The 72,089-nt window shown below is 35.6% G+C and overlaps 2 protein-coding genes across 5 annotated transcripts; both read right to left on the reverse strand.

Moving 5' to 3' along the window:
* Positions 1-20,972: 20,972 nt before the first annotated feature.
* On the reverse strand, positions 20,973-25,335 carry LOC127132221 (myosin-binding protein 1). Of its 2 annotated transcripts, none has more exons than XM_051061125.1 (3): positions 23,914-25,335; positions 22,116-23,624; positions 20,973-21,367 (listed from the first exon to the last, which is right to left on the reverse strand). In XM_051061125.1, exons 1-2 carry the CDS (start codon positions 25,079-25,081, stop codon positions 22,129-22,131), a joined length of 2,664 nt encoding a protein of 887 aa, XP_050917082.1. In that variant the 5' UTR covers positions 25,082-25,335; the 3' UTR covers positions 20,973-21,367; positions 22,116-22,128. The 2 variants fall into 2 exon arrangements, with proteins under 2 accessions (XP_050917082.1, XP_050917081.1); XM_051061124.1 differs by having other exon boundaries at positions 20,973-21,376.
* Positions 25,336-27,338: 2,003 nt separating this feature from the next.
* On the reverse strand, positions 27,339-37,966 carry LOC127132222 (flowering locus K homology domain). 3 transcript variants are annotated; one of them, XM_051061128.1, is made up of 7 exons: positions 37,835-37,966; positions 32,709-32,988; positions 29,898-30,150; positions 29,261-29,409; positions 28,892-29,182; positions 28,285-28,479; positions 27,339-27,941 (listed from the first exon to the last, which is right to left on the reverse strand). In XM_051061128.1, exons 2-7 carry the CDS (start codon positions 32,976-32,978, stop codon positions 27,765-27,767), a joined length of 1,335 nt encoding a protein of 444 aa, XP_050917085.1. In that variant the 5' UTR covers positions 32,979-32,988; positions 37,835-37,966; the 3' UTR covers positions 27,339-27,764. The 3 variants fall into 3 exon arrangements, with proteins under 3 accessions (XP_050917085.1, XP_050917084.1, XP_050917086.1); XM_051061127.1 differs by lacking the exon at positions 37,835-37,966 and adding an exon at positions 33,209-33,377; XM_051061129.1 differs by lacking the exon at positions 37,835-37,966 and adding an exon at positions 31,142-31,311 and having other exon boundaries at positions 32,709-32,931.
* Positions 37,967-72,089: the final 34,123 nt, after the last annotated feature.

Raw genomic sequence — 72,089 nt, forward strand, 5'->3', positions numbered from 1 at the left:
CAACGTCATTGATGAATCAATTAGCATTAGATATGGAAAGACTTCATTGGTCAATGATGGATTTGGGAAGAATAGGGATGAAGATGAAGAGGGAAAGAGAAATAGAAACCCAAATTAATCATAGGAGGAATTTCATCTGATCAATATTATCCATTCATTTTGGGGATGAAATATACATTTCATCAACCCCCCTAAATCCAATAGTATTGGTCAAACAAAAGTCAAATCAACCATGATCAAGCTCAAACAGAAAGTCAAGCATCACAAGATCAATTAAATGGCTCAACAAAATTATTAAACAATTAAACAATTAAAAATCAATTTTAAAATGAATTAAAATGCATTTTTAAGTAAGGTCAAAGGACCTTAGACAAAAAAAATAGAATTTTTGGAAAGTCGGAAGTATTTTAAAATATTTAAAAACAAGTCAAAAATCATTTAATTCACAAAAAATATAAAAATTAATCCAAAAAATGATTTTAATTCAAAACATGGAAGAGGAAAATATTTAAAGATATTTTGGGAAAGTCACATATTTCGTGGATTAAAAATGGAATTTCTATGAATTAAACAAAATAAAAGGATTAAATGAAAAATCAAAAAATAAAAAGAAATTATAAAAAACAAGGGTCATCAGATCTCCCTCATTAATTGAGGTGGCAGATCTGATGGCCACGTGCATGCTGAACACGGTACACCAAGTCAAACGTGCCACACGCATGGTAATCTGAACCAATGGCTATGATTAAAACGTTTAAACACCATCAAACGGTTGGAAGGGTGCCAACACACCACCGGAGCCCTAGCTCCAGTCTTCATATCTGGTGGACCTAACCGGACTAGTCCATCACCAACCTCCATGAAAATGAAAAGTGAGTATACTATTTTGAAGGAAAAATCCTTAGGAGTCCAAATCTGACCTCAATTTCTCCCAATTCCACGTATGTTGAAAGATACATGGATTTGAAATTTGAGGTGTGTGATTTGAGTTACTTCTATTTGACCTCAAAGCAACTCAATCTTGTTTCCTATATTGGTAAGACTTTAGCCAACCAAAAATTAATTAAAATGATGGAGAACTAAAATAGAATCGAAGAGAGAAAGTTTCACAAAAATCACCTTTTGTTCGCAGTGATGAAGCTCGATTTAGATCTCAATTGGCTTGGGCTTGCTTCTACTTTCTTGCAGGAGATGAAATGAGAGCTCAAATGGCTTGGACTCTTGGAGTTTCAACTTCAAAACAGAAGTGAAATTGAAACTCGATTTCAATTGAAATCCTCAAGATTATCCTATCAATGGAGGGTGGGAAGATTGCAAGAGCAAAGCTTGGGCAAGGTGTCCTCAATTCTGAGCATAATGGCTTGTATTTATAGGCTCCAAGATTCATTTCTACACACTTCCAAAAAAATGTCAAAAATAGAAATGTTAGTGTATGCTTGCATGGGCGTGTGATAGGCCTCTAAAATGATTGGAGATGGTCCAAAATGATGTTTGGGTGATGCTGAAAGCTCAACATGAGGCCATGAAAATGTAATTGAAAGTTGGTCATGAGAAACATCCAAATGAAACCATGTACAAGTCCTTCAAAAGTGCCCCCAAATGCCATGATCTTGGACCCTTTAGAAAGGTAACGTGAAGGGGAACAAATTTGTTGTTGAACACTTTTTCATTTGGAGCTTGGATCATGATTAATTTTGAGGTGGAAGTTGGAGAAATCAAACATAGTTGAAAAATTTCTGAGTATAAAATCAAATTATCACTTATTCCACCTTGAATAACTTTTTGTATGAACTTCAAATGAAAATGGTTTCTTCAACAAAGTTGTAGCTCTTTAATTCTTGTTCAATTTGGTCACAAATGTGACACAATTTGAATCTTGCATGAGGGGTTATGGATTTTATAAGTTGAGTAAAAATGCTTGTTCAATGGTAATGGCCCAAAATGACCTATAACTTTTCCTCTTGGAACATGCCCTTGCAAGTAGATTTTGACATTTCTCAAATCATAAAAGTTGTAGAAGACATCTTTAAATTAACCATTAAACTTGGATTGCATTCATATCATAAAAATTGAGCAAGTTATGGTTCTTGGAAGTTGGCCTTCCATCTAGGGCACAGACAAAATGACCTATAATCTTTCACCATAAAAAATGACTTTCCAAGCAAACTTAGCTCTTGATGTCAACATAAAAGTTGTTTGGAATGTAATAAATAGTAACATTTATCTTGTAATCATTTTCATATGACAAATATTGTAGGATATAGGGTCTAGGGAACCCTAGATTTGACCAGTTGACTTTCTCTGGTCAACCTCCTTGAACCAACTTGCAAACTTGAAGTTCTTTAGATCTTTGGGGATTATGGAGAATCATATATGCATAAAATTATGTGCAATGGAGTATCCCTTGAGATATTTGATAAATTGGTGAAGAAACTTGTTGAGGAAGTCACACAAGATACCCAGATAAATTAGGGCTTCCAAGGCAAACAAGCTTCAAACTCTTGATGAATTCTTGATCAAAATGAAAATTAAAGAGCATGGGGATCCATATATGATTCTTAGAGCCATTGTGAACCTTTTCTAACTTGATCCCTTGCATTGAGGGTCTCAAACCCTAGTTGTGAGCTTGATGAGGCACAGGTGGGCATACACACTACCTACAAAAGAAAACAAAGCTACACATAGACATATTTTTGGTGTTTTGGATAGTAAACAAATAAAAACAAAGTATGATACAATCAAATGTGCTTGGTGATCTCTCCCAATTCAAATCCAATAAATGAGGGGTAAGGAGGAAACCTAGGTGTGATCCCAAAGCCAATACAAATGATGAGATGGTATGAGGGATCTTAGGGTCAAAATTGGGGTCTTACAAAGATCGGTAGATTTTGTAGTAAGGAGGGTAGACCAAATGGAGAGAAGGAAAACAATTAGAGGAAAAAGAATACCTATAAAGACTATCATAGAAGTTATTAAGAAAGATATCGAGATTAATGATTTGGATAGAAACATGGTCCTTGATAGAACATTATGGTGAAAGTTGATCCATGTAGCTGACCCCTCTTAGTGGAATAAGGCTTAGTTGTTTTGTTGTTTTTTAAAACATACTTTTTAAATTCAGTACTAAAATTAATCATGGTTCAAAATCTTTTTAAGATTTTTAAGTGAATTTCAATGAGATTAATGTAATATTGACTATGAAGCAATGGGTTTAAGATGTTTACTTTGCAAATAATTATGGAATATTCATCCCATTCAATGGGTGTGCCCCACACCTCTGAAAACTTAAAAATGCCCTTATTAGTATTTGGATATGCATCTTCAAATGCACCTAAAATTACATCAGCCTTCGAAATACAACCACACGCCTCATTTTTGCTAAAGTCTAGTCCAGAGATGCATCTCTATAAATTTTCTAGGGTGAATACGGAAATGTCTCTCTGTAAACCACTAAATTCATTTTAAACTATTGGAAGCATGTTTATTGCACGTGACATGGAATATTTTGGAGATACATCTCCGAAAACCTCCCGGAATGCATTATATGCAACAACATTGTCCTAACTTTGACCTTTTGTTATGACAACTTATATTTTAAGTCATTTTATGCCGACTTTATCATAAAACCATTTAAGAGTGTAATAAATTGATTCAAACATATTATACATATATTAAAAAAACTCATACATTAATTAAATTAAACTCAAAGTGTACCGACCATACATAATTTGTTTCGAAAATACAAAAAAAAAATAATACAAACAAACACAAATGACTGGATATGTCTAACCCCCTAGTTTCTCATTCGCCTGTACTGCAGGGCATTTTGTTCCTGTGCAATAAAGCCTTTTACAAGGGCCAACTAGAGATTGCCTTCCTCAAAAAGTCTAGTCTCTATGCTCGATCTTGTCATATTCACAATACGCTAACATATCGGTAACACATCTTGGGTATGGTTACCTAAGCCTCTTGTATCTCCTTTTTAAATGGTCTAGGTGGTCTTCCATGAGCATCTGGTCTCATGATAGGATGTGACAACTTATAGAACCATGTGATGTAATCGTTTGCATAAGCCTGTTGTACAGGAGCTAACACCCTACGATACTTCTCTGATATCAGATGACTATCGATATCCTCAATCATTGAATCAAGATCTATATGGAGTACGATGGGAGGAGCAAACTCTATGGGATGTCTTGGAATAACCTACAAAAATACAAATTGGCTCATCACTTGCTCGGGCAGATACGCATACATTAGACGTGACCCATAAGTCAGTCATCCGAAGTATAAATAAATGACGTCTAGTTGACGCATCTGGGTGTGACCTCCTTATAGGCATAAGGCAATGTCATCTGCTACATGACGATCAAAATACAATCGGAATGGCTCAATCACCTGATTCCCTCTGTACGTCACAAAGACGCAAGCACATGGGTAATCCTCAGTGTAGTCAAGCTCCGGTTGCCACCTGGATATGCGAGGAAGGTGAGATATAATCCGCTTGTGAAAATGGTTGGATAAAATATTAGTAACAAGTGTAACACATGAGTTATGAAAATATTAGTAGCAGTAAATTACCGTAAGCAATGTGCAGTTTCCTGTCAATTGCTTTGGTTTCCAAAGACAAGCTTCACTCATCTTCGAGTATAGTTATACCAAACTGGCGGTCCTCAGTTGTACTCGTGAATCATCATTAAGTCAATGAAGTATTTAAGATATATCACATCGACATATGTTGCACTTTTGTCCACAAACATGGACGTTCCAACTAAGAACAAGAGGTAACACCTCAATGCACAATGTCGGTGGTACACAACATGCATATCATCACCTTCGGCATCCACAACCATCTGCGGGTGGTCTTTTTAAGGGTCTTCCAAAAACTTAAATCTAGCATGATCACCATTGGTGTCAACTACCTCGTTATGGGCATCAATTGGGTCAGCTCCCAAATAGGTAACCATCATCTCGTTAGCTTCGTCTCGACTGAGTCTTCGGTGGTCCAGTAACTTCCCCTTATGAGAAGATGTACAAGGCATGATATGTCATCCATGGTTATGGACATCTCGTCAATAGGAAGATGGAAAGATGACGTCTTTGAATGATATCTCTCTACAAATATTACATGCATGTCATGGTTTATGGTCTTGTAGGCAGCATCACATAAACCAGCAAGCCCAGAGTAGTGGAGAACATTCTTGAACCTGTCATCTTCAGGTTGTTCCAATTCCAAAATCTTTCTTTCGTGATTTACATATTTTAAACATGGACGCTAGTGTAAAAATAAATATATCACCATCATTCGCGATTAAATTAATATAAAATATATGTAATGCAAAAGTAAATAAATGCATCTCCTCTTCCCAGACATGTCTAGGAACATGATCTCCATAGAGATGAAGTAAGGAAGTGTCAAATGGGGCCTCCTAGATAACTATCTACATGGGCATTCGCATGAGTAGTGAGTTCCTCCTAATTGACTTCATAAGCAGAGGACATATGACCATGTGAAGTAGATGCCTAAGACTTCGGGAAGTAGAATCAGATGGTTGTGAGCCTCGACCTTATGAACCATCAAACAAGATCTCATCGACTCATGGCCTTGTGGGTCTGGCCCTGGCCCTCTCACGTCCTACAGATGCATGTTGGGACACACGGTCGAGCATCAATCTGTCATAGTTATTTTCATCCATTTGATCCGTTGTCGCACGCGGATCAAAACGAGTAGTTTTTCAAAAATGTAGTTTAACGACAAATTGACTCGGATTATCGTTCTCACAAGGATTCTTGAATGAATTAACCAATTATAGTAACGATTAATGGGGTTTTGGTTGGTTTAGTGTCATACCCCAAAAATTACCCATCATTTTTCCTACAAAAAAAAAAAAAAAAAAAAAAAAAAAACGAAAAAAAAAAAAAAAAAAAAAAGAGAAATTTTTTTTTTAATTAATTAATTAATTAATTAATTAATTAAATAATTAAAATAAATAAATAAATAAAATATAACAAATTATTTTGGACTTGGGTCTCCCTCAGTCCAAGCCCATTACCCACGAAATTAGTCTATAAATACTGAAGTTTCAGTAGGGGGAGTTACACTTGGAGTTTACACTGGGAGATTCACTGGAGAAAGAAGGAAGAGAAGCAAAACACTCTGAGGTTTCCTTGGAACAAAACCTTGAGGAAAAAGAAAGAGAGAGAACAGAGAAGGACGGATAGAAACTTTGGCATAGGAACCCTGCCTACCCGGAGAATTCAGAGTAAAGAAACCCTGAAGGCAGCCCATCTGCACCGAAGCCATCGCCGTCCAATTCCCGCTGCCTAACTTATTCCGATACTACAAGTGGTCAATCCCTTCAACCTTGAATTGGCAAACAGGTTTGCGTATCTCTATTGTTTATACTTTCAATTGGCCATATCTACATATATAATGTATCATGATTAAATGTTGATATATAATTTGCTTTCGTATGGGAATCTAAATACGCCTGAATACCCTGAATGTTTGACCATGTTATTCCTGTGATAAAATGCCATAAAATTCAAAGTTCCTAACATGGGGCTGTTTTCAAATTCAAAATCCGTGGCCTTCGCTAGGCGAGGCAGAGGCGAACGAGACAGTACCTGATTCTTCTAGTCTGTTTTTTTTATGTTTTTATCATAGCCATGCATTATTCATCCTATCCTATTTATTGTTGTGATATTTCTCCGGTGTAATCTTCGATTGCACCCTGATTTGGTGTTCTGACATGTTTCTTTTTTTGAGTTTCGTAAAGGTTCACATATCCCAGGAAAAGGTTATTGGCTAGGTATTCCACTTTATTTGTGGGATACCCTTGTGGAGTTTCACCCTAAATTAATTTTTAACGTATTAATTTCTAATGTATTAATTTTTTAATATATTATTTTTAATAATTTTAATGTGGAGTTTCATCCTAATTATATAATTAATTGTAAAACTTTGCCTTTGAATAAGTGATCTTGGACCTCTCTTTGTTGCCTTACGATTACGATATTACGGTCATGTCCCGCGAACGTGGGGATACCCTTAGCAAAGACCCTTCGGTTAAATCATCATAAAATAAATTATAGTCCCTCGGATGTTGCCTTCGAATATACAACTTTGTCCCTCGATGACCCTCCGATGTTGCCTACGGTTAAAAGATGATAGTCCCTTCGAATGCTAAGGTATCCTCGTAACTGTTGCCTTCAATGACCAATCGATGACCCTACGATGACCCTTTTACATCCAAAGGATAAAACTACTTATTTCTCAATAATAAGGACAGTTTTACCCTCATAAGGATAGGAAATACTCATAAAGACCTTGGGTCGGTATAACTCTTAATTGCTGGCTCACAACCTAAAACATTTTTTCACACCTCACACCTTTCAAAATACCTTCAGAAAATCACCACTTGGTATACATTCATACTAGAATCATTACCGAGTTATATTTTTCTAAACAATTTTCAAAACTAAACGAGATAATCACTTTGTATACATTCATACAAGAATCATTACAAAGTTAAATTCTCTTTTCAAAACAATTTTTCTAAACAATTCACAAACACTTTTTTTTTAGACAAAAATAATATAAGTGATCGAGCAATTAAGAGCCCATGGATAACCATGGATACAAAGGGTGCTAACACCTTCCCTTTGTATAATGTACCTCCCGAACCCAAAATCTAAATTAAGGTCTTTCCTGTTCTTTTCCACCTTTCCTTATTGGATAAAAGAAAAGTCGGTGGCGACTCTTGCTAACCGCGACATTGCGATTAAAACCACAAAAAGTCCAGTTCACCGTATGACAGAACTGGCGACTCTGCTGGGGAGCCTAAATATTTAAAAAGAGAGGTTACCTTAAAAACAAGATCACTTATTCAATTTGTCTGATTTATTTTTAAGGGATTGCTTGGGTATGTTATGCTTGAGTGAAAGATCCTACACCCGGATCTAGTGTACCTTAGGTAAGTAGCAAGAGATCATCGCGACTGTCCGGCGTATACTGGAATGGTCAAAATGATGGCTACGGTTAATGTGGCACTTTGGATGTCCTGATGTTCCTCATGTTAGTTGAGGAAATATTTGGCATTCGCGTGGTGTCATAAAAGCATTAACCAGACCTTTAGAACCCTAATTGACTCATCCTGGCCATTAGAAAGTAGTGAGATAACTGGCTTCGGTTCCGACTGGAGTTGGTTGAGACTCGATACTACACTCTTTGAGATTGGACTTTAGGGAAGCTTCGGTCAACCACTTGGTGTTGCACTGAAGTGGACTTAAGGAAAGGTCAATGATTTGAGATCCTTCTAGAACCCGGTTACTATTCTAAGACAGGTTGAACCAACCAAACTTCAGTGGGGAGGGTATTTACCTATGGAACTCACGCAAGCCTTAAAACCTAGGAATGATTGTTGTGTGACTTGCTTGTGCTTGTTATTTATCTAACAACATAACATCATAACAACATAACATCATAACATCATAACATCATGGCATTGTACTAACCATTTCAAGGATTTAGGGATTTAACTCTGCTAAAAAAAACAAAAACAAAAGCAAAAACAAAAGAGAAAAGAAAAAAAAAGCTCTTTTTGTTAGTTTATGCAAAGTTAAATCCCGAAAGTCCTTGAAAACATTTCATACATTGCATTGCATCGCATAACAGGTTCTAAAGGATCAGTGTTCTCACGATTTTCCTATCAAACAGATTCCAGCAGATTCAAACAGATTGAACAATGGCTCTCGAACAAACTGTCAAAGATCTCCAGGCCCAGAATGCTCAATTCCAGGAAATGATGCTGAGCTTATCTAAGGGGCAGGAAGAACTGAAAGCTCTTTTGATGGAGAAGAAGAAGGACCAGAAACCTGTGGGTTACATCAACCCGGGGAGAAGGCTTAAGGGACAGGTTACAGGAGTCAAGATTAGAATTCCGAAGGATTCAGAAGAAGAGACCGAGAATGATTCGGAAGATGAGAATCCTAATCTCGTCAATTCTGAGGACGACGATGAAGATTATGAACATGAACAGTACTCTCCGAAGGATGATAAGTACAAGTTGCTGGAAGAACGTATGCTAGCTATGGAGGGGCAGAAAGTGCCCGGTCTGGATTTCGAAAACTTGGGTCTGGTCTCTGATGTGGTCATTCCCCGCAAATTCAAGGTTCCCATTTTCACTAAGTATGATGGTGCCTCTTGTCCTCAGATGCATCTAAGGGCTTATGTGAGAAAGATTCAGCCGCATACTACTGATAAGAAACTGTGGATTCATTTCTTCCAAGAGAGTCTGTCTGGCACACAGTTAGAGTGGTATTATCAGCTTGAGAGCTCTAACATCCGCACATGGACTGATTTAGCAACAGCTTTCTACAAGCACTACCAGTATAATTCTGAGTTAGCGCCTACTCGGCTACAGCTACAAAATATGACTATGGGCTCTAAAGAAAGTTTCAAAGAATATGCTCAAAAGTGGAGAGATTTGGCTGGCAGAGTCAAACCCCCTATGACTGATCGAGAGTTAGTGGACATGTTCATGGGTACACTGACTGGCCCATTCTACAGCCATCTACTGGGAAGTTCCTCGTCAGGTTTCACTGAACTTATCTTGACAGGTGAACGGGTTGAAAGCGGCATTCGAAGTGGAAAGATACAGGCAGCTACTTCTGCAAGCACCAAAAAGTCCTATCAGGGAAAGAGTGAATCAAATGCTGTGTACAGTGAGAGGAAGCATAACAAGAAGAATCGTGACCATACTGTTGGGGCAGTTACAATTGCCGCACCGCCATCTCAGAACTTCCAACACAAACAAGACAGGTCGAGAAGACAGTTTACCAAGATCAATATGACTTTAACCCAAGCACTGCAGAGTATGTTAAAGGCCAATTTGATTACCCTCAGAGGCCCTCCTGCAAATCCCAACACTACTTCTCCTCGTTATAATCCCAACGCCAGGTGTGCCTATCACTCCGATAGCCCCGGGCATGATACGAATGATTGCTGGTTGTTGAAGAACAAGATTCAGGATATGATCGACGCTGGAGAAATTGAATTTGATCCTCCGGCGACCCCCAATGTCATCACAGCACCTATGCCTAATCATGACCAGAATGTTAATGTTGTGGACGACAATTCTCACGTTACTGACGTTGCTGATTTAGCATCTCCTCTCCTGATCGTTAAGAAGAATTTATTGCAAGCTGGTTTATTTCCAGGTTGTGCTGAAGATTGCGATCTCTGTGTACTTCGACCCAATGATTGTTTGAAGTTGAAGAACGACATTCAACGGCTGATGGATGATCGTACAATTCTATTTGAAAGGGTTCCTAAGGTGGACAACTCTATTGAAGAGGTATCTGTGATTGCTAGGTCCAAAGCTCCAGTGAAGATTACCGCTACTAGAGTGCCTGTGAAGATTACCGCTGAGCCCAAAGTGGCTCCCCTGATTATTACCGCACCTGGCCCCGTGCCATATTCCTCCAGCAAAGCTATTCCGTGGAACTATGGAGGCGACGTTTACATCCATGGCATAAAGCAGGTTGGTAGTTCTGCTAATCCTAATGATATTGTGGGGACTAGTAAAGTTACTCGAAGTGGAAGGATCTACTCCCCAGAAATCTCACCTCCCGCTCCCGAAATTCGAGGAAAAAGACCAGTCAATCCTCCTCAGTCAGAGACATCGGTCGAAGTTACTTCTGAAGATGTTGCCAAACAGGAAATGGAAGAGATGCTGAAAATCATCCGTAAGAGCGATTTTGATGTAGTGGAACAATTGGGGCATACTCCGTCTAAAATCTCAATGTTGTCCTTGTTATTATCCTCTGAATCCCATGCCAATGCATTGATGAAATTCTTGAAGACCGCTCATGTGCCTCAAGAAACATCCGTCGATCAATTCGAACATTATGTTGCTAATTTGACTGTTGACAATGGCCTAGGCTTTTCCGATGCTGACCTGACGCCAGCAGGAAAGAATCACAATAAAGCTCTGCATATCTCCATCGAGTGTGAGGGGATCACCCTGGCTCACGTGTTGATCGACAACGGCTCTTCCTTGAATGTGCTCCCGAAAGCTGTACTCGATAAATTTGACTACAAAGGCATTGAACTGAAACCTAGTGATGTTGTGGTGCGTGCTTACGATGGTGCGAAGAGTGTTGTCTATGGTGAAGTGGTTCTCCCTATCAAGATAGGACCTCAAGTCTTCAACACTACCTTTCACGTGATGGACATTCGTCCCGCCTACTCCTGCTTGTTGGGGCGCCCTTGGATCCATGGGGCAGGTGCGGTAGCTTCGTCGCTTCATCAAAAGCTGAAGTATCCAATAGCAGGCATGGTTGTCACTGTATGTGGAGAAGAAGAGTATATTGTCAGTAGTGTGCAAGCCTTCAAATACGTCGAGATGGATGGTGAATTCTTTGAGACTCCTTCTCAGTCATTTGAAGTGGTTCCTCCACCCAGTCCTGTCCTTAAGCCAACTCCCCTTGTGCCCAAGGTTGTTCGTGCTCCCCCTGTCATGATCTCTCTGAAAGATGCTCAAGCCGCGATTGAAAATGGTGATCGTGCTGGTTGGGGTCAACTGATCAATGTACCGTACAAGTCTGATAAAGCTGGCCTGGGGTTTAACTCTGGAAAGATAGTCAAAAATCAGATTAATGCTATGGAAGATGCTGATAGTGATTGCGACTTAGATAGCTGGATTTTCCCAACAATTGGTGACGGACTCAACAATTGGAAGACTGAAGACATTATCCCGATTTCCTTTAGTCAGGAGTAATTGTTATTGTTTATTCTAGAATTGCAAATTTTAATTTTCTTTTACAATCAAACTTCTTAAAGCATTGTGTCTATGCCCGAGGCACAATGGCTAATTTGTTAGGGGTTTGTCATTTTCATAAGCATATTCATATTCAATAGATCAATGGACTTTTTGCATTCAAATATTGCGCTCTTTATCTTTCCTGTCATTTTTCAAACAAGCTATGTTTCTTGCACACACTCACGTAACAATTTGCCGATCCATATCCACTCTGGATCCTGTTGGTAATGACTCTGCTACTGTTCATTATGACTTTGAAAATCCGATCTACCAAGCCGAGGATGGAAGCGAGGAAGATTGTGAAGTCCCTGGAGAACTTGCCCGACTACTGCGAGAAGAAAAGACTATACAGCCGCATGAGGAATCAATTGAAATTGTAAATCTGGGTACTGAAATAAACAAGAAAGAAGTCAGAGGTTTCTTGGGGCACTCGAATTACATTGCCCGATTCATTCCACACTTGACTGCTACCTGCAAACCCATCTTCAAATTACTGAGACAAAATCAAGAGATGGTATGGAATGATGAATGCCAAGAAGCTTATGACAAAATCAGGAAATATCGCCAAGAACCTCCAGTTCCGATGCCACCAGTTGAAGGAAGACCTTTAATTACGTATTTGACCGTGTTAGAAAATTCAATGAGGTGTGTTGGGGCAACATGACGAGTCTGGTCGAAAAGAGCATGCCATATACTGCCTTAGCAAAAGGTACCGACTGTGAAACAAGATACTCACAGCCCGAGAAAGCTTGCTGTGCTTTGGCCTGGGCTGCTCGCCGACTAAGACAGTATATGTTGAATCATACCACCTTATTGACTTCTAAGATGGATTCTATCAAATACCTATTTGAGAAACCTGCTGTCTCCTGAAAGAGTTATCACTGACAATGGTACTAATTTGAACAACAAGATGATTACTGAACTCTGCACGCAGTTCAAAATAAAACACCATAACTCTTCTCCGTACCGGCCAAAGATGAACGGCGCCGTGGGGACTGCTAACAATATCAAGAAGGTCATGCAAGAAATGACAGTAACATACAAAGACTGGCATGAGATGTTACCCTTTACTCTTTACGGTTATCGCACTTCAGTGCGCACTACGACAGGGGCAACTCCGTTCTCTTTAGTCTATGGAATGGAAGCCATCTTACTAGTGGAAGTTCAGATTCCCTCTCTAAGAATCATGAAAGAGGCGGGCTTAGATGAAGATGAATGGATTCAGACTCGACTCGATCAGATAAATCTGATTGATGAGAAGAGACTTGCGGCTGTTTGTCATGGGCAGATATATCAGAAATGCATGACCCAGGCATTTAACAAAAGAGTTAAGAGACAGGTGTACCAACTTGGCGACTTGGTGATCAAGCGTATCATTCTACCACAAGGTGATCCCAGAGGCAAATGGACTCCCACATACGAAGGGCCATTTGTGGTTAAGAAGGTATTCTCTGGTGAAGCCATGATACTCGCTACTATGGATGGTGAAGACTTCCCACATCCCGTGAACGCGGACATAGTTAAAAAATACTACGCATAAAAGAGACCCGCTAGATCGACGTATCTAGGCAAAAGTAAGGGCATCCCGGCGAACCAAAAGGGTTCGGGCAAAAATTAGGGATATATAAAAAAAAATGTACACCCGGCAAGTCGAAAACCTGAAAAGGCGGCTTGGGCAAAAAAGGGTATCCTGGTGGACTGAAAACCTGAAAAGGCGGTCCAGGCAAAAATTAGGGATTAAAGCGTATGACTATGTCCCGTTCTCAGTCAACTTTCATCCAAGTTCGAGGGACTGACCAAGCCAATCACTTCTATCCGACAGCAAGGGATGAGATGCTCGAAGACATAATGACAGTAGTAGGCTTAAAATCAATAGGACTTCTTCCACATAGCTTTCTCTTTGTTTTCGACAATTTCCTCTTACTAGGATTTCTGTCTCCTTGTACACAAATTGCCTGTTTATAGGCCTCCTTTCAAAATCAATACAACCCTCTTTCAAAAAAAAGATGCTTTTGTTTTTACTTTTCTGTTTTGGTTGCGTAAATGTCCATTGATTTAATTTGAATTAATATATGCATTTGAATATGACCAATGTTTACCAAAATACATGCATAGAATAGCAATAGCAATTACTACAAGACTTCAGGATCGAGGATAAGGTCTAACCATGCTTCCAATGAATCCGCTACCAATTCTCTTCCCCAGCAAGCCTATTTTTCCCAGAAGAAATTGGCAGTATTCCCCGGCACAGCCAGCTATTCCCCAACAGAGGTCGGCATCGCCAGACAGGCTGATCATCTCATCCATCTCCAGCCCGACTCTGCTGAATATTTCCACCATCAGACAGAAATCAAGCATCCCCAGCCGAGAAAGGGTCATCGACACAAATGTCTCAAATCAGTAGATGGGGATTTATTTTCCCCAGTAGAGTCCCCAAGCAGAACTTCTCATACGCATAACTCATTCATTACATCCTTTCACAGCATACGCATGCATACAACATTCACATTTATTTTAGCATAACACGAAACATCTCATGCATCATGACATAGCATGAAGCTAACTTTTCTTTGCAGGTTAATTATCCTCCTGATATAGTCAAAGTAGAAGGTTCATTCAGACAGACACCTTTATCAATCACATTCAAGATTCAGATACATATTTCAAATACAGTTCATGGGAACATTCATTCTGACAACACTTCGATATCCTCCTAACGATGGCATCTCTAAGCCCATCCCAGACATTTATTGCAAGTACAACATATACAGGTTATCAGATACAGCCTAACGTACGGTTCATTCTGATTCAGCCCAACATATGACTTCTTCAGCAACTCCAATGCGGTCTAACGTACGACCCATTTGGACCTTCAAATCCTCAGATGCTGCCTAGCGTACGGTACATTCAGGGGTGTAGTCTAGCGTACGACTACTTTCTTTTTCAGATGCAGCCTAACGGACGGCTCATTCTACAACTCGGATACGATCTAACGTACGATCCATTCTGAACTTCAACAACCCCAACGCGGTCTAACGTACGACCCGTTTGGATCTTACAGCCCTCAGATGCTACCTAACGTACGGTACATTTCTGAAGTGTAGTCTGGCGTACGACTACCGCTTTCATCATCAGATGCGGCCTAACAGACGACTCATTCTGCGACGGTCTAACGTACGACCCGTTCGGATGTCCATCCCCTCAGATGCTACCTAACATACGGTACATTTCTGAAGTGTAGTCTAACGTACGACTACCGCTTTCATCATCAGATGCGGCCTAACAGACGACTCATTCTGCGACGGTCTAACGTACGACCCGTTCGGATGTCCATCCCCACAGATGCTACCTAACATACGGTACATTTCTGAAGTGTAGTCTAACGTACGACTACCCCTTTCATCATCAGATTCAGCCTAACGTACGGCTCATTCTGCAACTCAGATACGATCTAGCGTATGGTCCATTCTGATCCTTTATCCCCAACAGCATATGACACACTCCGACTCCCCAGCGAAGTCGGCAGCCTAATGGATGACTCATTATACGGTCTAACGTACGACCCAGTGTGGCACCCATGTCTTCAAATTGGCCTAATATACGGCGCGATCTGAAGCTTCCGTCATCAAACCTCCCGGATGGCATCTTTAAGCCCATCTCCATCAAGACCAACTGTCGATTCTCAAGTGCAAATTTTTGGGGCATTCTAGTGTTCAATAATCTTCCACCTCCAGACCACGAATGGCATACACGCCATCCTAACTCTCTCGGTTCAAGAATATTGAACAGGGGCAGCTGTCATACCCCAAAAATTACCCATCATTTTTCCTAAAAAAAAAAAAAAAAAAAAAAACAAAAAAAAAACAAAAAAAAAAAAGAGAAATTTTTTTTTAATTAATTAATTAATTAATTAATTAATTAAAATAAATAAATAAATAAAATATAACAAATTATTTTGGACTTGGGTCTCCCTCAGTCCAAGCCCATTACCCACCAAATTAGTCTATAAATACTGAAGTTTCAGTAGGGAGAGTTACACTTGGAGTTTACACTGGGAGATTCACTGGAGAAAGAAGGAAGAGAAGCAAAACACTCTGAGGTTTCCTTGGAACAAAACCTTGAGGAAAAAGAAAGAGAGAGAACAGAGAAGGACGGATAGAAACTTTGGCATAGGAACCCTGCCTACCCGGAGAATTCAGAGTAAAGAAACCCTGAAGGCAGCCCATCTGCACCGAAGCCATCGCCGTCCAATTCCCGCTGCCTAACTTATTCCGATACTACAAGTGGTCAATCCCTTCAACCTTGAATTGGCAAACAGGTTTGCGTATCTCTATTGTTTATACTTTCAATTGGCCATATCTACATATATAATGTATCATGATTAAATGTTGATATATAATTTGCTTTCGTATGGGAATCTAAATACGCCTGAATACCCTGAATGTTTGACCATGTTATTCCTGTGATAAAATGCCATAAAATTCAAAGTTCCTAACATGGGGCTGTTTTCAAATTCAAAATCCGTGGCCTTCGCTAGGCGAGGCAGAGGCGAACGAGACAGTACCTGATTCTTCTAGTCTGTTTTTTTTATGTTTTTATCATAGCCATGCATTATTCATCCTATCCTATTTATTGTTGTGATATTTCTCCGGTGTAATCTTCGATTGCACCCTGATTTGGTGTTCTGACATGTTTCTTTTTTTGAGTTTCGTAAAGGTTCACATATCCCAGGAAAAGGTTATTGGCTAGGTATTCCACTTTATTTGTGGGATACCCTTGTGGAGTTTCACCCTAAATTAATTTTTAATGTATTAATTTCTAATGTATTAATTTTTTAATATATTATTTTTAATAATTTTAATGTGGAGTTTCATCCTAATTATATAATTAATTGTAAAACTTTGCCTTTGAATAAGTGATCTTGGACCTCTCTTTGTTGCCTTACGATTACGATATTACGGTCATGTCCCGCGAACGTGGGGATACCCTTAGCAAAGACCCTTCGGTTAAATCATCATAAAATAAATTATAGTCCCTCGGATGTTGCCTTCGAATATACAACTTTGTCCCTCGATGACCCTCCGATGTTGCCTACGGTTAAAAGATGATAGTCCCTTCGAATGCTAAGGTATCCTCGTAACTGTTGCCTTCAATGACCAATCGATGACCCTACGATGACCCTTTTACATCCAAAGGATAAAACTACTTATTTCTCAATAATAAGGACAGTTTTACCCTCATAAGGATAGGAAATACTCATAAAGACCTTGGGTCGGTATAACTCTTAATTGCTGGCTCACAACCTAAAACATTTTTTCACACCTCACACCTTTCAAAATACCTTCAGAAAATCACCACTTGGTATACATTCATACTAGAATCATTACCGAGTTATATTTTTCTAAACAATTTTCAAAACTAAACGAGATAATCACTTTGTATACATTCATACAAGAATCATTACAAAGTTAAATTCTCTTTTCAAAACAATTTTTCTAAACAATTCACAAACACTTTTTTTTTAGACAAAAATAATATAAGTGATCGAGCAATTAAGAGCCCATGGATAACCATGGATACAAAGGGTGCTAACACCTTCCCTTTGTATAATGTACCTCCCGAACCCAAAATCTAAATTAAGGTCTTTCCTGTTCTTTTCCACCTTTCCTTATTGGATAAAAGAAAAGTCGGTGGCGACTCTTGCTAACCGCGACATTGCGATTAAAACCACAAAAAGTCCAGTTCACCGTATGACATTTAGGATTCAATTAAAAAAAATAGATTAAAATAAGTGATTATTGAAATAAGTTGTAGCAACAATTTACTGATTCGGTCTTTGCCTATCATCGACTATCGTAATTCCAACCGCAGATTAACTATTCCTATTCGATTATAATATCAACTGACAAGCGCAATTGATAGTATAAGTTGTATGTTCCTATTATCCAAATTAAGCAAATGGGATTAAGTTTCATGAATTAAGCAAACATGAATTAAACGGACTCGATAACGAATTAAGCAAACGAAATCGTGACTATAGTTAGGATCACACAATCAATCGGATTAAATCAATATAACATATGTAAATCGGATTAAGCAAACAAAATACATATATTAATATTGAAAGGAATAAAAAACCTGAATAAGAATTACTAAAATCTCAAGGTATCGGAACCCGAATACAGCAAATTGTTTGGATCGATTAGTTCTTCATGAGAATTCTTCCAAAGCTTTCAAGTATTTCGTGAATCGTCATCCTCCTAATGTTATGCGGCTGCTAGGTATATGAAAAACAAGGAATTTGGTTTACAACCCAACTGGATCGAAAACATAACCCAAGCCCAAAACTAATGACCCAAAACTTAAATAAAACTAATGCTGCAACTTCAACGAATTTTCTGGCCCTGTTACAGGCCGAATCAGCTTCTGACTTCTTCATAAAAGTTGCAGATCTCTTTTTTAGCTTTCCATCGACTGGTAGCACGTCTCAATCTGATATTCCTAGCTCAAGATATGATTTTTCTCGCGAAAGCTGCTAATGCTGAAAATAAAGTGTGAAAAACAAATAAGTGTAAAAATAAGATAAATTATAAAAACACGTTAAAAGGGAAAAATAACCAAATTAAAACATGGAAATGCATAAGTATAAATATAGAAGAATGTGCATCAAAATGCACTGATCACTATTGTACATGTAATAAAACCAAAATCACATCAAAATACATTCAGACTAAATCCAGATATACATCTCTGTAAACCAGTTTAGACAAAATTCGGAGTTGCATCTTTGGACAAACTCGTGAGTTGTACAAATGGCGGAAACTCCATTAATGCCTTAAACTCTAACCAAATAGGAATGCATGTATATACAAACTACATATTTTGAATGTAAATACTATCTAATGCTTCTTAAACAACCTATTTTAACTAATAGATTCATCATATTTCAAAAAAGAAATAAAATGAGAAACTCACTGAATGAGAATTATGGATGAAAAGTTTCAATGGAGTGAATGAAATGACTTGGGATTGAATGTAGTGAGACACTAGTAGTGTTGAACCTTTAAAAGTGGACATATCAAAACTTGCTCACGAGCTCAAATGGGGTTTAAGTGAGTTTGTAGAAAATGAAGAAGGAAGGGGGAAAGGTCTAACGAGGGTATATAAATTAAACGCGACCAGAGATGAATCTCCGTAAAACTCACTGTGTTTTGAATTAAGTTTTTTTACGGAGATCCATCTCCAGACTCACCCTGATGTTAATATGGAGATGTATCTTTGGATTAACTTTTGGCAAAATATGGATGGCACGTCAATTTGCATCGAAGAGTGTGTGAAAAGAGTATGTTCAAAGATGCATTTCTGAATTCTAGAGACAGTTGTGACTTTTCATAGTGGTGGAGAAACGCACTATGAGGTGTAAAGAGTACTTTCCAATAATTATAAGAGAATCAATTGATGAAAGAGTTCTTAAATATTGAATAGAGAGTTTATATAGACCGTTCATATGCAATGGAATGACATAAGATTTTAGAAAGTGCTTCTTCCACCTTAAATGGTGGAAAATTATCCTATAGTTCAAAAATACTCCTTTAAATTTGAAAATATGTTTTTCGAACTGTTAAAAAAAATTCCAAAAATATTCTTTTGGATTAATCCAAAATATACTTCCTAAAAACAATTGCTCTATATTAAAAAATATTTGCTCTATATTGTTTGTTAGTCCTATTTAGTGAGTTTGATTACGCATTTTTCGCTATAAATCTTCGTTTGGACACTTTTTTATTTTTTAAAGGTTGAATTTTCATTATTTCATATTAAAAAGTTATAGAGATTCATCTTCAGACTCACCATGATGTTAATACGGAAATGTATCTTTGAATTAAATGTGAAAAGAGTATGTTTGAAGATTCATTTTCGATTTCTAAAGACTTATATGACTTTTCATAATGGTGGAGAAACGCACTATAAGATGTAAAGAGTACTTTTCAATAATTATAAGAAAATCAATTGATGAAACATTTCTTAAATATTGAATAGAGAGTTTAAATAATAAATAACGTTAATTGTATTTCTAATTTTTGTTTCTTACCAACATTATATTAGAATGGTAGTGGATACATTCAACCTCAACCAAATGATATTTATTATCTAAGAGAAAATAGAAACAAACTAATAAATATATTAATTTTGCAACATAAAATAAATAAAGAATTCAACAATCAACTTTAAAAAATCCTAACATCCTGTCTGTCCGCTTTTTAGTGACCATCAATAAAAATATAAACCGTATTTTATATTAAATATAATTTTAAAATATAATTTTAAAAAATTACAGCACGAAAAAGTTAATAATAAAAAAGTTAATAATAAAAAGTGAAAATTAATAATAAAAAATTATATAAAAATTAATAATAGTGATTTCAAGAAAATTACAAAAAAAAAATGATAGAAAAAAAAAGACTACAACAAAACTAGTAAATATGTTCAATTGTAATAGTCAGACGATACAGACAAAGAAAGCATAAAAATCAAACTCATTGTAAGAGTGATCTGTCATAATGGATCTATTGCAGTTACGTTTGAATTCGTTTGAATTATTTGATGTATTCAGAAAGCATCCTGAAATATATTTCAGATTTTATAGATAATTTTGTTTTTTCATTAGGATTTTTCTGATTTAGGGTATATGAGATTAACTTAAACTCATGTTTTTTTTATATTAGTTTTAACATATTTGCAGTACTCGTAAAAAATAATTAAATCAAAGAGATTTAAAGACAAGTCTTATTAGTGTATGACTTACCTTAAGTGAATACGTCATATCTATGAAATACAAATGAGACTCTTGTTGAATAGTTGAAATACAGAGAACCCCAAGTATTCTATATATTTTTTTTAAAGGCCAACAAACTCATTCAATAAAGACAGGCATAAGAGATGCCACAAAGATACAAAATATCCAGAACAGTCAGCAGACAAAAAAATAAACAAGTTTGCTAATAGAACACCAGCAAAGAAGGAGAGAGTAACACCAACAAAAATATTATTAGATGTATGGTAAGATTCTATGGCCATCATCATCATGCATGCAATTGAGGCAATATTGATACAAACAACAGTGCAAAATAAAAGCCATAAACAAACTCTCGCAGAATCAGTATAGCATACTGATGTTAGTTCTTTCTGTTTTCAAAATACTCACTCCAACACAAGAAAACACTCATTAAACCAGCAATCACTCTTCGAATTATTCATTTACAATACAAAAACGACAAAAGGAAATGAAAATCTGTGTAAAAGATAATACAAATGGTAGTGGAAAACCTTTACAATTCAATGCAGCAAAATGACCAAAGAAACTATCCCCAGAAAAAGGAAGGGTGAAAAAGCTCTCCATATAATTTGAAATCCTATTTTCTTGTACACTGGAATGGATGATATCAAGCTATTGTTACTGTACAGTTGCACCAGTTACTATTACCTGGTTCACCATTGTTCAATGTGCTTGCGTCCTCGTCGCTGATTATTGGTGTAGGTATCTGGAAAATCTAAACAGCAAAAATGTAAAAATAATGGTACATACCACACTGAAATCTGATGGATGAATTGCAAACCACTTGCATTCAGAGAAATCTATCTCATTTTCAAGTCTCCGTCACAATAGAAGTTTAAAAACAAACACTAAATCAACACTATAAAACTGACTGATAAGGTGAGGAGTATCACACGGACACCCCAAACACACGACACCGACACCGGTAATAATTTGAAAAATGAATAAATTAAAAGTAATTACAAGTGTTGTGTCTGATTCTAAGTCTCAAATTGGAAAGACATGAACTTGAAAAGAGTTTATATCTAAGTAGCATAGCACCGACACCTACACTTGTAATTACCCCGGTGAGTGGCCCAAGGTCCAATTGATACGCTCTAATATCATGTTAGAATTTGGCATAATTCAACTTTACAAAACTAGCTTGTAAGATGAGAGGTGTCATTCTAAATAAACTCTTTTCAAGCTCTATGTCTTCTCAATACGGGACTTAAAATCATCCTAATAACAGGTGCACAATACCCAGTAAATAATCCTATCATGATGCAGAGTTTTTGCTCCATCGTGTTAAATAGTTAGCTAATACAAATTTCTTTATGCTAAACACAAATTTATTTACATTAGTTCACCAAAGAAACATAACAGGAAAAGAAAATTGGACCAATGTAATTTTAAGAAAGACGAATGAGTGATGCTTTAATTTACAGCCTAATGGTTTGGCAGAAACTACTGACCTTATATACATCGTCAAGCGACAGGATGATCTCTTTCCCTTATCCCGATAATTCGTAATTGCTGCAGGCGATTAGCTATTTCCTGCAATAACTTAAGTCCTTCGCCTCCTTCGCTCAATAAGTTGATAGTATGCTCAAGGAAACTATGGTCTGCTTCAAGCGCTTGTATCCTTTCAATAAAATCGGAAACCACACTTCTAGTAGAAGCTAAATCGCTATTTCCACAGAGAACAGGGGAACTACCTCCGGAGTATTCAATTTCACCATTTTGTTTGCAAACTGGAGGCTTCTTGGATGACGGATCATCAATTGTGGCATCTGAATTTAATTCAAACGACGAAAGAGAATCCTCCTTTAGAAGATTATTGTCCAACTTTTCAGAGTTTTCTGGATATTCGTTTCCAATATTTTCAGAATTTGGCAAATTATCCTGAGAATGATGAGTATCCAGGAAAAAATATACTTGCTTCTCCAACTTCTTCAAACGTTGGGAAATATATAGCTTTTCATCTTGAAACTCCATTAGTGAACTGTTTACAGATTGAATATTCTTTTCCTCCATGAGTAGAATGTCAGTTTTGTTAGGATTTTCAGCAACTGATTTTTCAGGGACACATTCATTATTTTCAGTGAAAGTACATTGTGAATGATCCAATCCAATATCTTTCACCTTCATTTCAGAGTTTTTCTCCACTGTGTTCTCCAACATGTCATTAGGGAAACTCTTCCTATAAAACTCAACCTTCGCTTCCAATTCTTCTATCTCCTTCTCCTTCTCAGCAAGAAGGTCATTTGCATTTTGCAAAGCTTCCATTTCATATTCTGATTGCTCGTCCATCATCCTTAAGTGCTGCAAGGCTTCCATATGTAATGTCGCCTTTTCTTCCTGCAGTCTAGTAATCATGGCTAAAGCTTGACTTGCAGCAATTGCAGAAGCATTTCTCTCTTCCTCCAGCTCTTTGTACAAAGCATTCATAAGTTTCCTGTCATGATCAACTTGTCTTTTAAGCTTGTCAACTGGACTTTCACCTTCAATTTCACCGACAATGCTTCCATCCAGAGACAAACCAGACTCATTTCGCTCAAGAGAAATCATTTTTTGAAGTATCTGCATTCCAGTAGAGTTGGAAACATCAGAACTCTTTGCTTCTTCGCTATTTATAGACAACCTAGGACTGATATCATTAAAAGACATATCAGTCCCTCGAGTGGCAGAGAATTGTGACAATAATATCTTCAAATCTTCATTAACTCTTACTGAATCTTTCCCGAGCCAATGTTCTGCAAGCATGCCAGACAACTGTCTTCCTCTATTACCGACAGCTAGCTTATAAGCATCCCCAAGATCAAGCAAATTTGGATTTTGTTGACCAATATCACTAGAAACAAGGGTTGGTTCTGAACCTTCTTCGGATGCTTTTAGCTTATTACCTGAATTAATATTTTCTTCACTGTCCATGGTGGGTCCTCGATCAGACGTTAACCCCTCTTCATCAGTTCTAAAACCATCTTTACAAGAAACAATAGCATTATGATTATACTTCAACTAAAAAATGCAGAAAAGGTTTGTTAAATCCGTATAAACTAATGCACTTACGAACTCAAAATAGTAAAATATAGACTTTTCAGCTACATAAAAGGCCCTGGACATTTTCGCACTACATCTATAAGAGACATGATTCGCGTATTAAAAACTAGATTATTTAATTTCATCAACTTTCTGCAATGAATTATAACACACACATCTATCCTTCAAATCCAAGCGTTATAGAAATGCAACCACTAAAAAATAACTTACAGTTTTCCTTTGATACTTCAACAGGCCCTCCGATTTTACTTGATAATATAGGAACATCATTGAAGGGAGTAGCCTCACTTGGAGAGGGACACACAGCACTTCTTTCAATCTTCTCCCATTTAAGTTCTGTCAAACCATTCCCACTTTCCACTGCTGCTGCTACAGTTTTGATATCACCAATATCTATATTTTCTACTTGCATTCCTGGTTCCGACAACAACGGCTCAAACACAGACGCTGAAGTCCCGAGCTTCCCAGAAATCAGATCCTCATTCGAATCATCAACACTGGGAAGCTCCACATATTCATACGGAACCCTTATATCTTCCTCGGTATCATCTGTTAACGGAACCCTTACATCATCCTCGGCATCATCTCTTCTAAGAACCGGTTCACTTACACCATCATCATCTGATAAAGGAATTTCATATTCAGACTCGGTATCAGAACTAATCTTAAGTTCAGTATAACCTACACGCGACAAACGATCCGCGTGATCATTTCTCACACGCGCATCTCTGACTGATACAAACGGCTTGGCACTTATTTTCTCATATAAACTATTCTCAACATCATCCAACACATCAAAATCAACAGCCCTAGACCGAGCCGTCGATTTGGTGAATACAAAATTCTTATCATAACAATTTAAAACAAATTGCTCACTACAACAAGAACACTGTCCGGCAATCCTCCGTTCACTCGTATCGAGTAACGGATCCCGATCAAACATGGATCCGGATTCTTCTTCCACCGATTTACCAACCAATAATTTCGAACTCTCGGCATTCAATTTATCTACAGTCGCAGTAGATAATATGCAAGTTTCACAAACACCTTGAATATTAACAAGGTTATCATGCTCACAACAATAAACTAAAGAAGAAATCTCAGACTTATGATAACTACAAATCAAATCCAAATAGTAACCTCTTTTCTCTTTACCTATCACATGATCGATTCTTGAACAGAATAAACACGGAGTTTTCAATTTACAGTAAGAAGCAAATTTAGTAATAACGTAAGAGAAAACAGCGGTAATAAAGAGAAAAAGGATCAATAACCATTCAAGTAAAGCTGAAGCTAAAGAAGTTGAAATTCTTGTGGAAAATTTATGCCACCGAGAAGAAGAAGAAGATGAATCTCTCTTGCTACTACTAGTAGCCATTTTTTTGGTAGTAAAATTGAAACTGAATCAGATCAAACTCTGAAGGTTTTCTTGAGAAAAAGATTTGAAACTGATCGAATAGATGGATTGTACAATATTGAATTTGGATTCATAAAACGGAGTAGTGATATTATTACAGGAACTGAAAAATAAATAAATAGAAAATAGAAACGATTTGAGAGAGAATGAAATTAGAAATTAGAATTTAGAATGAGAGATATTGACTATAATATGGTGAAAGACCAGATCAAGACAAAGTAAACCAACTGAAAAGGGTTTAAGCTTAGCATTAATATTAACATATTAACTTTATTTATTTTGTGGAAAAAGGAAATTAAAAGTAAGGAAACCGACAAAGATAAAAAGGATGTGATTATAAAGATTAAATAAAAAAAGTAAATATCGTATTTAAAAAATAATAATAATAATTCATAATTACAGGTTTGATTTCATTGAAATAATTAGATTTTTTATAAGCAAAACTCAGTTTAGAGATTTAATAACAATTTAGGGATAAGTTTAAGGATTTTTTTTTAATTTAAAAATTGAAAATAACAAAATGATTAGGTTACTTCTACAATACAAATGCTTAAAGAGAAAACAAAAACATGAATAGATCATGCAAAATAATTTTTAAACTAATAGCTTTTTTTTACTCATTTTATTATTTTATTTTATTGGAATTTTGGAGACCAATCCAATACACTTCACTTGCAAGGTCCCTGAATAAAATCAGAGAAAAAAAATTAAATATAAACTTTATCTAAAGAGTACACCCTCCAGTTATAACAGTCAATAAAAAAACCTTTTAGATTCATATATATATATATATATATATATATATATATATATATATATATATATATATATATATATATATATATATATATATATATATATATATATATATATATATATATATATATATATATATATATATATATATATATATATATATATATATATATATATATATATATATATATATATATATATATATATATATATATATATATATATATATATATATATATATATATATATATATATATATATATATATATATATATATATATATATATATATATATATATATTATATATATATTATATAATAAATTAAAAAATTTATTATTTATAAGGATTTAATTGAAATACACTGATAGTGTAGAAAGATTTTACACTGTCAGTTAATCATAACCGTTAGATGATAAAACAAATTTGACTTTTATTTTAAAAATCTATAAAATAATACGAACGGGTGATGGTGATGAATCGTGTAAAATATTTTACACTGACAATGTATAGTAATTAGTCTCTATTTATAATTATGATTTTCAAAACTTAAGTTTCCATTAATAAATTAATCAGTAGGTCAACTCATACTCAAGTTTTTACCACTAAATCAAACACATTATAATTATAATATATTATATTTAAGTTGTTTGTTTACTAAATTAACTTTATTAAAATATTTTTAAATAGTTTTTTTATTAAACTAACTTTATTAAAATATTAAAAGTAATATATATGGAATACTAATCAAAGACACAATTAAAATTATAAAAAAAAATACATTAAAAAGTAAAAATGACTTATGAAACAAATTTAAAAATGAGTAATATTTTACTGTGAGTGCGACAAATCTTTATAAAGAAGCAGAACAATAGGTCGGTTCAAAAGTTGAAAACGACGAGTGGTTTCTTGTTGTCTAGATATGGCGGCTAATGTGGCATGGTCGGCGCCGCGGGACCTTATTTATGCCATGTGCTATGGAAGTACTATTTTTATGATAAAATAGAATATTTAGAGAGATTTATTTGATATTTTTCAATAGCTTCCAGATTAATCAATAAACATAAGAAATCTAAACAATGGAATATTTTAGTCAAATAAAAAATACAAGATGACTGTGAGAAGTGAGGAATAATATATGCAAAATAAAAGAAGAGAAATAGAAGAGAGGGTGTTGTGTTCTTACTCTTTAAAGGTCATGTTTTAAAAACTTCATTTCCCATTAAAACTATGTTATTTTCTTATTCTAAATTAGGTAATTAATCACTATCAAAAAAAACTTTGGTAATTAATCATGACTAAATTGATTATTTAATATTAATTCCTTTAAGTAGCATTAGACATTAGGCATTTCGCCCAACCGTCTTCATAAAAAAACCCAAATAACATTCTCTTTTTTAGCATGCGATTTAAACAAAGTTAGGAAGAACACATGCGATTTAAACAAAGTTAGGAAGAACACATGCACCACCAACTAAACACTATCCATAGAACAAAATCACAGAACATCGTAGAACAAGTGAACAATAGTACTACTACATAGAAGACCATGAAAAGTGTGTTTGGCATTTCCAAATGACTGCCAAAAGAAACAGAACACGGGTGCCAGAAGAAAAAATCACACTTTTATATATAAATCAGAAACAAAACATGTGCGCAATGTCTAATAGTTGTTAAATCATTACACTAGGCCTATATGTTCGGTCTGGCGGTGGTTTGAATGCTGCTGCGTTTAGTGAGAAGCTTGAATGACTAGCTTCAGCAAATCATGGTCAAAAGAGCATTGGGACGCAATAAAGTAAATCAGGACGCAGAACCAAACAGGCTATAAAGTTGTTACCAACATTCAACATTTCAATAATGGCAGCTTTAGTTCTACTGCCTCGTCATTAGTACCCATAGTTTGCACCATAAACTGAGCCATAGCCTCCAGCATGTCCTGGATTGGAAGGTGGAGACGCATATACAGAACCATGAGCAGGGTAAGAGTTGTATCCTTGATCTGCAGCAGGGCCGCCTGTCTGTTGCTGCGCTGGTGCGGCAGCTGCAGCTTCAGCCATAAAATTCTGCACCGAACATTCAGTATTAGTACATTGCTAGATTACAAGGCAAATAATTGATGTTTAGTTAAACAGTTCTAACATCCAAAACATGCATCCAAGTCATTATCCAGTGAGATATCACCATATGGCAACAAAATTAATAGTCTGTAGTACAACTTCCAAGTCATTTTGCTACACTATATATTTATAACAGTGACAATGGTTCATAAGGATAATTTTGTAAAATTACAACAATATTTTTTATTCATTTACAGCTTCTTCCTAGTCTGGGGAAAAACTTAGGACGGTACTAATATAGGAGCGGAGTGAGTAAATCCAAGACCAAGATTCAAGATCGGGGGATTACCTGTATCAATTGCTGTGCTGTTTGAACTTGGGAAGCAGTACCACTGATTTCAACTGTCATCTCCCCAGGAACTCCTCTTGTTTCTTGTATGGTAACAGTGGCCCCGCTGGCTCTTCTGATATAGCTTATATTTGTTCCAGCCGTCCCAATAACAGCATCAGCATATGATAGAGGAATTTGCATTTGCTGTGTTATCTGTGTCACAATAGCAAGACAAATTTTATTGATAAAAATATAAGATTATAATAGGAGCAAGAACTTAAGCCAGTCAAGACACATGCCCATATCCAAACTCCCATTTTGAAGCCTAACTTAAATTATGTCACCCATTACACCAATCACATCTAATTTCAATAACTGAAGATGACATTTGCATGGTATTTAGAGATGTTTTGTTTAGCTTTAATATTTCAGTTTAACATCCAAGTGTGCAAGCTAACATCATCTTTTTATGTCTTAAATCTAAAAGGAAAGTGGAAAGCAACAGCAAATGTCAATCAATATTGGTAAATTCCACAACTAGCCTTTACCACAGCTATAGCACAAAATTCAAGATGTTCTTTTGGGAATTACTAGGAAACAAATAGTATGAAATAAGAACAAGTACCTGTGTGACCATGGATGGTGCGGACTGGGTATTGGAAGATGTGTGAACACCTATTGAAGCATCTCTTCCATATGCGGATATACCATGATGGGGCTGTTTGTCCAATGGAAGCGGCATTTCAGCTGGTGGATAGTAATTATCAACTTGTCGCGGAGGTGGCATGAATTGAGTGGCTCCAAAACCAGGACCTCCCCCAGCATTTGGTGGGAAGCCCTGAGGTGGACCCCATGATTGGTGGGGTGGGGGCACTGGCATGTGCTCTACGTGATGGGTATTATTAGCCATTTGCATCTGGAGAAAGATCAAAATTAGTTGCATTTCTAGGTACACATAAGATAGATTCTTCACAAATGTAATCTGAATGCTTACATTCATTTCAAAAATTGGAATTATGCTTCGATCAACTAAAAATTTCTTAAGGTGGGATGCAATCATCTCTACTGCCTTGTGCACTCCAACGGGTTCCCCTACTACTTCAACCACCCTGTCATCTTGAAGGGCAAAAACAGGCAGGTCTTCTGCAGACAACAAAATAGAGGTGCAAGATGCTAAGCAACTAGAGAATGTCAAACAGTCCATCCAAGGACCAAAATGGAAAGATTGAAAAAAACTTAAAATTTCCATAAATTATTTATTTAAAAGCATAAATTACAGAAGATTACAAGTTATTGGGTCCATAATTCAATCATGCTACTCCCTGAAATTGTATCTTAGAAATAATTTCTAATAAAAACGATAGACAAGAAAGATTTCAGACAGACAAAGGTTAAAACTACTTAGATGAATTAGATTAGAATGTCAAAAATGAGAACATGACTATTTTCCTGGCAACTGAATTAATCAATGAACAATTTTCTAACTTATTTAAGTAGTACTAACTGATAGAAGTTAGTGATGCATATTTGTGTACCAAAAATTATAACGAAATAACAGACTGCTCATTAACATAAAAATGACAATCCACCAGCCAGATTTGAAAGTTTTTAAATGAAATATTAGAAGAAACCTGCTCCAAGAACTCTAACTATACAATTTGATGCTTCTTGGATAGATTTTACAGTTCCTCCTTGCTTCCCAATTAAACTTCCAGCTTGTGAGGCTGGTACTAGTAGTTTTGTAGAAATCTTCACGGCCGCACCTGAAGGAGCATGAGAAACATCACTTTCTGACCCATCAATTAACCGCTTATGAGCCCTCAATAAGCCATCCACAGCAGGTGGAAGAGCAGAACCAGGCTCATCTTTAGCTGATACCATTACCTAATCAAAAAGAACAAATAACACTATCAGCTTACCTTTGCTCTCAACATTTCCTTCAATGTCTATATGTAACATGAAGACAGAATAGGGGGACAAACAACAAAAGTTATCATTAACCAGCAACAATAAGCCATGGGAGCACTAAATACCAATCACTTTACATGCTACCTACAATTTTAGGATCAGCAAGATGGCAGGCAATGCAAGCAAGCAATTTTGATTTTTAAAAATGTAACAATTAATTAGGAGATTCAGCAAAACAGCCAATACTCTTTCAACATATTTTCTTCCACAATTAATACCTATATTATCATTACCTGTCAGCAAAATTCCAGAAGGAATCCTTCACTGCCAGACAAGTTTTGTAACAGTCCTAAAGGTCGCATTATATTTAATAGGAACAACTCTTGCCACCTAATGAATCTACATTACTATTTAATCTAGCCTCGTCCAAATGCAATGTTTGATAAGTAAAATGTCAAACTACTTTTGGTTAAGTACCAAATGTGGCGGCATGTTGGTGTCCAAATAGATATAACTGAGGCGCAATTTAAATGAGATTTTAATAAGCATCTATTATCAAGAATAAAAAACATGGAGAGTTCTAAATTATAGTTTTGAATATTGTGTGTCGTAATTTTGAAGATTTAAAATGTATATCACCAAGGATGTATCTTCTAATTTTTTTATTGATTGAGTTTTGGTTCACTGTCCATTTGGTTGATTATAGGAATAGTATTCTCAGTATTTCCAACTGAAGAACTAGTGATAACATATAAATTAAAAGACATATTCCAGGTGTTAAAATTAAAATGAATTGATAGCCTTTGTTAATCTTCGAATCATTTTTTCTTTGATAACATGTATGATAAACAAAATACTTAAGTTTTTGTATTTATTGTTTTCAGTATTGTATTAGAGCTGGTAATAAACTTCTTTTCATAGCTAGGAATCTTTGGCAAGACATCAATCATCCAGGTTTTGAATTTACCAGCTGGAATGCAGAGCTTCGTGGTGTGTTGATATAAAATGACTAAATGTTAATACACTTTCAGCACTTTGCAATGCTCAATGCTGACCCTGCATCTGGAACTTTGGTTCTTCAATAATGGGGATCTAATTGATGATTGAGTCGTTGCCTTTAAAAATGGAATATTGAACCTGCAAAGATTCATTTTCTGTTAGAATTAAATTCATATTTTGTGGATTTTTTCCATCATTCTTTTTTGAATTTGTTTCATCTTCTTCATTTTAGTTATTGTGTTCATTGTATTACATGAATAAGGTTGCACTTTGTTCAGACTATAAACAGCTATATTTTTAATTTTTACAATTTTCTGCCGTAAGAAGAGGACATTGCAAATTAAAATTGCTTATGGAAAGACATCCAGAATCTATTCTTCATAACATCTTAGCCAGAGAAACACACACAATTACAATGGACAATTACTAAGAATTGCTCCATACACAAATTCCAGTTCCTCAAAAAGAATTAAAACTCTAATAGCTATCTTTAACTCACCCAATAAATCATAATTCTAATCTAAATATTTACAAGGACCCAAATTAAAATGGTAGATACCTAATACATACATAAACATTTGCCACATTTGTTCTTATCACAGAAATTGAGACACTGAACATCCACACACAGTTTTCACTTATTTATTAAACATGCACTCATCTAAGAAGAGTAGAAGCTATGAAGCACAGACTCTGACACGGACACCGCGACACGACACAGACAATCGATATTATAAAAAGATAGGACACGGACACCGCTATGTATATGATAATATTTGAGTTTCATTTATCTCTCTATCATTAAAAGAATTAAAAATACTTTAATCAAAATTAATATTTTTAATTCTTCATCGATATCATTGTTTCAAAAAATGTTTAACCCTTTGAGAAGTGTATGAGATTTGGCCAAAAAATGTATTAGGTGTATTGAAGCAAAAAGAAAAGCAATTTCTTTTTGAAAAACCTGTCTGAATTGTGTGACATGTGATCGTACGGGTGTCGGACACCGATTCAATAAGTGTCGAATCATGTAAAAAAACTATTTTTTTGGCAACACTTGTTTGACTTTTCCGACACTTGTCGGACTTTTTCGACACGTGTCGTACAGGTGTCATACAAATGTCAGACACATATCGGACACCGCGACACGCCTATGCCTAGAGGTGCCCGTGCTTCATAGAGTAGAAGTATGGATAAAAGATATAATTGTGCCATCATTGTAAGTAATGAGTAGAGTAATTACAGATCTCCATAAAAAAAATTATAGCATGAATATTATTCTACTACTCTAATCAATGATAAACTCAGGCACATTTTTAAAACTACAATCTAATCTAATGAATCCTTCAAAAAATAGTGGGGAAAAAAGGCACAACAAAAGGGCTTTTAATAAAACACATTTCAGATTAATGCTACCGAGATACAAAATGCAGCTAGCTAGTTAGCCATGAAGATAAATACATCATACAAGCCGAACAGAGAAAGTTACATTACAGGGCGATGTAATACTAAAGAGAATTATATAAAATACTCACAGCCCTTTCTGAAGTTCCGGGAGGACCGTCGAGAATCTTAACGCGAGCCCGTGTCTCCTCTACAATTTTCTTAATAAACTCTCCTTTCCGTCCAATTATACCCCCAACCTTTTGAGCAGGAACCAACATTCTGAACACACTCTCACCTGGCCACCCTGGCCATTTCTTCTCAGGCTCAACAATCGGCACATCAACCACCGTTTCATTTTGTTCAGTCTCAACTATTTCAGGTGCCTCAAATTCACCTGCGTTCTGATCAACTTCGGCCATAGAATTTTCACTGCAAAAACAAAATCATTCAAATTACATCGCAGGTTATCTAGAAGTAGAAGCAGCGATTGAAAAGAAAAGATATATTATACTAGATCTACATGGGATTCATCGAGGAAAAGCCACTGAACAACGAGAACTACTGAATCAGTAACTTTACAGTAGAATAAATACATGCATGTAGATAGATGGATGAAACGAACACGGTGAGTGTTGGTGGTGAAAGTTACCTTGATTGTAGATAGAGCTGCGAATCACGAGTTAAAATGATGGAATCTAGGGTTTTGGGTTGGGGAAACGGGAAAGAGAAAGAAAAAGGCAAGGGAGTGGAGTGGGAGTAATGAGAACTAAGCTAAGGATAATAGATGATTGTGTATGGGAAGTTATATCTATTTATTTTTTATTTCTAAGATTGCATTAGATAATATAATCTAAAAATCTAATGAGAAAATTGAACATAGAAGATTGTGTATGGGAAGTTATATCTATTTATTTTTTATTTCTAAGATTGCATTAGATAATATAATCTAAAAATCTAATGAGAAAATTGAACATAGAACTAAACCATGTTAAATATTCGGAAAAAAATAAATCGGTTTAATTTACTAAAAATTGAACGGAATCAAAATTATTAATTTGGTATATTGTTTCAAAATATTGAACAGTATGGAATTGTTAGAAGATAATTTTTTCCAAATCAAATTATTTGTTAAACTATTTTTTGATTTTTTTTAAAACCTGTTTTTATTATTTTTTATTTTCAGTTTTGGTTTGATTTACTTAGTATTTAATACGGTTTTTAAATTGTTTGTGCAACGTGGTTCATTTCACTAACCAAACATAACGGTTCAGCTATTTTAACCTCAGTTTGATTCAGTTTTGTTCGAATGGTTCAGTTCGGTTTATGATTGTTTTGAACAGTCCTAATCGAAACTGTAGGAGAAAAAATAAGGATGGTGGAAATTTTAAGAGATATTTTGTCGAAAACAAATTTTAAAATTTTAAACATTACTGGAATGTTTTTGTTAAAAAAGAGTTTAATTTAAAATTTGATTTCTATAATTTTTAAATTTTGTAGTTTGGTGCATAAATTTTTTAAAAATCTTTAATTTGAGTTGAAATGGAAAAGAAAAATATAAAGGCGGGTGAGACTCGATTGGAAGTAATGGAAATAAAATGAAAGATGATAAGTAATAGCATTGGAAGTCATATACGAACAATAATGATTATTACTCTGCTAAATCTCCGATCTTTGATGGAGAAAATATTGATTACTGGAATGATAGAATTGAAAGTTACTTCCTTGGATATGATGCAGATTTATGGGATATGGTGTTATATGGTTACACACTTCCTATAGATGATAGTGATACTACTCGGATTGAAAGAAACAAAATGAGCGATCAACAAAAGAAGGATCACAAGAATCATCATAGATCCAGAACTATATTGTTGAATGTGATTTCCTACTCTGAGTATGAAAAGATAACAAATAGAGACTCGGCTAAGTCTGTATTTGATTCTTTAAAAATGACTCATGAAGGAAATATGCAAGTTAAAGAGACAAAATTCTTGGCCTTAATCCAGAAATATGAATCCTTCAAAATGGAAGAGGATGAAATGGTTGAGAAAATATTCTCAAGATTTTAAACTCTTGTGGCTGGATTGAAAGCCTTAAACAAATGATATACCACTACATATCATGTAAATAAAATCATCAGAAGTCTACCTAAGAAGTGGAGATCAATGGTGATTGCACTAAAAGTGTCAAAAGATTTGAATAAGACTACTCCGGAGGAACTTATAAGTTCTCAGAGAAGTCATGAAATTGAACCGAATCGATCCAAAATTATTGGTTTGGTATACTATTTCAAAATGTTGAACCGTACTAAGTTGTTAGAAGACATTTTTTTTCTCAAATTGAACCATTTGCTAAAGAACCAAACCGTTAAACTATTTTTTGAATTTTTCTTTTTAAAATTAAAACTTGTTTTTATTATTTTTTATTTTCAATTTCGGTTCGGTTCGGTTTTGATTTCAGTTTGATTTACTTAACATATGGTTCGGTTTTATAAATGTTTATGCAATGTGGTTCGATTCACTGATCAAACATAATAGTTTGATTATTTTGACCTTAGTTCGGTTCGGTTCAGGTGGTTCAGTTTGGTTCATGTTTTTTTAACAACCCTAATCGAAAACGTACGAGAAAAAAATAAGGACGTTGAAATTTTTAAGACATGTTTTGTCAAAAATAGATTTTAAAATTTTAAACATTAATTAAATGTTTTTGTTAAAAAGAGTTTAATTTAAAAATTGATTTCTATAATTTTTAAATTTTATAGTTTGGTGTGTTCAATTTTGTAAAAATCTTTAATTTAACTTGAAATAGAAAAGAAATATATAAAGGCAAAGTGAGACTCGATTGGGAGTAATGAAAATGAAATGAAAGATGATAAATAATAACATTGGATAGTATTTAGGTAGGACAAGGATAAGGGATGTCTTTAGGTAAAACCATCTCTCACAAGTTCCATCAGCCTTCATAAATGAAAATCTTGTCAAGACGACTAACCACCCTCTTATTTGATTGAAATCAAGTGAACTTACGACTTAAGAGGGGGAGGTCTACAGGGTTCATTTTACTAGTGAATTTGTAAAAAGCATCATACGTGAAAAGTTTTCTTAATTGTACTTGTCAAAAAGTATAGAATGTATGGCACCCTATGCTGGTAGGGTGGCCAAAGGCCTTAGTAATTTTTTATGGGTTAGGTCTTGCTCAGGATGGTGACAAACCATGTTTGGTGATGTTTATGATGATGAGAGAGCAAGTTCATGTGAGTTGAAAAGTTATATAGCTTTAGGGGTATGTTGTGTGTATTACGATTTCTCTTTCTCCCAACCCTAAGGTTGAAGTATTTATTATTAGAATTATGTAATGAATTTTTTTTGAAAGAAAAAAGGATATGAAGTTATGTTGATGAAACTTCTGATGAGCCCACGGGTAAAAAATATGAAGCAACATATGGAAAAAAAAAGTTGAAAACACGGGATGTTTATAATTCGAAGATCCTCACTTGGATTAATAATCTTGTTTGTTAGTAAATAGATATGCAACTAGCAAAATATGATATTGCTAAGGAGGTTTGAAATCATTTGAAATGTTTGTTTAATCAGTCTAATTTTATAAAATGATACTAGTTGGAGAGTAACATTAAGGGTCTATTTGGATAATTTAAAGGATAATTCAAAGCTAATAGAGCTAACTGGAACGAAACATGATAGAATAGAGCGGAATGAAACAGAACACAACATAAACTTTATTCCACGGTTTGGTTATTTTAGACGGAACATGACTAATATCTCATTTTATTGTTTGAAAATTGGATGGAGCATAAAGAATTATAATTTTTTATTCCATTTTTACTCTTTACTTTTAAATTATTAATATGGTTAATGAAAGATAAATTTTGGACGACAAATTTATAATTATGTTACTAATTTATTCTTTTTCATTAGATACACCCTAAGTGGAATAAAAAATGAGGTAAAAAAGTGGTATTAGACGGGGTGAGTTCCATCACATTCCATTCATTTTTTATAAAACCAAACAGTGGAACATGACAATATTCCATTCCATTTCATGCCTTTCCATCAATCAAATAGACCCTAAGGCTCTTAAGGAAAACAGTATGAACATTCAATATTTTTATTTGGCCATGACTGATTTATGGGATCAATTGGCTATTAAGCAATCAATGAAATTAAAAATTGTCAAAAGCATACATCGAGCAAAGAGAAAAGCAGTGTCTCATTCAACTTCGAATAACCCTTCAAGATGACTTTGAGAGTCTTCGTGGAAGCATTATATATCATATTCCTTTTCTCAATGTTAATCCAGTTGTTAATGAGTCATTGGCAGAAGGAATTAGACTTAAGACTCACTCTAATATGATTCCAAATAAATGAATTCTCTACACTCCTCCATTTGTTTTTGCTCCTCTTATTCACAAAGAAAATATCAAGGTAGAATTTGACTTGGTATTGATGAATGTGCTTTTTGTAAGAAGAAAGGTCATTGGAAATCTCAATGTTCTGAATTATTGAGATAAAATAAGAAGAATTTCAAAAGTCTATAATCCAATGTTTCTAATACTGCTCCTACTCCCTTGGTTTTGGTTATGATTATGATTATGTATGTTCATCTAAGCTCACTTCTCAAATATTTGATATTGCAGAGCAGATTCAAAAGATTCTTGTCACTCAGCTATGTGTCATGTGTGCGTCCTCTATTAAAGGGTAAAATTCTTCTAGTATATCATGCATATCTCCTTCCATATAGATTCTTGATTTTAGAGCATCACATTGTAACAACCCAATTTTAGTATTTAATTATTATATTATTATTACTATATTTTATATATTTATTTGGAGTGGTAATTAACTAATTAGTTGTTAGGTAGCATAATAATCGATTATATTAATTAATCTGAACACACTCTCACCTGGCCACCCTGGCCATTTCTTCTCAGGCTCAACAATCGACACATCAACCACCGTTTCATTTTGTTCAGTCTCAACTATTTCAGGTGCCTCAAATTCACCTGCGTTCTGATCAACTTCGGCCATAGAATTTTCACTGCAAAAACAAAATCATTCAAATTACATCGCAGGTTATCTAGAAGTAGAAGCAGCGATTGAAAAGAAAAGAGATATTATATTAGATCTACATAGGATTCATCGAGGAAAAGCCACTGAACAACGAGAACTACTGAATCAGTAACTTTACAGTAGAATAAATACATGCATGTAGATAGATGGATGAAACGAACACGGTGAGTGTTGGTGGTGAAAGTCACCTTGATTGTAGATAGAGCTGCGAATCACGAGTTAAAATGATGAAATCTAGGGTTTTGGGGTGGGGAAACGGGAAAGAGAAAGAAAAAGGCAAGGGAGTGGAGTGGGAGTAATGAGAACTAAGCTAAGGATAATAGATGATTGTGTATGGGAAGTTATATCTATTTATTTTTTATTTCTAAGATTGCATTAGATAATATAATCTAAAAATCTAATGAGAAAATTGAACATAGAACTAAACCATGTTAAATATTCGAAAAAAACTAAATCGTTTTAATTTATTAAAAATTGAACGGAATCAAAATTATTAATTTGGTATATTGTTTCAAAATATTGAACAGTATGGAATTGTTAGAAGATAATTTTTTCCAAATCAAATCATTTGTTAAACTATTTTTTGATTTTTTTTAAAACCTATTTTTATTATTTTTTATTTTCAGTTTCGGTTTGATTTACTTAGTATATAATACGGTTTTTAAATTGTTTGTCAACGTGGTTCATTTCACTAACCAAACGTAACGGTTCGGCTATTTTAACCTCAGTTTGATTCAGTTTTGTTCGAACGGTTCAGTTCGGTTTATGATTGTTTTAAAAGTCCTAATCGAAATTGTAGGAGAAAAATAAGGATGGTGGAAATTTTAAGAGATATTTTGTCGAAAACAAATTTTAAAAATTTAAACATTACTTGAATGTTTTTGTTAAAAAAGAGTTTAATTTAAAATTTGATATCTATAATTTTTAAATTTTGTAGTTTGGTGCATAAATTTTTTAAAAATCTTTAATTTGAGTTGAAATGGAAAAGAAAACTATAAAGGCGGGTGAGACTCGATTGGAAGTAATGAAAATAAAATGAAAGATGATAATTAATAGCATTGGAAGTCATATACGAACAATGATGATTATTACTCTGCTAAACCTCTGATCTTTGATGGAGAAAATATTGATTACTGGAATGATAGAATTGAAAGTTGCTTCCTTGGATATGATGCAGATTTATGGGATATGGTGTTATATGGTTACACACTTCCTATAGATGATAGTGATACTACTCGGATTGAAAGAAACAAAATGAGCGATCAACAAAAGAAGGATCACAAGAATCATCATAGATCCAGAACTATGTTGTTGAATGTGATTTCCTATTCTGAATCCTTCAAAATGGAAGAGGATGAAATGGTTGAGAAAATATTCTCAAGATTTTAAACTCTTGTGGTTGGATTGAAAGCCTTAAACAAATGATATACCACTACAGATTGTAGCGGGGTATTCGTTACCTTTAGATTTATTGACTAAATCAAAAGTAAACATACAATTCGAGTCGCCACCGCACTTTTATTTATCCAAAGGAAAGGTTAAAAAGCGAACAAAAACCAAGTAAGAAGTTTTATCAAATCAAAAACTAATAAAAATGTCAGAGATCTAGGTAATGGGGTTGGTTATGAAATAGGAAGGTTTTAAGCACCCAAAACATCCTTAGTACTCTAAGGGAGCCCTTTTTGCAAATGTGTGTTGTAGGTTGGTATTTGTGAAAATATTTGTGCAAACAAGATTGGAGGGATGAGAAGAGAATAAATTATATTTACAAATTTGTTGTTTGAATGGATGAACCCATTGCCTACGTATCATCACAAAGGTAGGATCAAAACCTCGTAGTTCGGGGTAGAAATCACAAAAATTGATGAATTGATTTGATCAAAAGCCTTAAGGTCTTTTGTTATCAAAGGGAGAAAACTCAACCTAAACCAACAATGCACCATGTGAGGAGAGCTTCAACATACTAGTGAGGGGTTAACCCTATAATAAGTATGGAAGACTTATAGTCCAATCACTAAGGATAAGGTGAGATTTACATCAACCACTATGATAACTCAAACCTATGACTAATGTTTATGAAAAAAGTTTTAACAAAGGTGGCCATTGGAGCCACAAAAACAACTTGAAGTGAGTTGTATTTATAAGTTAAGGGTATTTACAAAAATGAAGTCAAAGTATGGTTAAAATTTATTCACAATGAGTATTAATGAAAAGAGTTTGAAAAATCAAAGGCATAAGGCCTAGGTTTCTAGTTTGAAAAACAATGTCAAAGTTTGCACAAAGTTTGGCTTGGGTTAGAGTGAGGAGAAGAAGATAAGGGCTAGTCCTAAAGCATACAAAGATAAGATAAGAGATAAAATCCTTGGAGTTCCTTTTCTTGAAATCATAGAGATGATTCAAGATGCTCGTTTCCTTTGGACTTATCAAGAAACAAGCAATCAAAACAAATATACATTCAAGCTCCTAGGATCTCCATTTGGCTTGTCTCTCATAACTTGGCTACTCATGAAAATGGTCCTTCTTACTATCTCAAGATGGAATCCTTATCACACAAGAGCAAACATCAAAAAATTTACAACACGATAAGAGGAATGGACAAAGAATGAGTTTAGATTAGGGGGTCCTTTGAAGTCAACTCTTAGATTGTAGCATTCTAAAGGCATGAAGCCTAGTTGCTCTCCAACAAGTTTAGCCTTCTAAAGGCATGAGGCCTAGTTGCTCTTGAACTCCTTTAAGCATAGGTAAGGTCCTAATTCTAAGTCTTTTCTCCTTTTTGCATTGGGTTCACACAAACAAAGACAAAACAAACACAAAGCAACAATATATTTATATACAATAATGAGCTCAAGTGAGCAAAAGGAAAATGGCATAAACATAAAATATGTGCTCAAGTGAGCAAAGTAAAAAGCAATATGAATAAATGAGCAAGAAATAAAGTGCATCAAAGTAAATTGCAAGAAATTAAATGCTCAAATTAGAGTTAGTAGTTATTGGTTATGTTAGTTTGTCATAAGACAATTTAGCGCTATGTTAAGCAATCGTAAGTGGACTAATATAGTAGTCACACCTATCTGAGGTCGGTCAATAAAACTATAGGCAAATAAACACAAGTTAGAGATCATGACTAGTAAGTCAAGCTCCTACAACTTGTCATGCCAAAAGAAAAGAGGAAGACCTTGTATGGACTTTAGGTTTTTTGCTTGACCAAGAAGCAACCTATCTTGGACACAAAGCAACTCACTTGATCATGGATCAAGTTGAGTTTGATTTGGATCAAAGAAGGTTAAGCCTCTCATATGTCAAGACTAACCATAAGACATTAACTCAATGGCCAAAAATAAAAAGAAATGAAGATGAAAATGAAAATGAAATGGAAAGATAATTCAAATGTCAAACATAATTGGTCAAAAGTGAATCAGATCATCATCAACCAATGTAAAACAGAAGAGAAATGAAGATTAGAAGCCAACAAGTCAAACATATTTTTTTGGTATTTTTGAAATTAAAATAAATGCAAAATTAAAATGGACAAAATTAGGTAAAACCTCAAATTCAATTCAAATCGACTTCAACAAGTCCAATTAAATTCTCATAGGTCTAACATGGTCAAACAAGGTTTGACAAATTTTCTCATCAATTTGTTAAAACAGAAACTATTTAAAATTAATTAAAAACAATGAAAAATAACACAAATGAATTAAAATCTCAAATAAATCTCAAATCAATTTAGAAATTGATGAGATTATTTTTCATAGACTTATCATGACCCATATATGTTAAGAAAATATTTTTGGAATTTTCAGATATCAAAAAGTATTTAAAATGAATTAAAAACTATTAAAAACAAAATAATTCACAAAAAATATTAAATGAAGTCACAAAAATAATTAAAAATCAGAATATGAAACTAGATTTTTCAAGAAAAATTTTGGTGTTGGTCTCATATTTTTGTGACTTCAAATAAAATATTTATGAATTTTTGAAAATAAAAGGAATAAAAGAAATTAAAACAGAAAATAGAAAATAGCAAAAATCAGTGCCCATTGGATCCGTCTCATTAATTGATGTGGCATCATCACACGGTCCAGAAGCGCTGATGCACCATATGCCTTGGTCAAGCGCGTAACATGTGGAATTAAAACAAGTCAAATGAATCAATGGCCACGACTATAACATTTGAAAGAGATCCAAGGGATCTGAAGCATCCACGTGGGGATGGTGGTGGAAACCACCATCTTCTCCGGCCAGAGAACAAACTCCGACCACCACGCGCAGGGTTTTCAACCTTAATGAAAATGAAAAACAATGGTACCAAAATGAAGTCGGGGTGATGTACATCACCCATGTAACCTTGGATCTTCCTCAATGTTTCTATTTAAAGAGAAACAAGAGCTTGAAGATCATGGTGTTTGATTTGAAATGTCTCAATTCATGAAATTAAGACCACCATTGGCCTGCCTCTTGCTCGAGGACTTCAGAAAACAGTTCAAACTCAAGCAATTCACATTGTATAGCAAGATCCAGATCAAAACAGTTGAGTGATATACCTCTGAAATGCAGCTTTGAACAACACGATCCCTTCAAGCTTTTGATCCCAATTTGATCTGGAGATGTAATGAGGATGCAAGGCTAAGGAATTAAGACTTGAAGATCAACTAATGATATTGAAATTCAAGCTTGAATTTGAAAAATGAAAACTTAAATTCCTTTGAGTGTGATTGGGTTTTCACTTCGGCAGCGCTTCAGATCACCTTGAGGTTCGTTTTTGAATGAGCAAGCACATGTATTTATAGCTGAGCTTGATGCAAGGAGGTGTAATGCTTGTGTGCATGAATTTTGGATCCTCCCTGCATGGGCCTGTACAGGCGCATGTGAGGCCCAAAACTGAATGGAATTATAAGCTGAGATCATTTTGAAGTGAAATGGACGTGCACAAGGCCTGGTATTTGCTTGCACATCAAGTTACAAAGTGAATTGCATAATTGATCATAAACATTAAGCCCTTCAAAAATCACACATGGAAAATCCAAACATGGTCATGTGAGTAATGGTTGGAAAGCTCTTGACATAAGGAATAAAAGCTAAGTTGGGAAAAAATCCATTTGGAGTTTGGATAATTATGAAAGCTGGCTTTGAAGTTTGAGGTACAAAACATGTCTAGGTTTCCTTTGAAAATATTTACCAAAAGTGATCAACTTCAAGCCCTTATTGTTCAATAATTCAAGCCTCAAATTGAATAAACTTCATCATAAAAGTTGTATATCTTTTAAATATGATCAATTTGGACTTAAATTTTGCATCATTTAGATTTTTAATGAGAAAGTTATGGGCACTTGAAGTTAGCCATTTTTCAAATTCAATGGTTTTGGTCCAAAGTGACCTATAATATTTTGTATTATCACATGTGCTTATTTTAGGATTATTAAATTTTGTCCAACATAAAATTTGAATTAGACATCTTAATATTTCCAATTCAATTGGTCTCATCTCAAAATCATAAAAAATAAGGAAGTTAGGTCCTTGGGAAGTTGACCTAAAATTAGGGTTTCAGTCAAAATGATCTATAATGTTTTGAAATGAATGATGACCTTCCAAGTTTCAAATAGATTTTTGATGAACATTAAAGTTGTTCATATGGTTCTTAAGAACATTTTTTCTCTTGGGGTCATCTTCATTTGACAAACATATCAAAAGTCGTGTCTCAGTGGATCTCAGTTTGGTCAGATGACTTGACTGGTCAACTTCTTAAGGCCACACTTCAAATCTTGATGAATGAATGATTGAGGATACTCACATATTCTCATTTATGCATAAAAATAATTAATGAAAGAACTTACCTTGATTTAATTTGATCATAGGTTGAGGTTGCTTCATGAGCAAGGCACAGTCAAAGCATAGTTGAATTAGGGTTTCCTGGGGAAACAACCCTCAAGCCCTTTGGGTTATCTTGATCAAATTGGCAAATTGAGATACTTGGGAGGCATATATTATGATTAGGAACTTTGTGGACCATTTTCATGCTTGTTCTCATCTTCATCTAGCCACTTCATTGAGCATAAGAGTCTCCTAGGAGCATGGGATCTCATGGTTACTTGAACTTCAAAACAAAAAGAGTTAGTGACATATTTTTGTGCTTTTGGTTAGCTAAACAAATGAGAAAAGCAATAATATACAATACAAGCATGCTTGGTGGTCTCAGACTAACTCACACAAGTCCCAAACCTAGGGTTAAGGAGCCACACATGCTATGATCCTTGAGGCAAATGCATTGAGCAATGATATGATGCCATGAGGGATATTAGGGTCAAAATTAAGGTCTTACACAGATCATGTAAAGAAAATCATCAGAAGTCTACCTAAGAAATGAAGATCAATGGTTATTGCACTAAAAGTGTCAAAAGATTTGAATAAGACTACTCTGGAGGAACATATAAGTTCTCAGAGAATTCATGAAATTGAACCGAATCGATCCAAAGTTATTGGTTTGGTATACTATTTCAAAATGTTGAACCGTACTAAGTTGTTAGAAGACATTTTTTCTCAAATTGAACCATTTGTTAAAGAACCAAATCGTTAAACTATTTTTTGAATTTTTCTTTTTAAAATTAAAACTTGTTTTTATTATTTTTCATTTTCAATTTCGGTTCGGTTCGGTTTTGATTTCAGTTTGATTTACTTAACATATGGTTTGGTTTTATACATGTTTATGCAATGTGGTTCAATTCACTAATCAAACATAATAGTTTGATTATTTTTAACTTAGTTTGGTTCGGTTCAGGTGGTTCAGTTTGATTCATGTTTTTTTAACAACCCTAATCGAAAACGTACGAGAAAAAAAATAAGGACATTGAAAATTTTAAGACATGTTTTGTCAAAAATAGGTTTTAAAATTTTAAACATTAATTAAATGTGTTTGTTAAAAAGAGTTTGATTTAAAAATTGATTTCTATAATTTTTAAATTTTAGTTTGGTGTGTCGATTTTGTAAAAATCTTTAATTTAACTCGAAATAGAAAAGAAATATATAAAGGCAAAGTGAGACTCGATTGGGAGTAATGAAAATGAAATGAAAGATGATAAATAATAGCATTGGATTGTATTTAGGTAGGACAAGGATAAGGGATGTCTTTAGGTAAAACCATCTCTCACAAGTTCCATCAGCCTTTATAAATGAAAATCTTGTCAAGATGACTAACCACCCTCTTATTTGATTGAAATCAAGTGAACTTACGACTTAAGAGGGGGAGGTCTACATGGTTCATTTTACTAGTGAATTTGTCAAAAGCATCATACGTGAAAAGTTTTCTTAATTGTACTTGTCAAAAAGTATAGAATGTATGGCACCCTATGCTGGTAGGATGGCCAAAGACCTTAGTAATTTTTTATGGGTTAGGTCTTGCTCAGGATGGTGACAAACCATGTTTGGTGATGTTTATGATGATGGGAGAGCAAGCTCACGTGAGTTGAGAAGTTATATAGCTTTAGGGGTATGTTGTGTGTATTACGATTTCTCTTTCTCCCAACCCTAAGGTTGAAGTATTTATAGAGGCCTGTGAGTTTAGGATTTAGGGAACTCCTTAGAAGCGGTAAACGCTCCCTCTTGACGGGGGGAGTTGTTGACCAACTATTTCCTAGGGAGTCATGGGCATTCTCTCATGCAGTTATAGGTTGGATAAACATTTTTATTCACTTTTTCCCCTTGGTCGGGCCCCGTGTCATGTGAAGGTTACCCTCTGGGTGACACGTCATATGGTGAGCACCCGTGAAGGACATGTGTCACCCTATTTGGGAGCCCTTACAAATATATCACTAGACAGTTTCTCAAGCACAATGGCTTGTAAATCTGGTGGGTTTTAAGCCTCTAGTTTCATTCGGTTGGACTATGTGGTCAGGGGAGAGTCCCCTAGTTAGTGGGGAGTCCTTTTGTTGGAGGCGTGTGTAAGACCCCAATTTTGACCCTAATATCTCTCATGTCATCTCATCATATGCATTGACATTGGGATCACACCTTGGTATCCTCCTTACCCCTTATTCATTGGGTTTACATTGGGACAGATCACCAAACACATTTGATTGTATCATACTTCATTTTTCTTTGTTTACTAACCAAAATACCAAAAATATGTCAATGTATAGTTTGTTGCTTTTGTAGGTAGTGTACATGCTCACCTATGCTATATCAAGTTCATATCTAGGGTTCAAGACCCTCAATGCAAGGAGATCAATCAAGAAAATGTTTATATTGGCTCTAAGTATCATGTATGGATCCCCATGATCTTCACATGATATTTTGATCAAGAAATCATTAAGAGTTTGGAGTTTGTTTGCCTTGGAAACCCTAATTCATCTGGGTATCTTATGTGACTTCTTCAACAAGTTTCTTCACCAATTGATCAAATATTTCAAGGGATACTTCACATTACATCATACTGTGCATATATGATCCTCCATGAGTCCCAAAAGTCAAGAGAATATCAAGCTAGCAAGTTGGTTCGTGGTGGTTGACCAAAGAAAGTCAACTGGTCAAAACTGGGGTTCCTTAGACACTATATAAAAATGATTCCAAGATAAAAGTTACTTTAAATGACATTACAAACAACTTTCATGTTGAGGTCAATATCTATGTTTGCTTGGAAAGTCTTTTTTTTGAAAGATTATAGGTCATTTTGTCTAAACCCTAGTTTGGATGTCAACTTCCCAAGACCATAACTTGCTCAATATTTATGATATTAAAGCCATTAAAATTTCATGACCAAATTCACGATGTCTACTTCAAATTTTATATTTAGAGGAAGTTCATGTGGAGACATGACTTCTCAGATATTTTGATGACGACAAACCTTGCTTCATAGCTAAAGTCGGATTAACAAAAAGATTGATCAAGGTTTAAAGCTCGTGTATGGAGTTTCCAGCAAATGATCAAGTCTTGGTGAATCACATGAAGATTCGACTTTCATATGGATTAAGGTAACACTTGAACTCTAGATAGTTATACAAGTGTTTATAACATGTTGCATTCATATCATAATCATTAAAAATAGTTGTATGCATCAAACAAACCACCACACTTCATTTTTTAAGTTATTTTTCAAAACTGTGTCAGAGTAACCGGTTATCAGTTTTAGAGTAACCGATTACTTTGTGTAATTTTCAAACATTTTTGTAACGTTGGAACCATGTAACCGGTTATCCAATTTAAGGTAACCGATTACCTCAAGCAAATTTCAAATTATTTTGTAACGTTGAATGCATGTAACCGGTTACCCTATTTAAGGTAACCGATTACCACTGATCCAGAATGAAAAATATTTGCATCTTTTCATGAAAACTCTTATGGTCTCTTCATCGTGAAACATGGCAACTTTTGGATTATTGCATTCATCTGAGGAGGTGTTTTAGACATTATAAAAACATCATTTTTCAGTTTTCAAAATCACCTCCTTGCAAAAATTTAAATCATTTATACACATTCTCTCAATCTTTCTAAGTGTTCATCCATATTTTTTTAAGAGTGAAACTTTGCATAAACCTTCATTTTCCAGCATCATAGTTTCATTCCAATTCAAGAACACTTGTATAATTACTATGAGATTTGAGTGTTACAAAGGAGAAGATCAATTATTTAATTGATATACTTCAATTTTCATCTATCTCATCTTATACAAATTATTCATAATTATATTCTTTGATTACAACTTATTCTTAGGATTGTTAAGGATAAGTTTGTAAGGTATTATCCTTGTTATCCGGTGTGTGGATACAAGAGGTCCATTTGTGAGAAATTGAGTCTCGATTGGACTTTAAACATTGTAAATCCAAGAGGATTGTTCTTGGTGTGTTAGAATAGATAGAAAGACCTTAAGGTGTCTTGTCTAGGAATCTAACATTTTAGTGAAATTCTCTTTCGTGTTGAAAGGGGAGTGGAGTACTCTCAATCTGTAAGGGGAACCACTATACATCGCTGTGTCATTTACTTTCCGCACTTTACCTCTTTTCATCACTTAAGCATTTCAGAAAGTAAAAGTCATGAACCATCAAAAATCCGTAAAATACTCTAAGTGCCTCATTCACCCCCTCTAAGGCACTCCTTAAACTTACAATTGGTATCAGAGCAGGTTATAGGTAACTTGTTCCTAAAAGATCCACATAGCTTCCGCAAGCACGAAGCCGGTTTTTAAAGAAGGTGGAAGTAGTAACAAACCACCACTATTCTCTGCAGAATATTTTGATTTTTGGAAGATCCGTATGAAGGCACATCTAGAAGCCTAAGGAGAAGGCATATGGGAAGCCGTTGAAAATGGCCCACAGAATCCTACGAGTGTGATCAATGGCGTTGGTACTCCAAAGATAAAGAGTTCATACGATGAAGATGATAAGAAAAAAATCTTAAATGAAAAGAAAGCAGTAAGCATTCTTCAAAGTGCTTTAAGCATGGATGAGTTCTTCCGCATATCTCAATGCAAGTTGGCAAAAGAAATATGGGACACCTTAGTGGAGACACATGAAGGCACTGCCGAAGTAAAGAGATCAAGGTTGAATACATTAAGCCAAGAATATGAGATGTTTAGAATACTGCCAGGAGAATCCATTGTGGCGCTACAAAAGAGATTTGTTCACTTGACAAACCACTTGATTGCTCTCGGAAAAACATTTACAAATGACGATCTCAATCTTAAAGTACTAAGACCATTAACTCGAGAATGGCAACCGAAGGTGACAACTATCTCCGAAATAAAAAGTCTCTCAACAATGACGTCCGCATCTCTCTTTGGCAAACTTCAAGAACATGAGTTAGAACTCGGTAGGCTTGAGAAACATGAAAGCCAAGAAAATAAATCTAAAGGGATTGCCTTGAAGATAGACGCAAAAGAAGATAAAGATGATGACGCATTGGAGGAAGATGAGAATTTCATGCTCCTTGTTAAAAGGCTCGATAAGTTCTGTAACAAAAATGATAAATCCTTTAACGCTAAAAAGAATAGACATTTCAGGAAGAAGGAGGCCACCACATCCACGCAAGATGTAACATGCTACGAATGTGGAAAACAAGGCCACATAAAGCCAGAATGTCCTAAACTTTCAAGGAAAGGAGGATTCAAGAGCAAGAAGGACTTCAAGAATAAAAAGGCATATCTTGCATGAGAGGACAATGAAATTAGCTCTTCATCTGGATCAGATAGCGAGGAATATGCAAACTTGGCGCTAATGGCTTCACATCATTCTGATGATGAAGAAGAGGTTAGTAATAATTTTTCTCTTTTTGATGATGATGCACAAGATGGAATTAATGAATTGCTAAATGAATGCAAAATTCTTTATAAAACTATATCATCTCAAAAGAAACAAATTTCTTCCTTGGAAGAGAAGATTGAAGTCTTTGAAAATAAGAAACAAGAGATGATTAGTGAAAAGAAGAATCTTATATGTCTAGAGTGTGAGTCTCTCTCGTTCCAAATTGTCCTACTTAAAAGAGTCCTTGAAAGATATGAAAAAGGACAAATTGGTTTAGAAGGGGTTCTTAGCCAACAAAGGTACTCAAATGACAAAAGTGGACTTGGTTACTCCAAATTTTCTAAACCAAGTACAGGTAAAACTATCTTTGTAAGGCCTAAGGATCAACCTCCAAAAGAAAGAGTCAACACACCAAAAGTAGTGCATCAACATCCTAAAAAGAAAAAGTTTATCAAGAAAAAGTCTTTCGTTCCTAGATACAAAAGCAATTTTGAACCAACCTGTTTTTATTGTGGTATTATTGGCCATACATCTAATGCTTGCTACATTAGAAATTTTAGTGTAGCAAAAGGGCATTATGTATGGGTTGAAAAAGGTACTAATTACCTAACAAAACTTAACCTTGTTTTGTAGGTTTGCTTGAAGGCCACAACAAATCTTTGGTATTTGGATAGTGGGTGCTCCAAGCATATGACCGGTGATGTGCACAAATTTTCAGATCTAAAGCTTAAGGCCAAGGGTTATGTTACTTATGGAGATAACAATAAAGGAAGAATTCTTGGCATAGGCAAAGTAGGTGCACCAAATTTCATATCCATCGAAGATGTGCTATATGTCGAAGGACTAAAGCACAATCTCTTAAGCATAAGCCAACTTTGTGACAAAGGATTCAAAATAAGGTTCACAAAAGATGAATGCTTAATTGAAGACGAAATCACACAAGAGGTAATGCTTATAGGTAAGCGAATTAATAATATTTTAATGATTTCCCTTGACGATGCTTCTTTGAAGGTTAAGTGTTTTGTGGCAAATAACAACGACTCATGGTTATGGCATAAGAGATTTGCTCACATTCACATGAAGCACTTGAATAAGTTAGTAAAACATGACCTTGTCATTGGATTGCCAAAGATAAAATTCATTAAAGATAGGCTTTGCGATGCATGTCAAAAGGGGAAGCAAACCAAGTCAACTTTCACATCCAAAAATGTGGTGTCCACTTCTAGGCCACTACAATTGTTACACATGGACTTATTTGGTCAATCAAGAACAAGAAGCTTCGGAGGTAACTTATATGCTTTAGTTATCGTTGATGAGTTTTCTAGATATACTTGGACTTTCTTTTTAGTGCAGAAAAGTGATGCATTCAAAGCATTCAAGAAATATGCAAAACATATTCAAAATGAGAAATTATTAACAATTGCCTCCATAAGAAGCGATCATGGTGGAGAATTCCAGAATACATCCTTTGAAGATTTTTGCGAAGATCAAGGAATATTTCACAACTTCTCGGCTCCAAGGACTCCACAACAAAATGGAGTAGTTGAAAGAAAGAACAGGTCATTGGTGGAACTTGCAAGAACAATGCTTAGCGACTCAAATCTTCCTAAGTATTTTTGGGCGGATGCGGTTAGCACGACGTGTTTTGTAAGCAATAGAGTTAACATAAGACCTATACTAAAGAAGACTCCATATGAACTCTTCAAAGGAAGGAAACCCAACATCTCTTTCTTTCACATCTTTGGATGCAAGTGCTTTGTCCTAAATAATGACAAAGACAACCTTGGTAAGTTCGACGAAAAATTGGATGAAGGTATTTTTCTTGGATATTCCCTTACAAGTAAGGCATACAAAATTTATAATAAAAGAATTTTAAATATAGAAGAATCCATGCATGTTAAGTTTGACGAATCTAACCCCTCGAAAGAGGAAATTGTTGTTTGTGATGATAATGATGATTTTGTAGAAATTCCTAAAGAAGATACTTCAAACAAGGATCAAGAAGCACTGATTCAAAAAGAGTCAAATGAAAATGATCTACCTAAGGAATGGAGAACTCATAGAGATCATCCCATTGACAAAGTAATTGGTGACATTAGTCAAGGTGTCGCTACAAGATTGAATCTCAAGGATGCATGCTTAAACATGGCGTTCGTTTCACAAATAGAACCTTCCAAAATTGATGAAGCTCTAGAAGATGATCAATGGATTGTTGCTATGCAAGAAGAATTAAACCAATTCGAGAGAAATCAAGTTTGGGAACTTGTTCCTAGACCAAGTGATAAGCACATCATTGGAACAAGATGGGTGTTTAAGAACAAGCTTGATGAGAATGGAATAATTATTTGAAACAAAGCAAGATTGGTCGCTCAAGGGTACAATCAAGAAGAAGGAATCAAATTTGAGGAAACTTTCGCCCCTGTTGCAAGGTTAGAAGCTATTCGTTTATTACTTGCTTACGCATGTTCAATGAATTTTCAGCTTTTTCAAATGGACGTCAAAAGCGCATTCTTAAACGGCTACATCAACGAAGAAGTCTATGTCAAACAACCCCCTGGCTTTGAAGACTTCAAGCATCCTTCACATGTATACAAACTGAAGAAAACGCTTTATGGATTAAAATAAGCACCAAGGGCGTGGTATGACCGTCTAAGCAATTTCTATGTGAAAAAGGCTTTGAAAAAGGAAAAGTAGACAAGACGTTATTTATCAAGAAGATAAAAGGGAATACCTTACTTGTGCAAGTCTACGTAGACGACATAATCTTCGGTTCATCCAACAAAGAACTATGTGAAGAATTTACGTTGATAATGCAAGGTGAATTTGAAATGTTTATGATGGGGAAGATGAACTACTTCCTTGGATTGCAAATCAAGCAACTAAAAGACATAATTTTTATCAACCAATCAAAGTACTGCAAAGAACTGTTAAAGAGATTTGACATGGATGGGTGTAAAGCAATGTCAACACCAATGGGCTCTGGAACTTATGTTGATCAAGACGAATCGGGTGTGTCAATTGATATCACGAAGTATCGAGGTATGATTGGTTCTTTATTATATTTGACGGCAAGTCGTCCTGACATAATGTTTAGCGTGTGTTTGTGTGCTCGATTCCAAGCAAATCCTAAGGAGTCACATCTCACGACGGTCAAGAGAATCATGAAGTACCTCAAGGGAACAACCAACGTTGGATTATGGTATCCTAAAGGTAGTGTTTGTAAGTTAATTGGTTATTCTGACACGGATTATGCAGGTTGTAAAACAGATAGAAAAAGTACTAGTGGAACGTGTCACATCCTTGGTAATGCTCTAGTCTCATGGTCCTATAAGAAACAAGCGTGTGTTGCTCTTAGTATGGCTGAAGCAGAATACATAGCAGCAGACAGTTGTTGTGCCCAAAATCTTTGGCTAAAGCAATAATTAAGTGACTATGGAATCGATCTTGGATGCATACCACTCTGATGCGACAACACAAGTGCGATTAATATCACAAAGAATCCGGTCATGCACTCAAGGACCAAACACATAGATATTCGACACCATTTCCTTTGTGATCATGTGCTTAAAGGCGATGTCGAAGTTACCTTTGTTGCTACTCATAACCAACTGGCGGATATCTTCACAAAGTCGCTCGCAAAAGAACCATTCTATAAGATTTGAAGAGAACTTGGCATTCTAGATGAAGGTGACATATAACTATTTCATAATTATTCACTATACATAAGGCCAAGGTACACAAGTTCTCAATCCTTCTTAAGTTTTGTGAAATTTTTCTTTCTTCAATTTTTTTTTGTGTATATTTGCTTTTTGCCACTGTGTAACCGGTTACTTCACTTTGGATAACCGGTTACCCTGCTCATTTTTGCCTAATTCACAAAAATTCACTTTGTGTAACCGGTTACTCCATTATGGATAATCGGTTACCCTGTTGTTTTTTTGTCTAAAACTCACATTTTCCTCACTGTGTAACCAGTTACTCCATTATGGATAACCGATTACCCTGCATGTTTTCAGTTTTCTCACGATGTTTGCTCACTGTGTAACCGGTTACTCCCATTTGAGTAACCGATTAACACTGCTCACACCAGAATTTTTTTTAAAATACACGTGACCTTCTATTGTATATATGCTAGGTGTTTATTATTATTTCTTCAAATTGTTTTTTAATCACTTCACACATTAAACTCTCTCTCTCTCTCCAACCTTTATCTTCCTTTCCAAAACCCTAAAGTGCTCCACCGTCACTACTCCTAGCTCCATTATCACTACTCCTTACTCAAAGCTACTTACCCCACTATCTCTCTTTCAACTCATCATACTCCATATCCAACCAATTCAGAAAACCCTTTCCTAAACCCTAACCTTCAAAATCTTCAGGTCTCCTCCTAGAACAGATAAGGGGAAGAAGAAAATGGGTGAAGAATCCTCTCATCAAGAACACCAAGCTGGCAGTGTTAAGTCCCGGCGCTTAAGCTATGCTGTCCGGACTCGGACCCTCATGCCGGTAAAGTACGTTAAATTTCAAGATTTTCCTTCGCACAACTTTAATTTTGAAACATTACTGCGTAACTCTGGCGTAGATAAAGTAGTTTCGGATATAGGAGATTACTACCCAGATTTGATTAGAGAATTCTACTCCTCCATTAAGTTTGACACTGATGATTTTGGAGACTTGGCGTTTAGTGCAAAGGTAAAGAATGTGGAAATTTCTTTGGATATTCCTTCATTAGGACAGTGTCTTAGAATACCTTCGAACGAACAGATTTTTCATCATGGCTCTGAACCTGACCATGCTGCTTGGGATAACTATAATAGCTTGGAATATTTTGTTTCCATCTCTAGAGGTACTCAAGCCAACCTCATGAGCCGGCAACGCTCAGAATCTTCAAGAGTTGTGAAATATGCAAATATGCTGTATGTGAGCGATAGGATGCTCCACTACGTCCTCGCATATGTGTTGGTACCCAAACACTCTAATCACCCTCAAGTCAGTGAACTTGAATTACAGCTGATTAGAGCCATGAAGTTGAATTTAAAGATTAACTGGTCATACGTTATTTACTACCACATGATGCATCAACTTTCCTTGAGTGGTGGACTTCCCTATGGCCGATTTGTCTCAAGAATTCTTGAATTCTCCGGTGTTCCGCTTCATAGGGAACCAAAGACCTCCATGTCTGTCAGAAACGGTGAAATAAACGAGGTGACTATCACGAAGAATACCAGGATTGGTATCGGTCTTAATGGAGTGTATCGATACAAAGATTCAGTCACCCCTTCTGCTCCTCCAACCAATCAAGAAGGTGATATTTCAAATGCAATGCTATATGATAAAATGTGTTCTATTGAGACAACAATGCACCACAATCACCGAGTTACTCAGCGTGGCATCAAGTCCCTCAGAAAATTTTTTCTCTCCTTAAACTGCCAACCTAACCCTAGTGAAGAAGGTGTGGAGGAAATTGTTGATGAAGATGAAGAGGATGAAGGAGATGACATGTCGGAGAGTGATTAAACTTGGTCATGTTGTTTTGCTATTTTGTTGTTTCACTAGCTTATGGTTGTTTTTTTTTTATGTTCGTATCATTCTAGTTTTATGTTCAGACCTTGTTACAAATATTGGTTTATATTATGTTTGAAGTTTCTTATGTGGTATGTGATGATTAGACTATTATGTGTGCATGCTTGTTTGTCTTATCTCTTTTTTTTCACCCTTTTTGTTAATGACAAAGGGGGAGAAGAAGAGAAATTTTTACTATGATATTTCCTTGCTGGTTGTGTCTCTCTAACAAAAATGCAGAATTCAAAGACTCATTAATTATTCAATTTAAGGGGGAGCATAGTTTAAGGGGGAGCTGTTGATAGAGAAACACCACGGGATCACATCTTCATGTGTTTTGGGTTGTCATCATCAAAAAGGGGGAGATTATGGAGACATGACTTCTCAGATATTTTGATGACGACAAACCTTGCTTCATAGCTAAAGTTGGATTAACAAAAAGATTGATTAAGGTTTAAGGCTCGTGTATGAAGTTTCTAGCAAATGATCAAGTCTTGGTGAATCACATGAAGATTCGGCTTTCACATGGATTAAGGTAACACTTGAACTCTAGATAGTTATACAAGTGTTCATAACATGTTGCATTCATATCATAATCATTAAAAATAGTTGTATGCATCAAACAAACCACCACACTTCATTTTTTAAGTTATTTTTCAAAACTATGTCAGAGTAACCGGTTATCAGTTTTAGAGTAACCGATTACTCTGTGTAATTTTCAAACATTTTTGTAACGTTGGAACCATGTATCCGATTATCCAATTTAAGGTAATCGGTTACCTCAAGCAAATTTCAAATTATTTTGTAACGTTGAATGCATGTAACCGGTTACCCTATTTAAGGTAACCGATTACCACTGATCCAGAATGAAAAATATTTGCATCTTTTCATGAAAACTCTTATGGTCTCTTCATCATGAAACATGGTAACTTTTAGATTATTGCATTCATCTGAGGAGATGTTTTAGACATTATAAAAACATCATTTTTCAGTTTTTAAAATCACCTCCTTGCAAAAATTTAAATCATTTACACACATTCTCTCAATCTTTCTAAGTGTTCATCCATATTTTCTTAAGAGTGAAACTTTGCATAAACCTTCATTTTCCAGCATCATAGTTTCATTCCAATTCAAGAACACTTGTATAATTACTGTGAGATTTGAGTGTTACAAAGGAGAAGATCAATTATTTAATTGATATACTTCAAATTTCATCTATCTCATCTTATACAAATTATTCAGAGTTATATTCTTTGATTACAACTTATTCTTAGGATTGTTAAGGATAGGTCTGTAAGGTATTATCCTTGTTATCCGGTGTGTGGATACAAGAGGTCCATTTGTGAGAAATTGAGTCTCAATTGGACTTTAAACATTGTAAATCCAAGAGGATTGTTCTTGGTATGTTAGAATAGATAGAAAGACCTTAAGGTGTCTTGTCTAGGAATCTAACATTTTAGTGAAATTCTCTTTCGTGTTGAAAGGGGAGTGGAGTACTCTCAATCTGTGAGGGGAACCACTATACATCATTGTGTCATTTACTTTTCGCACTTTACCGCTTTTCATCACTTAAGCATTTCAGAAAGTAAAAGTCATAAACCATCAAAAATCCGGAAAATACTTTAAGTGCCTCATTCACCCCCCTCTAAGGCACTCCTTAAACTTATAGTTTAAATAAAACTTGAAAATGCATGTGTCAAGAGGAAACATTATAGGTCATTTTCACACTTTACCGCTTTTCATCACTTAAGCATTTCAGAAAGTAAAAGTCATAAACCATCAAAAATCCGGAAAATACTCTAAGTGCCTCATTCACCCCCCTCTAAGGCACTCTTTAAACTTATAGTTCAAATAAAACTTGAAAATGCATGTGTCAAGAGGAAACATTATAGGTCATTTTGGGCCAATACCATTGAGCAAGTGATTTTCCTAAACTTCTAAAATGCATAACTTATTCATGATAAATACAAATGAGGTCAAATTCGTGCCAAATTAAAGGTATTTGAAAGAGATACAACTTGTATGAAGGAACTTTTTTCATTTGAGGTCCATAGAAAAAGTTATTTAAGGTGGAAGAAGTGAACATATGGCTTGATACTAATTTTTTTTGATATGTTTGATTTTCCAAACTTCCACCTCAAAATTTATCATGATCCAAGCTTCAAATGAAAAAGTGTTCAACATTAAAGTTGTTCCTCTTGATCTAACCTTTCCAAAAAGTCTAAAATCATCTCATTTGGACAAAGTATGAGGCACTTGCATATGGGTTAAAGTTGAAGGACCATTTGGATGATTTCAAGTTTCACTTTTCATACAAGAATGCATGGCTTGACGACATGATTTCAGCATGGCTTACACTCAATTTTGGACCTAAGTGCATCACTTGATGGGCCTACCACACGCCCATGCAAGCATGCAAGAGAGATTTTTAAACTTTTGCCAAAAATGGTAGTGTGCAAGTATCAATCTCATGGCCTATAAATAAGACCTCTCTTGCTCAGAAATATGGACCTCATGCCCAAGCTTTGATTCAGCAACCCCTAACCCTCACCATTAAAGGATAAGCTTGAAGATTTTCTTTGAAAATCGAGTTTCAAATCTCCAACTGTTTTGAGATTGAAAATCCAAGAGTCCATCCCTTTCCTTGATCCATTTCCACTCCATCAAGCATCTGAAGCAAGGCTAAGCATAATTGAAAGCAAGATCGTGCAAATCTGAAGCTCCATTGAAGGTGAATTTTCAGAATTTTCATCTCTTCGATTCTTACTCAATTCTCCACTATTCTTGTTGATTTTTGGTTGTCTGAAGTCCTATCAATGTAGGCAACAAGATTGAGTTGCTTTGAGGTCAAATCAGAGTAACTCAGTTCATGATCCTCAAAATTCAAATCCCTGAATCTTTTTATATACTTGCAATTTGACAAAATTAAGGTCAGATTCGAGCTGATGAGCATTTTTACTTCAAAATAGTGTACTCATTTTCCATTTTTCTTTGAGTTTTAGTTGGACCAGTCCGATGACCCTCACCGGAGAAGATGACCGGAGCTAGGGCTCCGGTGGTGCGATAGATCAATCCAGGCCATCTGATCTGAGTCCCAGGATCTAATCTCACGCGTCCATTGTGATTATCACATGTGTGGAACATTTGAATGAAGACCACATGGAACGCGTGTTTTGGACCATTTGGTCTGCCACCTCAATTAATGAGGGAGATCAGATGGTCCACGTATTTTTGATATTGTTGATTTTTTATCTTAATTGCTTTATTTTCATTAGTTCATATTAATTACATTATTGATCCAAAAAATATGGGACTTTCACAAAAAAAATCAAATATTTTCCTCTTCCATTTTTTGAATTAAAATTATTTTTTGGATCAATATTGATATTTTTCATGATTTAATTGTTTTTGTGCATATTTTTAATTGTTTAAAAATACTTTTGACTTTCCAAAAATTATGATTTTTTTTATCCAAGGTCCTTTGACCTTCATTGACCTAGGATACATCTTTTGGCCATTTATTTGGTGTTTTGAAGAGATTTTAGGTTTTTGATCAAACATAATTTAATTTAATGCATTTTAATTGATTTTTAATTGTTTAATTGTGAATAAATTATGTTGAGCTATTTTTATTGACTTGTATAGTTTGACTATTGTGTTTGGGCCTTGGTAAAGGTTGATTTAATTTTTGTTGGATTAACATCATTGAGTTTAGGGGATTGATGAAATGTACATTTCATCTCCCATAATGAATGAATGATTTTAATTTGATAAAATTCCTCCCATGATCAATTTGTGTTTGTCTCATTTGCCCTCCCTATTCATCTTCAATCCCATTCTATCCCATCCATTCCATTGACCAATGATATCTCTATATCCTAAGGCTAATTGGTTCATAAACCAATACAAGTATGGATGAGATTAGGTCCATCCTTTTGCCATTTTCTTTTTAAGTGTGGTATGTTTTAGGAGTGTGGTTCATTATACCATATCTCTAACATGCATTAACACTAAAAAATTTATTGCCCGATCTCAGATAGTTGTGACTTCTACATAAGTCCAATTACGATTGCTTAACATAGCGCTAAATTTTGACCCAAAAGGCATATCATTCTAGTAAGTGGGATTGTAAGTCTCCCCCCTTTCATGGTATTTTGTGGAAACTTGGCCTTTTTTCCTTCCTTTAGAAGATGTATTGGTTCAAGAACCCATGCTTGTGAATAGAGGGTTGAGTGTTCTCCAAAGAATGACTTAATCAATTGAAAAGCAAAAAAATAATACTAACATCTAATCAACTAACATTTGACTAACCTTTATTCTATTTGATTTTAATTTTAAGTCATTTACTTTATGTCATTTAGAATTCAAGTCATTTATCATTTTGCCATTTACATATCATTTAACTTGTTCATGTTTATGACATTTTCCCTTTGCTCATTTCAGCCATATATTGTGATTGTATATATATGTTTGTGTATCTTGTTTGTGTTTGTGGTCTTAGGACCCTAAAATACCTAATAACAACAAAAACCCTAAAAAATGTTTGTGTGGACTGTTGGGTTTGATCTGAGACTTGGACTTAGAATTATGCAACATTCCCAATGCAAAAGGACTTGGCCAATGCTAACTTTTCTGAAACCAAGTTCGAGCTTTCATCTGATACAAGTATTGTGATCCACTTGAGATCATCTGTTACATGGTCTTGATGCAAGTGTTACTTTGAACCTGTGTCTAATGCCTTATTCTGAGCTATTCAAGGAGTATGTCATCTGATACATGGGGGATTAAAAAGAAGACTATGAAGTTGCTAGCTTGGATGTGGCTATCTTTATTTGATGCTTTGCTCTTCATCTTGCTATTTGTGTAATGATATTGCTTGATTCCAAAGTCCAAAGGAAAAGTGGGTTTCTATATGACACTCTTCCCAAACAGATCTTTGCCTCTCAGCGTTTTCAGTTCCTTGCGTAGCTCAAGGAATTGGTCTTTCATGTCATCCATCTTCTCATAAACATCTGGGGCCTCAGACGGCTCGGAATGATAGATGGTGTCTTCTACACGCGGCAAAGTATGCACAACGGGAGGTGGTACAGACATGACCAGGCTAGATGCCGACATGGAAGCAAAAGTGGGAGCGAAACCCTCTGGCACAAAATTAGGTGGAATTCCCCAAGGGAATCCAGCAGGAAGATTTAGAGAGAAGTGGGCGGTGGCAGCAGGCACAGTAGAGGTAACCACTTTAGAGATGACAGTCCTCGCTAGAGGAGTTGCAGGAGTTGGAGAAGTTTGGCTCTGGGCAGCAAGAACTGACTCCATCATGACAGTCAGTCGGGCAATCTCCCTTTCAAGTCTCGGTTCTCTTGCTCAAGGTGTTCCATGATCTTTGGACGATTGGCTCGAGTGTTGTACTGGTGAGTCAGCTTGGCTAAAGCACAGAAGAACACCAATCAGACACCTGGCAAAAACCTGCTTATGCAAATGATGCATGAAATGCAATGCTTATTTTTATTTTCCAAGGAACTTATTATATCATTTGCAAATATATAATATTTAAAATGGCAATTGCAACAATTGGATGTGACCAAAAACCTATTTTCATTTATATAAATTGGAAGGATTATACTGAGTACAATTTCAGAAACCAAAATAAAAGATACAAGAGAAAAGGAGACTAATCATCCTAAGGATCCCTAACAACGGTGTCAGAAGATCTGGCTGAAGGCGCGTACTTCCTTCGAATGCGACGAATCTCAGTCTCAAAAGAAGCCTTCATTTGAGTTTTCTCGAGGACAAGCTCGTCAACAATCTTCTTCCAAGCAACAGAAGGCTGAGGCATGCTAGAAGATGAAACCTCTGGCTCTCTCTGTCTCTTCGTCACTCGGTCTTCAAGTAGCTCAATCAGTGCATCTTTGTCCTTAGACTCCAATAACAACTCCTCATGCTTTTTGCTCAAAGCATGGAAACGCTCTTCCCACATATCCTTCTCTTGCTTCATCTTGATGAGCGCGTCTTCCAACTCCTCTACATCTCGGTTAGGGAGAGTTAATGGACCAACCACAACCATAGACATATGTCTTTCACAAGGATAAGGCATCTTCAACTTCATAGCTCTCTTCTTCACCCAAAGAGTGTAAGCTTCCAAAGCTACACAATTGCGCAGACCAAGCTCGAATCTTCCTTTCCTATGCAAATTATACCAAGCATGCACAATCTTCTGCTTCAAATGTTGGGGATCTTTACCCTCTTGATAGAAAAGACCTTCTAACAACATGTTATTAGGCTTGTCTCTCAAGGGGAACCCAAGTTGACGACGAGCCAAAGCAAGGTTGTAGCTAATTCCTCCTTGTGTACCAATGAGATGCACATTAGAGAATTCACCACAACTATCAATAATCTCCAAAGTGCTTAAGGACAGATCATACCAAACTGTATCGTCATTAGTGAGAGACATAAGTCTCTGAGACCACCTTAGACATTGTTTGTTCTCCACAAAAGCAGGCGTCTGAGGCAAGTGCGAAATAAACCACTTGTACTGAAGAGGAATACAACACATGATCGTTCCACCACCCTTAGAATTCCTTAGATGCAAAGAGAAATACATATCACCCAACCAAGTAGGCACAAGATTCTCAATCAAGAAAAGTCTAATGGCGTTAACATCAACAAAACCGTCAATGTTAGGGAACAAAGCTAATCCATAGATGAGCAACACAAAGATAGCTTCAAAAGCATCTACACTACCAGCTTGAGCAAAAGTGGTAGCTTCCTTGATGAGGAAAACAGATGGCAACCCAAACAACCCTCCTTTCTTCACCCAATAAGCCTCCATCTCAAACTTCTTCAAGTGAAGAGCTTCAACAATAATACTAGATCGGGGAATCTCCTCCAATCTACTAAAAGGCACTCTACTAGAAATATCTATCCCCAAAAGATGAGAATACTCCTCCAAGGTAGGCACAAGCTGAAAATCTGGGAAAGTGAAACAATGGTAGAAAGGATCATAGAACTGCACCAATACACTTAAGAGTCCTTCAACCACATCAGCAGACAAGATGGACATAAGCTTCCCATGACGTTGGTTGAAGTACAAGGGATCTAATACAAAAGACGCTAGCTTCCTTAATTCTTTCAAGTCTGGAAATTTGAAACTGTACTTCTTAGTGTTCCTTCGTCCACAATCCATGGTCTGAAAACATTTGCAAATGATACCTTAGTTCCTTGAAATTTTGTGTGATGAATGTTATGATGCGCATGAAATGCATGAATGCAACAATCACAAGTAAGGGATCACACACAAGGCAAACAAAGGTCAAGGGACGAATCAAGTCTTTGTCAAGATCAATCATCCATTTTGGTGGATTATGGTTTACACCTTATCAACACCCAAGTTTCATTGATATTGACAAGACTTGATTGGATCAACCAAGAATCAAGGGTTTGTTGCAAGTCACGAGCATGGAGTCTGGGTAAGAACCATCCCAAAGGAGTGAACTAAGGATAAAAACCTGTAGATCATGTTCTAAAAAGTTCCCAGAGTCTTAATTCCATCTATCGGATATTACAGGTTAAGACGACTGACTCATCGACCCATAATATTCTCAAGAGAAACTCGTCTGAGTGTAGTATCGTGTAACAACTGTTATCAAGTCTACACCTAAACAGTTTCCGCACTACGTCCTAAATAGGCCAAGATGGGTTAGGTGTTCTAAGGTCCTCAACTTCTCAGTCCCAATTAGAAATAGTAATTCCTAACCACAAATACTTGTGTGACATTTCCAAATCCAAAGGAGTCTCCACTGAGCAGATGGATCTCAAGCCAACTTGTTAAGGACTACTCCACATAAGTCGAACATGACTATACCATCCTCTTATCTTAATTGCACTCAAGTTTGGGTTAGAACTTATCTCACCACTCAGAGATCACCAAGCACAACAAGCAGATTATATCACACGTACATATATACAAACATCACATATATACAAATATATTCACACAAAAAGTAGGCTAAACCCGCTGGAGACTACTCCCCAGCAGAGTCGCCACTTAATTTCTGTAACGGGAAATTCATGATCATCAAGCTATTGACAAGCTAGAGATCAACTAACAAGAGTCGCCACCGCGCTTTTATTGTTTCCAAGGGATAAGGGAAAAGTACGAACAAAACCCAAATAGTAAGAAGTTTTCAAATAAAAACTAATAAAAATCAGAGATCATAGGTAAGGGGATTGGTTACACAGAGGGAAGGTGTTAGCATCCAAAGTGTCCTAGGTACTCCTAGGGAGCCCTTTTTGTGTGCATATGTATTTTTGTACAAAAGTTATGTTTACAAACAAATAGAATGGGGGGATGAGAAAAGAATTCATTAATTATATTTTTGTGTTTGACAAGACCTTCGGTCTTGTGCCTACGTACCAACATAAAAATGAGGGATCAAAACCTCGTAGTTCGTGCTAGAAATTTCAAAGTGAGTATGTTGGTTTTAACAAAAATTAAGCTTGAAAGACACAAAGGCCTAAAAGGGTTTGAATGAGTTAGTTCTTTTTGGCTTTTTGAAAGTTTAAGTCAAGTATAGTTAAGTTCAATTACAAGTTTGATTTAAGAAAAGAAGTTTGAAAATGCAATGGCATAAGGCCAAAGTTTCTATCTTTTTGCAAAGTGGTCAAAGTTTAGAACAAAAGTAGTTCACACAAAGAAGGTTTTTAAAAATGGAGGGAGAGATTTTGAAATTAAGAAATGGGGAGAAGATGAAGAGACTACCCTATGCACAAAATTTAAATATTAAAAGTTGAAAAGATCTGACCAAATGGGAGCAATCCAATAGACAAGTATGTCAAAAGAAACCCAGAATTCCCTTGGACTTTTAGAATAAAGCAATACACATATGCATAATTATATCAATCTTGAAGAGCAAAAGCATCAAATAAATATGACCTCATCCAAACTTATCCACTTCAAAGATCTTCTTCAAGATAGCCCATGTAACAGATGAATTCCACAAGTCACTGGTTCAATATAACAGTTTATCAATCATTAATGTTGCAGATGAATCTAGAGAGGTCTAGAATGATGTATCAGATGAATTCAAACTTGCAAGTTCTTGGTTCTTCAACAAATTGACATTGGCCAAGTCCATTAGACAAGGAATGTTGCTTAAGTTCTAAGTCCAATTGGGGCAAGATCAAAATAACAGTCCACTCAAATGTCTTTTAGGGTTTTTGTTATTATTATGTGCATTAATGGTCAAAGACCAATCAAACAAACAAAGCAACAAAGTATATCACACAATATGGTCCAAGTGGACAAAGTGAAGATTGCATAAACATAAACAATTAGAATGATATGTACAATAATAAATGATAATAGAACAATAAAAGTAAATTGTATTAAAAATAAAAGCTTAAAAGTAAAAGTTAATGGTTAGTAAGTTAATAGTTAGTTTTGTTTGCTTTTTGATTTCAAGACATTCTTTGGAGAACACTCAACCCACTTGCCACAAGCAGGGATCCTTGAACCAAAACATCTTCCAAAGGAAGGAAAGAAGGCCAAGTTTCCATACAATACCATGGAAGATGGGGGACTTACAATCTCACTAACTAGAATGCTTATGCCTTTTATGTCACCAATTTAGCGCTATGTTAAGCAATCGTAATTGGACTTATGTAGAAGTCACAACTATTTGAGGCCGAGCAATAAACTTTTGGTGTTAATGCATGTTGGAGACATAGTATTAAGAACTATGCTCATTAAACATACCACACACAAAAATATGCAAAAGGAGTGGCCTAATCTCATCCATACTCATGTTAATCTTTCAATCAACTAGCATTAGGACTTTGAGATGTCATTGGCCAAATGAAAATGAATGGATGAAGAAGGGGAATTAGATGAAGAGGGAAAGGGATGAATGAGATCACAAATTGGTCAAAGGAGGACTTTTACCAAATTAATATTATTCATTCATTTTGGGAGATGGAATGTATATTCCATCAATCCCCTAAATCCAATAATATTAACTTGATAAAGTCAAATCAACCTTGACCAAGGCCCAACAACAAATGAGAAACTCAAATAAGTCAATCCAAATGGTCAACATAATTAAAATGACATTTATTCAATTAAAAATATTAAAATAATGCATTAAATTCAAATATGTTTTGTCCAAATCCTAAAATCACATCAAAACACCAAATAAATGGTCATGTGATTTATCATAGGTCAAACAAGGTCAAAGGAACATGGATAAAAAAATTCATAATTTTTGGACACTTAAAAATATTTTTAAACAATTAAAAATAAATGCAAAATCAATTAATTCATGAAAAATATTAATAATGATCCAAAAACTAATTTTAATTTAGAATATGAAAGAGAAAAATATTTGAATTTTTTTGGTGAAAGTCTCATATTTTTTGGATCAATATTAAATTTAATATGAATTATTGAAGAAAATGGAATTAAAATGAAATTCAGAAAATCCAAAAATACGTGGACCATCAGATCTCCCTCATTAATTGAGGTGGCAGATCTGATGATCCACATCGCGCGTTCGACCAATGTCCTAGTCAACTGCGTGACAAACATGTTATTCATAAGGAACGACTGAGATTATAACGTGGAGCAAGGATCACACGGTTTAGACCAAAGATACCTCATCACCGGAGCCAGAGCTCCGGTTGTCTTCTCCGGCGAGCTTCGCCGGACTGGTCAACATGAACCATCACCAAAATTTAAGACATGGACATGATTTTAAAGAGAAAACATCACTGAGCACGAATATCACCTCCATTTCTTCCAATTCCAACTATATTGAGAGATATGTGGAATTGAAAAATAAGGTTCATGATTTGAGTTGCTTCGATTTGGCCTCAAAGCAACTCAAACACCTTGCCTACATTGGTAGGACTTCAACCAACACAATAATCAATAGAATTAAGCAAGCAACAAGGAGAATCGAAGAGTTCAATTTTTTTGCAAATTACCTTCAATTGAGGTCTGAGCTTGCTAGATCTTGATTTGAATCATGCTTTGCTTCACTTCAATTGCTTGTAGAAGAGGAATGGAAAGGCTTAGAATCAATGGACTCCTGGAGAATTGAATTCCAAAACAGTGGAGATTCGAGCTCAAATTCAACTGAATTTTTCAGGTTTATCCTCTTAATATGAAGGGTTTGCAATGGGGATTCAAAGCTGGCGCAGTGCGTGTGTGATTTCTGAGCATGAGGGGTTCAATTTATAGAGAATTCAAATGATATTTGCACACTCTTTCAACTTTCCAATTTTGGCAAAATGATGCAAGCATGGTGCATGGGCGCGCATAGGCCCATGAAATGATTGTTTGAAAGTCCAAAATAAAGTTAAGATGCTTTGGAGATGGATTGGATTGCAAGGCAATTGAGCATTGTTGTTTGAAGTTTGATCCATGCCACATGATACCAGCCTGTTTAAGCCATGTGCAGCCTATGGATTTCTCATCCAAAATGCATGGATTTTAGCTCTTTGGAAAGGTGAGATCAAGAGGAATAAGTTTTATGTTGAACACTTTCTCATTTGGAGCTTAGAACTTGGAGATATTTGAGGTGGAAGTTTGGAAAAATTTGACATATCAAAATTTTTCTAAGTGTCAAGCCATATGTCTTAATATTCCACCTTGCTTAACGTTTTATAGGAGTTTAAAATGAGAAAAGTGTCTTCATCAAAGTTGTAGCTCTCTCAACGACCTTAAAAATGGTCACCAATTTCATGGAAGTTGGATTATAAATGATAGAGTTATGCATTTTTGAAGTTTGGCAAAATCACTTGATCAATGGTATAGGTCAAAAGTAACCTATAATGTAGTCTCATATCACATGTTCAAATAAGTTGAATTAGCTCCCAATACAAACATCAAAGTTGAATTAGACACATTGAATTTGATTTTGCAACTTGGAAATCTTTCATCTCATAAAAATTGAGCAAGTTATGGCCTTGGGAAGTTGACTTTCAAATTAGGATTTAGACAAAATGACCTATAATGTTTCAACATAGAAAATGATTTTACAAGAAAAACTAGCTCTAGGTATCAACATGAAAGTTGTTTATAATGTAATTTAGAGTAAGTTTTATCTTGGAATCATTTTCATATGGTGAAAATTGTAGGAGATAGGGTCTAGGGAGACCCTGTTTTGATCAGATGAATTCATCTGGCCAACCACCATCAACTAACTTGCTAACTTCCAATTCTATTGACTTTCTTGGCTCATGGTAGATAATATATGCATAAGATAATGAAATTTGAAGTGTACCTTGAGAAATTTGATCAATTGGTGAGATAACTTGTTGGAGAAGTTACTCAAGATACCTAGTCAAACTAGGATTTCCAAGGCAAATCACCTTCAAACTCTTGAAGCAAACTTGATCAACATAACATGTAGAAGCAAATGGGACTCATATATGATGATTGTAACCATTCTTGAATCAATTCTTGGTTGTGCTCTTTGTTCATGAGGGTCTCAAATCCTATATATGATCAATGAATCAATGGAATCATGCCCTACCTACAAAAGAGTTCGATAGATACAAAGACATATTTTTGGTATTTTGGTTAGTAAAAATGATAATATACAAGTGTAATATAATCACAAAGTGCTTGGTGATTTCTTTCAAAACAAACCCAATGAAAAGGGGTAAGGAGGAGGCCAAGGCATGATCCCCATGCTAATGCTTATGATGGAAATGCATGAGGGATCTTAGGGTCAAAATTAGGGTCTTACAGTTGCCCCTATTTCAGGATATTCTAACTGGGGAGGCGAAGGTTAAAATCTTCATGTCGACTCAGTAGAATGGGCTTAAATAACAACATAGAGAAACAAATTTTGGTCCCTAAGAGACCTCATGATGCATATGATATGAATGCAAAATTAACATTATGTGGGGAAATGTTTCCACAAAGGAAAAAGAAATCAGAGAGACCGAAAGTCCGTAGGAGCATAATGCATTCCATACGGAAAACTCACTAGGGAGACAGAGACTCTGGGGGATAAAAATGGGTTATGCGTAGGCCATGTTACGACTTAAAACTATCGGGGGACTCGAGGGAATCCATATGAAATGGAAAGACTCAGCCGGGGAAACAAACCACATCTGCAGCGGATACGAATAAATCAGAATAACACTGAAATATTCGACTCGTACAGGGGAAACCAAAAAACATATGCAGGGGATACGAGTAAGATTGAAATACTCGACTCACGCTGGAGACAAAACAATTTCACTAAGGAAATGCGCACTCAACTCAACTGGGGAAGAAATAAACTTCAACAGGAGGAGCAGAAATCTATTACCTAATACCTGTTACTGGGTAAGGAGATAATAAAGATATGACAAAGAGAACATTCGTCATCGGTTAGGATGAACAAATCAAGGATGACTCGCTGAGGACCGCCAGGAGGAAGTATTCATTACCGGTTACTGGGTAAGAATAGCCCTGCTGGGGAAAACTGCAGAAAAGAATAGGATTTACAACTACCAGTTACTGGGCAGAAGACCAAGGGTGAGAGTATCCGTCATCGGTTAGGATGAACATATTAAGGATAAACTCGACAGGGAAGAAAATCCGTCATCGGTTAAGATGAACATATCAAGGATAGAATTTCCTGGGGATGTCAAGGAGGATGCCCGTCATCGGTTAAGATGAACATATCAAGGATATACCAACTGAACAACAAAAGGGGGAATTACATCTATCAAAAACTAGATAGAAAAACGTCGAAGAGGAAAATCCGTCATCGGTTAGGATGAACATATCAAGGATTAACTCTACGAGGGGACAAAGTAGGATTTACAACTACCGGTTACTGGGTAGAAGACCTATCAAAGAGAAAATCAGTCACCGGTTAAAGTGAACATATCAAGGATAGACTCTGAAAGGGGAGAAAATAGGGAATACATCTATTAGTTACTGGATAGAAAACCAAAGAAGAGAAAATCCGCCACCGGTTAAAGTGACCATATCAAGGATAGACTCCGCTAAAAAGGAACAAAATGGATTTACAACTACTGGTTACTGGGTAGAAGACCAACAAGGAGAAGAAAACCCGTCATCGACTAAGATGAACATATCAAGGATTAACTCTCTGAGGAACCAAAATAGGAATTACAACTACCTTTTTATGGGGCAGAATACCAAAGAAGAGAATATCCGCTACTGATTAAAGTGAACATATCAAGGATAGACTCCTACGAGGGAAGGAAAGATATCTGTCACCGGTTAGGATGAACATATCAAGGATATACTTTCAGGAGACTCTACTGGAGAGAAAAAGGGTATTTTTTGCCGGGTATTGGGCAAGAAGTAACAAACTGCAAACTAAGAAGAATATTACCAGTTACTGGGTAATAAACTCTTAGGGGACCAAAACATCTATCTAGGTAAGCAATAGAAATAAAACGGTCAATCAAGACTCAACCCAGTGAGGCCATAACTCAAGGGGAGTAATTCCATCCAGAAAATTTTGCTGGAGAGGAAACTGAAATAAAAATCATCCACGAGGAAACAAACACAGTGGGGAAACAGAGAAAGGTTAAAGTCTTTCTGCTTAAGGGGCTGACACTCTACAATTGAAGGAGGACAGACACCAGATTTGGTATGGGGATAAAGTACCGCCATAATAGAGAATGAGAATCTCAAATCAAATATGAAGATGCAGGATATGCAAATCATGAATTTATATGAATATATATGCGTATGTATATATGGTGATTATGCTGACAAAACGATCACAAAGGATACAGAGGTGTCGCAAAGAAATTGAACCACCGGTACAATCCTCGGTCAATCCACAAAAATCATGGAGACAAACTACTGGAGAACAGAGAGATCAACCACCCAAAGGCTCAACCATGGCTGGGGAAAGAGATTTACTGAGGATAGAACATCCAAATCATAGGGAATTTTAGGTCAGCACCATAAATATGGGAGACAACCCTACTGGGGAACAAATCAAACAACTGCTCAGAAACAATAAGGAAACTATGACTGGGGAGCAAAGATACGACGATCGTTGGGGACACCAAAGCAATCTACTCGGGAAAATCAAGCATCTCTGATGACGATCTACCTGCTGAGGAAACACGAACTCCACTGGGAAGGCCGGAACTCTGTTGGGAATAAGGACACGCCGCAACCAACTCAGTTGGGGAAAACAATATACCACAGAGTATATGAATCAAACAACTCAACTGGGGAAAACAATACACCATAGAGTATATGAATCAAACAACTCAACTGGGGAATCAAAAAGAAACTCCACTGGGGATCAAACACTCCACCGAGGAACTGAATCCGTTGGCTTGGGACAACATCACTCTACTGAGGAAATGAATCAACACTGATGACTAGGGATACCCGAAGAGTTACTGCCTGGGGAACCTCAAATGCTTCGCACTTAAGAACTTGCTTCTTACTGAAATGTTTGTTGATATTACTGTTTCTTGCTTTGGAAAAGTTCTTGCTTATATATTTTGAAGAAAAACTTGATTTGATTTTTAAAAAAAATAATTAAAATGATCATAATAAAATTTAAAACTATTGGCTGAAGTAAATAAGAGTATAAACAATTGGATAAAAGCTCAACTTTATTTAATAGGATGGTAGTCTGTAAATGATAAGACTCCATAGATTTTTACAAAGTTGAAAATGGTAATTTTCATGGAAAAGGGTTACATTGAATACAAATGATCCTTAATCCTTCTACCAAATATTGATATCCACTGTGCTTTTGACCGCTGCTGGAGATGAACCAATGTCAACCCTTGTGCTCAAACAAGTCTCCAAAAAAAATCACTGAAGATCAGCAGAATGCAGTTACTTGCCATAATCCCTAATTTTTGCATAAGTTGCCCCAAGGTGGGGTACTCAACTTATCGGGAAATTCTCTTTTCTGTTTTATGTCTCTAATTTTGGCCTGGATCGCCCTTTCGGGTTTTCAATCCACCGAGACTCTCATTTTTGCCTAAGCCGCCCTTTCGAGTTTTCAACTTAGCGAGTTGTTCTTTTATTTTTTAGGTGAAGTATTTCTTGACTGCATCTGCGTTCATAGGACGAGTGAACTCTTCACCATCCATAGTTGTAAGAATCAAAGCACCACCTAAAAAGGCTCTCTTAACAACATATGGGCCTTCATAATTGGGAGTCCATTTTCCCCTGGAATCTGGCTTGAACGACAAAATGTTCTTGAGCACAAGGTCTTCTTCCCTGAACACACGAGGTTTGACCTTCTTATCAAAAGCTTTCTTCATTCTCTGCTGATATAACTGACCATGACACATGGCACTTAACCTCTTCTCTTCAATCAAATTCAACTGGTCAAACCCTATCTAACACCATTCAGCTTCAGTCAACTTGGCTTCCATGAGCACACGCAATGAAGGAATCTCAACCTCTACGGGGAGCACTGCTTCCATACCATACACGAGAGAGAAAGGGGTTGCCCCTGTTGAAGTGCGGACGGGTGTACGATACCCATGCAAAGCAAATGGGAGCATCTCATACCAATCCTTATATGTGACAACCATCTTCTGGACAATCTTCTTAATGTTCTTATTTGCAGCTTCAACAACCCCATTCATCTTGGGTCTATAGGGAGAAGAATTATGACGTGCAATCTTGAAGTCTTTGCAAAAATCTTCCACCATATTGTTATTTAAGTTCGATCCATTATCAGTAATGATCTTACTTGGCACACCATAACGACATATGATCTGATTCTTGATAAACCTCACAACAACTTGCTTGGTTACACTTGCATACGATGCCGCTTCAACCCATTTTGTGAAGTAATCAATTGCCACTAAAATGAAATGATGTCCATTCAAAGCTTTGGGCTCAATCATCCCAATCATATCAATTCCCCACATGGAGAAAGGCCATGGGGAAGAGATAACATTCAATAGTGCCGGAGGAACATGAATCTTATCAGCATAAATTTGAAACTTGTGGCACTTCTTCATAAATTTACAACAGTCAGATTCCATTGTCAGCCAATAGTAACATGCTCACAACATCTTCTTCGCCATTGCATGTCCATTGGAATGAGTACCAAAGGAACCTTCATGCACTTCGGTCATCAACAAGTCTGCTTTGTGTCTATCCACGCAACTGAGCAAAACCATGTTGAAGTTTCTCTTGTACAGTACTTCACCATTCAAGTAGAAATTACCGGCTAATCTTCTCAAAGTCTATTTATCTTTCAAAGATGCCCCAGGCGGGCAAATTTGACTTTGGAGGAAACATTTAATGTCGTAATACCACGGCTTCTCGTCTTTAATTTCTTCAACAACAAACACATGAGTTGGCCTATCAAGACGTATCACAGATAAATTGGGAACTTCATTCCAATACTTCACTATAATCATTGATGCCAATGTTGCAAGAGCGTCTGCCATCCGGTTCTCATCTCGAGGGATATGATGAAATTCAACCTTTGTAAAGAAAATTGAAATCCTCCTCGCATAATCTCTATATGGTATCAAACCGGGTTGATTTGCCTCCCATTCTCCTTTGATCTAATTCACTACCAAAGCTGAATCACCGAAGACATCCAAATACTTGATTCTGAGATTCATGGCCTCTTCAAGCCCCATGATGCAAGCTTCATATTCTGCCATGTTGTTTGTA

The sequence above is a fragment of the Lathyrus oleraceus genome, chromosome 3, assembly GCF_024323335.1.
Source record: "Lathyrus oleraceus cultivar Zhongwan6 chromosome 3, CAAS_Psat_ZW6_1.0, whole genome shotgun sequence".
NCBI classification, from domain to species: Eukaryota; Viridiplantae; Streptophyta; class Magnoliopsida; order Fabales; family Fabaceae; genus Lathyrus; species Lathyrus oleraceus.

Bases quoted from the DNA above. Each gene is read 5' to 3' on its own strand.
- LOC127132222 (XM_051061128.1), bottom strand. From the start codon at position 32,978: ATGGCCGAAGTTGATCAGAACGCAGGTGAATTTGAGGCACCTGAAATA. The intron at 29,183-29,260 runs GTAAGCATTCAG...ATCTTTCTCCAG, and splicing joins TTCCAATTTTTGAAATGAAT to ATGCAAATGGCTAATAATAC. The intron at 27,942-28,284 runs GTAATCCCCCGA...TGTTCGGTGCAG, and splicing joins CAGCACAGCAATTGATACAG to AATTTTATGGCTGAAGCTGC.
- LOC127132221 (XM_051061125.1), bottom strand. From the start codon at position 25,081: ATGGCTACTAGTAGTAGCAAGAGAGATTCATCTTCTTCTTCTTCTCGG. The intron at 23,625-23,913 runs GTAAGTTATTTT...TTTCTTGTAAAG, and splicing joins TGAAGTATCAAAGGAAAACT to ATGGTTTTAGAACTGATGAA.